This window comes from Microtus pennsylvanicus, chromosome X (genome assembly GCF_037038515.1).
Source record: "Microtus pennsylvanicus isolate mMicPen1 chromosome X, mMicPen1.hap1, whole genome shotgun sequence".
Taxonomy (NCBI): domain Eukaryota; kingdom Metazoa; phylum Chordata; class Mammalia; order Rodentia; family Cricetidae; genus Microtus; species Microtus pennsylvanicus.
Window position 1 is genome coordinate 18,297,260 of NC_134601.1, and position 70,136 is coordinate 18,367,395.

At 49.5% G+C, this 70,136-nt stretch overlaps 3 protein-coding genes and 2 pseudogenes across 3 annotated transcripts; 4 read left to right on the forward strand and 1 right to left on the reverse strand.

Annotated features, from left to right (window-relative positions):
* Positions 1-6,926: 6,926 nt before the first annotated feature.
* Positions 6,927-8,978, forward strand: LOC142840862 (putative PWWP domain-containing DNA repair factor 4; annotated as a pseudogene).
* A 17,459-nt stretch (positions 8,979-26,437) lies between these two features.
* Positions 26,438-34,345, forward strand: LOC142841011 (X-linked lymphocyte-regulated protein 5C-like). The gene is made up of 8 exons (XM_075957722.1): positions 26,438-26,554; positions 27,055-27,124; positions 28,004-28,038; positions 29,152-29,269; positions 30,025-30,124; positions 31,431-31,529; positions 33,971-34,075; positions 34,169-34,345. Exons 1-8 carry the CDS (start codon positions 26,449-26,451, stop codon positions 34,241-34,243), a joined length of 708 nt encoding a protein of 235 aa, XP_075813837.1. The 5' UTR covers positions 26,438-26,448; the 3' UTR covers positions 34,244-34,345.
* An 8,153-nt stretch (positions 34,346-42,498) lies between these two features.
* LOC142840253 (X-linked lymphocyte-regulated protein 3C-like) lies at positions 42,499-50,278 on the forward strand. Its single transcript, XM_075956858.1, has 8 exons — positions 42,499-42,734; positions 43,893-43,962; positions 44,608-44,640; positions 46,106-46,225; positions 47,059-47,158; positions 48,536-48,634; positions 50,037-50,132; positions 50,222-50,278. The coding sequence occupies exons 1-8, from the start codon at positions 42,644-42,646 to the stop codon at positions 50,276-50,278; spliced, it is 666 nt and encodes a 221-aa protein (XP_075812973.1). The 5' UTR covers positions 42,499-42,643.
* A 4,300-nt stretch (positions 50,279-54,578) lies between these two features.
* Positions 54,579-54,754, forward strand: LOC142841877 (small nucleolar RNA SNORA70; annotated as a pseudogene).
* A 2,218-nt stretch (positions 54,755-56,972) lies between these two features.
* Positions 56,973-64,738, reverse strand: LOC142840254 (X-linked lymphocyte-regulated protein 5C-like). Its single transcript, XM_075956859.1, has 8 exons — positions 64,633-64,738; positions 64,063-64,132; positions 63,146-63,182; positions 61,917-62,032; positions 61,062-61,161; positions 59,654-59,752; positions 57,141-57,245; positions 56,973-57,047 (listed from the first exon to the last, which is right to left on the reverse strand). The coding sequence occupies exons 1-8, from the start codon at positions 64,736-64,738 to the stop codon at positions 56,973-56,975; spliced, it is 708 nt and encodes a 235-aa protein (XP_075812974.1).
* Positions 64,739-70,136: the final 5,398 nt, after the last annotated feature.

Here is a 70,136-nt window from a genome sequence, read left to right on the forward strand (position 1 = left end):
GGGCTGAAAGTGCCCGGAACACCTCTGCTCCCTGTTTGCAATGCTCACACATGTGGAAGTAAGGACCTGTGCGGAATGGCGGGAATGCTCAAAGTGTACTGAACGAGCCATGTGGAAGGCCCCGAGTCTCTGCAGGGGCATACAAGCGGTCCTGCTCATGCCTTGGGGTCCCTAGCACCTTCACGAAGCTTTCCCAGGCAGCCCTTCTGGGCCTTCTCCACTCCAGAGTGGAAGTGAGGCCCATGATCACCTCGGGCCCTGAAGCCTAGTCACCAGCCTTTAGATGGGAGATGTCCCCCTATAGGCCTTGTGGTGTCACCATTTTCACAGGCTTTCATCCATGTCCGTCAATCCAGCCATTCCCTGGGATGAGTGCCTTTTAGAGGCCCTAAGACCCCAGGCCTTAATGTCCTAATTCTTCAGCTCCTTCCCTCACTCCGCCAGTGTCCCCCAGGCTCCACTTTTATGGGAGCTTTCTAACTACTGTCAACATACAAACAAACGGAAGGAGAGTCCTCAAACTGTCCCTGCCACCGCTACTGCTGCCAACAAGATTGGTCGGATCCATGAGGCGGCTGTTTTCAATTCCAGCCTTTTGCTCCCCACCACGGCTTGTGGTATGGTGGTTCGGTACAGGGCGGATCACGCCTCTGGGTCTCTCTTTTTATTAAACTTAAAATCCCTGCAGCTCAAATTTCGTGGCTTTTCCATACACTATATGACCCGCTGCCATTTTGACTGAGGTCAGGTGAACTTACCATCATCTTAACTGAGGTCAGATGACTTCACCGACATCTTAACTGAGAGCCAGGTAGATGACCAAGTCCTGTCATCTTTACTGAAGTTTCCCTGTCTGCTCCCCCAGTGCTGACTCTGTTGCTTGTGTGTTTTGTGCAGTGGCACGCCTTAGGTTGGCCGCACCAAGAACATCCACTTTGCCCAATTCCTGTTCCCTCTGTGTGTATGTTCATACATGTAACTCAGGTGCACCTATGTTTACCATTAAATGTTATAATTGTCTGTTCATTGCATCTCATTTCAGACTGCAGAAACAATAAGTCTTATGTTTTATGCTGTCATGTACTTTTAAATTTCTTACAAAAACACTTTATATTTGATCCAAACCTCATTTAAAATGTAGTAAGATGTTCTCTACTATTGTCAGTTCGGCCGTTAACCTTCTATTGCAAGCAGTTTTTTTTCTTTCTGTCTTTTTACAAATGTAAATCTTGCCTGATAAATTAAGAGCCGGTATAGTCAAGCTCAGGCCCGGCTCTCCAGGCAAATTCTATACTGTAGTTCCGCCTGATAAACGGCCCACAACTGCTCCGAGATCTGGGAGACATGGCATTTAAATATTTAATTATTAATAAACTTTTCATAACAAAAAGAGACAGGTTGGCTCCGAGCAGCAGCACTCTACTTCCTTCAAAGAAGACAGAAAGCAAATGGGCACAGAATAACGTCCATCCACACTTTGCTTCGACTGCCAAGCGCTGACCACCGAGAAAAACTGCCTTTCATCTGAACTGAGGATCTCCAGACACGAAAAGAATCTCTGGAATCGACAGCCTAGCTGCTCAGGTCAAGGTAGGCTTGTCTGCCTACAGATTTCGTAGCCCACAGGATCTTCTGGAGCCTGGCAGGCCCTGCTCTAAACATCAAAAGGCAAATGCGACCTTCAGTGACCACGGAGAACCCTGAGGTCTAGGTGCCAAACAAGTAAGTTCTCTGTCGTTTTTTAATCAGTAATTCAAGTAAAATTTCATCCTTCTCAAAGATCTCTGATGCAGTTTGACAGCTGAGAGGTTTTGTCAGTTTAAAAGGACAACCTCACCAAACAAATTTCAGTAAAATACAAATACAAGACCTGCAGTTTATAAACACAAGTTATAAACACAAGTTATCAAATTTCTCTCACACACTGTCTTCCATCGTCTTAACACTTTTCATTTGCAATAATATCTGTCACAGCCATTCTGACATAAATATGCTACTGTTTATACAATGTGTATGTCTGAAACTTCTTTTTTCACAAACCCTAAGAATTCTTGTGAGTTCCAGGAAAAAACAGAAACACCCCCTTCAATTCCCTGGTCCTAATTTTTTTCCCCTAACTTAACTTTGTCCTCTGTTCTGCCATTACCTTAAGCAGGTGTAAGAGGTCTGTGTTTGTGTGGTGTGTGTGTGTGTGTGTGTGTGTGTGTGTGTGTGTGTGTGTTGTTTGGTGTCTGTGTGAGACTGTGTCTGTGTATGAGTGTGTTTGTGTGGTGTGTGTGTGTGTATTGTTTGGTGTCTGTGTGAGAGTGTGTCTGTGTATGAGTGTGTTTTTGTGGTGTGTGTGGTGTGTGTGTATGGTTTGGTGTCTGTGTGAGAGTGTCTTTGTATGAGTGTGGTGTGTGGTGTGTGGGGTGTGTGTGTGTGTGAGTGTGTGTGGTGTGTTGATTTAAATGGGATAGCCTCCACCACCTGGGGATATTGAATACTTCTTTTCTCCTACATGGCTGCTGTTTGGGTTTGTTTTGGGGTGTTGCACTGCTGCAGGGAATATGTCACTGTGCATGGCTTTGAGGTTTCCAAAGCTTCCTGCTACTTGAAGTGGGTTCTCTCTCCTTTCTGCTTGAGATTCACCATGTAATTTTTTTGTGAGGACAGGGGTGGGGGGAATGATGCTGCCACCTGATTTTCTGGAGGTTCACGGTCCTCCATATTTGTTGCAAAGTGACCTAGAACACTTATTTCCAGCTGGAGAGACAAAGTGCCTGCCTTCCAAATTCTGTCAGGTGAAAAGGTGTCCTTCTCAGACCTGGGCCCTGCCTGATCTTATTATAGTAGAAGGTAGAACGGAGCCTGTCAGCTCTTGTCTTGCCTTGTCCCGGCCCCGTGTCAAAGCCCAGCACCAAGGCCCCTGCAGCCTGGAATGGCAGGCAGCATGGTCTTCTGTCGTTGTGTGCATGCTTACTCTGTTTCATGCGTGCAGCTGCAGGGGATGGTGGGGGAACTAGGTGACAGAGATGTAAGTGAACAGTCAGGCAGCCTCCTTCCTGATTTCTACAGAGAACTGGCCTCTTACTAGGGGAGAACGTTTTTCCTATGACACTGTGGTTGCCATGACAATGGGGACAAGCCATTCTTTCCTGGTTACAGATACATTAGCGAAAGATACTCACAGAGTGGAGACGTGGGATCACTAGACAGACACGCGAGGCACACAGGTAGGTGCCTGCAGCCATCCTGAGTGAATGTGAGCTGGGCCCGTGAGTGTGCCGTGGGCACGTGCTGGCTCTTTCGTGGGACAGGAAAGGTTCTGGCTATTACTGTTTGACGCGAAGCCCCAAGGACTGGTGCTCAGCCAGCCCTGTCTCTTTGTCCTCGGGTGACACCTCACCGCGTTGGTGCCAGCTTTATCCTTTCAGGCCCTGAAAGGATAGCTCGCCAACCTAAGTAAATGGCTGCCTCGTCGCTGTTTGGCAATGATTGTCACACGTGCTCTTGACAGAATGGCTGTGTTGGTGCGATGGCACCTTACCCGAGAGAGTTGTAGCTTGTGTTGTCTGAGAGAGAGAAGCTGGAAGGCATTTAAGGAGGAGGTAAACGTGGATGAGGACTGGAAGTTCCCTTGGAGGATAGAAGCGGAGGTCTCCAGATCTCTTGGCCTGGAGACCTGACACAAGAAGGGAAGAAATGCCTCCAAAAGACAGCCGCCTCTAAAGTGGCCACTAATCGCAGCTAGGCAGACTGAGGCAAAAAAAAAAGTCAGTGCGGTATGAGAGTACCTGAAGAAGGGGCAGCGTTTGTTCCCTCGACGGGTGTTAGTTTGTGCCCGGGTCAGAGTCTTTGCTCTGCTCACAGATGGGTTAAGCAAGCATCAGCTGGGCTGTGTTACAGGGTGTGCAGCTGGGGTTTCCCTCTGACCCAGCAGCCCATCACCGGCATCTCTCCCTGTATCTTGGCCCCTGCTTGTGAAGAATACGCTCTGTGCCCTTCTCACACCCTCTCGTCAGACTGGGCCCCGTCTGTTTGTCTCACCACAGGGAGGGGAGCCATCTGGAAGTTCCCATCTGGACAAAACGTGAATGGTCGTCACACACGGAGACCGTGTGCGAGTTCTTGACAGAAGGCCTCGGGCACGGGGCCAAAGCATGTGTTGAGACAGGGATTTCAGGATTCCATCTTGCACCCTTCTCCGTGCACCTCTGGGGAAGACTTTGCTGCTTTCATCGGAAAGGTAACTGTTGAAGGTAGTGCACTAGAGGGGATGCCTGAATCGATGGAGCAGGATGGCAAAACTGACAATATTTAAGCAGGCTGTAGAAGACAGAGGGCTTTTCTAAGGCATGGCGCAGTAGGCCTGCACAGATGGAATACACACACCGGGGAGAGCGTGGCCTGATATGGGTGCAGACGCTTTTCTCTGTGACTGAGTTACAGATGCTGCCTGGATGCCCTGGCATGTGGGCTTGAACTCAAACTTGATATTCCCGGGTATGTTTTCTAACTCAGGAAGTGTGTGAGGCTGAGAACATCACGCCTGAGGGAAGCAGAAGATCCTGCAGGCACCCCTGCCTGGGGTGGAAAGTTTGCATTCTATAACTATAACGCGGGCCTCCGTGATTGCTAAGGGCACCGAGTGAGCGGTGGGCTCTCTCGTGCCCGAGGTGTGGTACCCGCATATGGATGGGGGCATTGTTGCTTGGGATAGATGGTGCTCAGTCAGCCTTGCTGGTGAGCATGTGCTCGGAAGGTCCAGCAGAGGGCAGCCAGAAGTAACTGAGGTGCCTATGTTTTCCTCTGTGTCCTCAGCAGATAGATACCTGTGGCCTAGTACTCCACGGAGGCTGGATCAGAGCAGGCCAACCCTGTGAGATCACACAGATTTCTCGGAGGAAGAACCAATGCGGGTGATCCCTAAATTGGGCCCCAGATTGCACAGTCCACATTTACTATTGCATCACCCAGCAGGTGTGGCCTGGGCCAGCCCTAGACTCCTGCATGTTGAGAGCCACTTTATGCACTGTGAGATCAGATTGGAAGTCGGTAAGACTTGAACGGGAATACGGCAGAGGGGACACTGTACATTTGAGCAGTGAATAGGGATCTGGTGCTAGAATTACCGATGGGTGTTTATGGATACAGAGGGTGGGACGGGGAGGGCTGAGGGACTGAAGCGAATATCATTTGCCTCCCATATTTCTGTCCGGTCGGGAATTCCCATGGGTAAGGCAAGGCCTGGAGTCCCTAAGGGAGAGGTCGGGGTGCCCGCACTCACCGAAGGGGTCGTGGGCTAACAGGAGTCCCCCAAATGACCAGGGTCCTCAGGGAACTGCTTCAGGAGTCCCGGGTGCTCAACTCTGCGGTGCTGTGCCTGGTGCTGGCCCGGTAATGACAGAAGCCGCCTGCGTCTTGGCAGGAACAGTGAGCAACAGTGGCTTGTGAGCCCTCTGTGGTTCTTCCCTGTGTGGTCATCGGCACCCTCAGTGGGCCTCTCCTGAGGATCAGACAAATGTGGGCTTTGTTTCCAGAGTGCATGCACGACACGCACGGCATGCTCACTGCTGATAGGAAAGCGCGGGCCCAAGGCAAAGCAGTCAGGAAAGGAGTAGACCCCTGACACACACCTACTCACGGTGAGCAGAAAGGGATGAGACTCCACAGAGAAGTACGGGGGAGGCCCTGTGTGGAGAGGCAGAGAATGGAGGGACGTGGACAGGAGAGCTAAGCCTTATACAGATGAGATTGGACACCATTTAAGATTCAAAGCATGCCTTCTGGACTTAGGGATGGGCAAGTGACCATCCAGGGCATCAAACAGCCGCTTTGATTTCCTGTCTGTCTAAGACGACCCTGTGGATTAACAGAGGTTGTGGGCAGGAGAGTTCTGTGGCCTGGGATCTGATGGTAGAACAGTGCCCATCACCAGCAGATATGGGTGTGCAGGGCCCATGGACTTGAGGCAGCAGCAGGAGAGTGGGCAATACCAATGGCGACACTTACCCTGTTGCTCTCATCTGACACTACTGAGTCTGCCAATTAGAAAGCATTTCTCCACGGTGAAGTGCTTTCCTTGGGGGGGTCTCCTTTGTGCCACGCATGCACTTGATCCCATAGCGAGGTCCAGCACGGAGTTGGGAGCAAGAGGTCAGAACCAAACTATGAGGGGGCGGGGAAGGGGAGGGAGGCCAGAAGCTATGACAGTGACAGCAACCATCCTTACCTGCCATGTTATGCAAATCGCCATGAAGATTTCTACACACACACGCACACACACACACACACACACACACACACACACACACACACACACACACACACAACGTTCTTCAACCTGGTATCATACTGGTGCAGAAGGCAAGGTGCACTAGGTGTGCACAGGCTTCCTGGGGTGGGGCACAGGGGGGGGTTAGCTCCCTAGGAAAGAAAGGGATGAGGCTCCCCCCACCTGGACGGAATCCCAGGGAGCCCCCAAGGCATTGGATGTGCAAGAAAATACACAAGCCAAGTAAAGAAACTCACCGCTCTGGGAGGAAGTTCACCACCCTAGCCTCAGGGTGGGTGACCATGTGTCACACATTTGCTCTGGATCCTTCCATATCTTCTCAGGCACACACCCTCATCCCTGTGGTATGACAGACTTTAGGCACCCCCAGCTTTCTCTCTCCTCACCTCACTGAGCTGTGGCTTCAGTATCCACTAAAGGCTAATTCTGTCCTAACGCAGCTCTGCTTCCCTCTCCCACACTTACAGGGCAGGCCCACAGCACCCTGAGAGAGGCCCTCAGGTTGAGCTTGTCTACCAGATTCTGGAGGGAGGACAGCACCGCAGGCAGGGGAGCCAGGCCAGACAGAGACGACCAGCAGGGAGCAGTGCCCACCACAACGCAGGGGGTCAACCTGCCCTGATCAGAACAGCCCCAGGGTTCCATCGCCATGGACTCTGCAGAGTATGTGCTCTGTGGCTGGAAGGGCCAGCTGTGGCCTGCAAGGGTGTTGACCAGACCCAGGACCTCGGCCCATAGTAAGAGGAGAGGGGCCTCTTTCCTGGAGGTCCAAATTCTCTCTGTTGGTGAGAAGACCAGAGTGAGGAGCACAGAGGCGAGGCCCCTAACCAAGTCTGAAATTGTAACCATCGCCTCCTTGGCCGGAAAGGAGTCACAGGGCAGTGGCCCGCCAGGGCAGACCAGGGCATACAGAAGAGCCCTCAAGGTGGCCCTGGATGTTCTGGGCGAGGCAACCCGCTTGTATCACGGAGAAAGGGCAGGTGGCCGAAGAACTAGCACAGCGGCTCCCAAGGTTCCAAAAGAGGAGACCAGCTGCAGCCCAGGCCAGCTCCCGCACCCCCAAGGGCGCAACCAGAAAGGCCAAGGGCTCTCCCACAGGAGTCCTGGGAAGCGAGGCCGCCCAGGACCTGTGTTGATGTGCTCAGGGAATGAGCCTGCAGTGCAAGGGGGGGAAGCCCAGGCCCACGCTGCTGTAGAGTCCCCTTACTCTGAAATGCAAGGGAACACGTTAAGGGGCACCAGAGCGCGGCCAAATTCCTGCAAGACGCCAGCAGGAAAAGCTGGTGATGATCCTGGCAAGAGAAAGTTGAGCACCCGGGCCTCTAGGGAGGGTGCCCGCGCTAACAATGAGCATAGACCTGCCTCTGGGCCACCTAGGAGGCATGCCTCTACCTAGCCCAAAGCTCTCAAGCAGCGAGTAAGGTGTGGAGGCCTAGAGATCCGGGCCATTGGAGCCCAAAGGAAGACCACCCTCCCAGAGAACAAGGAGGATCCCGGCCCACCGACCCCGAGGCCAGACTCAGAGGGGGCATCGGCAGCCTGCGCGCCTCCAGTCCCGAGCCTGCGAAGATCAGTCCGCATTGCTGGCAGGAAAAGGAAGATCCATGTGCTGTGTGCACATTGCGGGCTCTCGGGACTGGAAACTCGAGTGCACTCGAAGGTGACTAAGGCTCCGGTCAAGAGGAGAGCCCCTGGAGTTCAGGAAGACTGCCAAGCCACCAGTGTGGCTTCTGCCCAGGAGACGAATACCATCGAACGAGGGATGCTGGTCTGGTTCAAATTCCAGGACCATCCTTTCTGGCCGGCGGTGGTCAAGAGTGTCAGCAAGAACGACAAGACGGCCAGGGTGCTGCTGATCGAGGGCAACATGCAGTTTGAGCGCAGGGGTGTCCGCGTCCCTCTCCGCAAGCTGAAGCTCCTGGACTGTGGGGAGAGATTCTCCCTCCTGCGGAGAGCCAGCAAAGTGTACTGCCAGGGCATCAACTGGTGCCTCTCGGTGATCGACCGCTACAGAGAGGACCTCGCCTGTGGCTCCTTCCGGGGCTCCTTTATGGACTACTACACCGCCCGAGCCAGTTACCCGCTGAGGAGAGCCATTCAAGAGGGCGACCTGCGCATTGATTTCCCCAAGGTGAGCTATGCAGACTTGGAAGACTGGGAGGAGGAGACCGCCCCCTGTGGGAAGAGGCCACGCAAGAAACTCCTGCCTGACCGCATGAGAGCCGCTTGGGACAGAGCCAACCAGAAGCTCGTAGACTTCATCGTGAAGAGAAAGGGGGCCGACCAGCACCTGCTGGACATCGTGAAGGGCAGGAAACCGTCCCGGTGGCTGGACGACCTCTGGAAGTCAAAGAGGGAAGTCTTCTGCATTGAGACCTACCTGGAGGATGAAGACCAGTTGCACCTCGTGGCCAGACATTTGCAAGAAATATCCAAGGAGGCAGACCAGGCCCTGCTCTCGCTGGCAAGAGGAGACCAAGTCCGGCTCACCATGGAGGTTCTTCTTCCAGAGGCAATCATCTGCTCCATCGCTGCCCTGGATGAGCTCAGCTACAAGGAGGCAGAAGAGAAGTACCTGCGTGGCCCACCTGTGCACTATCGTGAAAAAGAGCTCTTTGAGAAGACCATCCTAAAGGTGGCCCGGAAGAGGTCAGCAGCCAGGATTGGGGCTGGCAGGGACCCTTCTGCGCCCACTCCTTAGAAGGGAGCTTCCTCCTTTCTGCCATCACCCCCTGCAGCTCCACCTCCAAAAGAGAACCATCTGGGAGACTGTGGGGCTTGCTATGACCGCTCCTCACTGCATACGTGTTTCTCCACACACAGACCCCACCCCTACCCCCCTACCCCCCTACCCCCGAAATAAACGTTCACGAACTTGCTTGACGTTGCAGATTGTCTACGTGGATTCGGCAATTCCTGTTAGCTTCAGGCCGGGCCTAGCCCTCTGTGGCCTGTGCCCAAGCGTGGAGAAGTCCCGTGGGGTCTCCTGTCTGGACCGTCACCAGCTATGGGTGGAGTATTAGCTAGCTATGCGCAGACTTGCCCTCTCTGCACGGACCCCACGCACCCAGACAGCACACCAGGTTCCTGATGACACTGTGTCTCTCTGTGTGTCTCTGACTCTTCCCCATACTCCCTGTCCTCTCTAGGGTGCCTTGGATGGGGCAGGTCCCATTGCTTTCTCCATTACCTCCCTCTTTGCTCACTCACGTTGAAGGAGAGGAACACATGTGTGCTTTGAGGCTGTGCTTTGAAGCCAAAGAAGGGGTTGGAAATGTTGTGACCATAGGGATAGCCTGATTTCAAAGGACTCTCCCCCTCTCTGTTTGTGTGTGTGTCTCTGCATGTGTCTCTCTCTGTCTCTCTGTCTCTCTGTCTCTCTCTCTCTCTCTCTCTCTCTCTGTGTGTGTGTGTGTGTGAGCACGCTTGCACGTGTGCATGTTTGTGAGTGTGTGTGTGTGCTCTCTTTTTGATCCTCCTGTCTCTGTCTCCCTGGTGCTGAGATTAAACATACCTGTCCACATACCTTTTTGTCAAATGAGTACTGGATGATGAAGTCGGGTTTTCACCTCATGCAGAAAGCACTTTTCATTCTCAGCCATCTTCCCATCCCCGGAGAATTCTTACTGTAAATGAGACATTTGCTACTTGTGGGCTGACTTTTTGCAGAAAACATCAGTATCCCAGCTTTTCTCACATTTCAGAGATCAGAGACTTCTGCAGTTTGCAGGAAAGGAGGGGACCTGTCATCCCTTGGAGTCACTGACATCTGTGATGTACTGATGAGGGGCAGCCCTGCCATACTTCCCTGAAGCTCCTGTTTTCTTGTCTGGAATCACAGTCCATGACATATTTTTGTGACTGTGCACCGAATTGGTGCCTCAGTGGGCTCTCAAGTGCAACCTTACACAAGCCCGGTCTTCTTTCTCAGTCTCTGTTCTTGTCTGAATCTCTGTGAAATGTCCTTGTGTCCTCCAGCCTGTGCTTCTAGATTCACAGTACCATTTGCCTTGTACGGGAGAATGCTCAGCATTAGTCCTTGCTGCTAATTCCTGGATTTCCTTTCTGCACACAGTGGGCTCTTACCCAGGTTAAGAAGATCACACATAGTGTGCGTGCTTGTATTTTCAGTAATGGGACTGCAAAGATAAGAACCCTGGTACCTGCTGACCAGCCAGTATGGCTGGATTTGCAAGTACTGTGTTCTATGAGGAGACCCTGTCTAAAAAACTAACATGAAGAATAGATGAGGCAGACACGTCTTGTCAGCTTCTGGATTCCACACTCAGAAGGTCACAACAATGAACATGTACAGAAGATTTTTAAATGGACCCACATTTTCCCTCTGTGTTATGAGCTGTTTCTCTGTAAAAGCCATCAACAGTGTAACTCAATCCTTCTTACCTTTAAGAATGGAACAATCTCTGGACCTCCCTTCTTCCTGCTTTTGACTCCATCTAGAGGAGGAAATAACAATTTCAATGTGTTCATTTCTTTTCTAAGGGAAGATCATGTCTAAGGCCATTGTGTTCTACTTAGCCATGCACATGGCAGTGCAATGCTCAGAGCCTGCATGTCAGAAATATTCTTACCTGCATATTCAGCCTCTCCTCTGACTTTAACTGCCACTGCCCCTGTACGTTAAGTTCTGAGAACAAAACCCTGTCTCCTCACCTACCATTCATGGGGCTATATGTCCCAGTAACGCCGTTTTCCTTGCCTACACCATCCTCTTCCAGAGGTTGAAGCCCAACGATGGGGACATGTCATTGCTTGACGTCACTGACACCTGACAAGTACTGATGAGAGGCAGCCTTTTTATGCCTCCCAGAAGCTCCTGTTTACTTCTCTTTTCATTTGTGTCCTTGAGTTTTCTTGGGGACATGCGACTGCAGGTTTCTCACTGTAGACTTTGAAGTGCTTGTCTGATCAATTCTCAAGTCATCTCTCCTGCTCCTTTGTCCTGATTCCTTCTGTAATTCTCATTTGTCTGTAGCCTTTGTTGGATTTAGAGGTCCTCCTCCCTGTTTGTTTTATGGGAGAATATTGCACATCAGTGCTTTGGGCTAATTGGTGTGTGTGGTCTGTTTTCCTATACACGAGTTGTCACACACATCATACTTTCTTTTTTATCTTTGGAGTATGGAAGTTAGAAAGTACATCCTTGAGCAAGGAGCAGAAGAATACATATGATGCCTTCTGGTATCTGTCTTTTTATCTGTGTTTTCTGTCTCCTGGTACACTCCTTTGCGTGTGTGCGTGCGTGTGTGTGAGCGTGCGTGCACATGCAACAGTAGCACTGCAGTGTATAATGCAGATGAAGCACATGAGGAAGAGCAGGAACGGTGGAGGCAGTTGCAGTCAAGAAGTGCAAGATACAATATCACAAACATGAGAATGTACAAAGTGTTATAATAAAGTACATCATTTTATAAACTAAAACAAATAATTGACAAAACAGAAGTAGGGAGCAATACATGGAAAAAATTTCCCTTGTAAGTGTGGACAAAACAAACTGTATTCTGTGTTTCTTCCTTTCTCTAGGCCTCCTTTTCTCCAACCCTATTCATTTATGTTGAGTTTGAGCTTCTTTTTGCTCAGAGGGCTAAAATTGAAAAGAAATGTGTTGAAATTCCAAAGCACTTAAGAGAAGATATGTCTTGTTCCTTACATCTAAGGGATTCTATATTCCAAATAAGTACACAGCTACAAGTTGAAGCCTCCATCAGCCTGGAAATAAAGATGAATATGTTGAACAGAGGTCTGTGTTGATTAGGTATGAACATACCTCAAGGGAAAAATTAATTTTTGTGAGACTAAGGTACTGAGATGAAAGGCTATTCCCATACCCTGAAATATGGGCATGAGTTCACATAAAGTGGTTTCTCTTTTCACCATTGTAGTGACATTTCATTTGTATTTTAAGAAGTAAAACTTGCCTGAAGATCAGAAAAGTAAAACAGTCACACAAGTTAGTCCAACAGACCAGGTAGGAATGACACACCTCTTTAATACCAGTAGCTGTAATGACACACATTTTTAATCCCAGTAACCACACTAGGTTGCCATAGAAACCAGGTGGTAATGGTGCATGCTCTTAATCCCAGATCTAGAGAGGATTATAAAATGGGAGGAGACAGCTCTCAATCTCAGTCTTTCTTTCTTCATTGTTGCCGGAGGTGTCTGTCCTACCTGGTTCCCACAGTTGTTAAGTTTCAAAGAAAAATCACACAGAGGTCTACATAAGTTATAAACTGATTGGTCCATTATCTCAGGTTTCTTATTAACTCTTATAACTTATATTAGCCCATTATTCTAGTATATGGTAGCCACATGGCTTGGTACCTTTTTCAGTAGGGCAGGTCACATTTGCCTTCTTGGGTGTCTGGACAGGACTGGGGAGGAATGGGCTTCCTCCTTTCCAGAATTCTCCTGTTCTCATAGACCTGCCTCTACTTCCTGTCTGGTTGTCCCACCTATACTTCTTGCCTGGCTACTGGGCAATCAGCATTTATCTAAAACATGATTGACAGAATATAGACAATTGTTCCATACCACTTCATTATACCTGAGATAGCAGTAAAAGACTAAACAGGTTTGTGGAATATTATTATGTGTTACATTTGTTTATACTGTGGAACATTTGCTTTAATGATGCAAAGAGGTGTTCCATTTTTTATGCTGCATTTATTTAACTCTGGGAAGCTGTGATTCTTTGCCTGTCTAACACACCTGATGGCCTAATAAAGAGCTAAACAGCCAATAGCGAGGATAGGTGGTGCTACCAGTCAGAGAGTATAAATAGAAGGAGAAATGAGGAAGAAGAGGATCAAGAGAACAAGGAGAGGAGGACATCAATGGCCAGCCACCCAGCTACATAGCAAGCCAGGGAGAAAGAAGTAAAAAAAGGTATACAGAAATAGAGGAATGAAAAAGCACAGAGGCAAAAGTTAGGTGGAATAATTTAAGTTAAGAAAAGCTGGCTATAAGCAAGCCAAGCCAAGGTGGGGCATTCATAAGAAAGAACAAGCTTCTGTGTAATTTATTTGAAACCTGGGTGGTGCCTCACCCCCCAAGAGTAAAGGGTAAAAACAATCAACTACAAAACAATATTATTTCTGTTTTCCTTTTACCCACTGAAAGGACTAACTAGCTCCAAAGGGCCACCAACTATTTCCTTGTGGTATGTGTACATGCCTGAACAGTCTGCACCTTATGACCAAACCACAGGAAAAAAGCTCTTAGGGAATCTGTTAGCTATATGTGAGCTAACTGTTCAGGAAACAGTGGGGCTTCCCCGCCCCTCAATTTTATTCATATGTATGGCTATGTAAGTTAGATCTTTAAAACCTTTCCAGTGGTAAGAAGTGGAAGTTTGGAGGAATTCCTGAGGTTCAAAAATGGTTGTTCACTTAAGGAATGTGGGAACTGACATTCTGCTAGACTTCTAAGTTAAACAACAAAAACCAACTCAGTGAATATCCTGTTTCCTCCACAACCTATAGACTTACTCTAATGAACATTTCCAAAGAAGCACCTTAAAATTTGCTCTGCTTCTCAGTGTTTACAATAAGTTCCAGTAAGGCTGACAGCTAAAAGTGTAGGCACCAACTTACAGGCTGCTATGTTCAATGGAAGGGGCAAGACACAAAAGGACAAATAATTGAAGATTCAACCCAGAAGTCCTATGGTACCTCAGGCCATGGAGACAGAAAATACAGAGATGACTACTGGGGAGTTTATATCTAGAGGAGAAAGAGCTCCAGTCTGGGGAAAGGGAGGAAAAGTCTATATATGAAAGATGACATTGTTTGCAGCACACTGTGAATGCCCTAGGTGCTGATGAACTGTACACTTAAGTTGCTAAGAAAGTACAATGTTGTTTATATAATTCATTACAATAAAAGAAAACCTCTCAGAGGCTAGAGAGATGACTCAGCACTTAAGAGCACTAGCTGCTGTTTCAGAGACCTGCCAGTACCCACATGAAGGCTCACAACCATCTGTAACTCCAGTTCCAGGAAAACAGACACCACTTCCTTTCTGTTCTAGATCCTTTACTCCTTCTTGCTCCTACACAGAAAAATTTAGGACCCAAGGATTGGGAATTAGGATAGAGATTTGGCTCAGTGGCAAAAATAATTTAGCAAGCAACTGTGAGGACCTGCGTTCAAATCCCCAGACCTCACAGGAAGCCAGGTGTGGCTTAGAAGCTTCTCAACCCCCCCCCCACCCCGGTAAGATGGGTCAGCAGGGAAAACACAGAATAGAACTCTTAGGAATTTTTTCTAATGCAAGCTCTCTGCCAAAGCAAAAGTCCCAATCAAGCAAAATCACAACAAGCCAAATTAAAATATATCCAGGTTTAATTGGATTCCTGTGCTCTCAGTTGGCCCCAAGGGGGAACCGGGAGGCTGCAAATGCAACCTCCTGGCGGTGGGGAGGGGATACCATATGTTTCTCCTCTGGGAACTATCTTAAATACCCTGTGGGAGAGGTCCTGACCCCTCATGCTGGGATTCAAAGTCCAGACCAAAGCAACTTCCAGGTCAGGGAGGCTGGGAAGTATGCTAGGGGCTGGGGACTATACCCCCAACATAACAAGAACCTGTCTCAAACAAGGTGGTATGAGGCCCAGGCTACAATCCTGGTATATACAGTCCGTGAGTGCTCAGAGCCACACTGGTCTCTTTTAATGCCATTCTCGGGCATCTAGACCTGGTAGTAACTGTGACAACCCAGCCAAGCAGCTCACCACTGTTTGTACCTCTTGCCTTATGATCTGAGTTTCTAAAGTTGTCCTGAATTCTGAGAGGCGGCCCTGTAGGCTGTAGACCCCTATAGCATGGATGCTCTCCACACCATCCCCAAACCCCCTTCCATCCATGGCCAAAACGCCAGCCACTTCATCTATTGCCACCTTAGAGGCTTCCCTTGGACCCAGGAGCTAAGTTTCCTAGCCCAGCAGTAGTTCTGTCTCTGTCTCCCGCACAGCTGGAAAAGGACTGTGATGTACCCCCTTTAAGGCCCACGAGGTGCTCTGGAGAAACCTGGGAGCTGTCGTTCACTGTCCAGGCACAGACCAGGATCAACCAATGATCCTCCTCCTTAGGGTTGTGGAGTTGGGCACTCTGGAGGCACTCTTATTAACCCGAGATGCTGTCTGTCAACTTATCTACAGTGGCTTGAGGTGCAGCAGGAAGTCTGCAGTATGAACGTTGGCACCTGTTTAAATTCACTAGCTCTGTCCCCTTACAAATGATGTGTTCATGGATAGTAGAGGACAGAGTGAGGATACAGGAGGTTAATTCCTGTAGCTCTGGGTTGGGCCAGGCATTTCCTGGTCCCAGAGTGGAGTATAGGATCCAAATAGAAATAGTACCTGCCTTCATGGAGTTTAGCAATTACAAAACAAGTGGGGGTACTGGCTAGGATGGGATGCATCAATATTGATGCAGCAATATCTGGGTTAAGTAGACCCCGCCTCCACAGACCCTGACTCTCACTTTCTGGGCTAAGGACCTGCTCACACAGAACCCAGCACTACTTTAAGGACCATTATTAATTATACCAGTGGTCCCAACCTCCTGAGTAATGCAACACAAAGACGGGTAGGGGGCTGTTTTTCCCACTGGCCCAGGGCTATGTATTGGAAAATGCCCTTCTTGCTCATGCTCTCTGCCAGGCTAAGTTCGGCCTTGTCTGGGTGAGTTCCCCTTTTTCAAGTACAGGCCTTTAGGGTCCAGGACCCTGTTTACATTTGTGGTTTGTCAGGGCAACTCTGGAAGTCAAGGTCGTGCCAGGCACCCGACCCCACCAGTGGCGAGGCAGTCCTCACTGAGGAGGGATTGCATGGGATGGAGACACGGGCCCACACATTTCTCAAGAGTCTCAAGAATCTTATCACAGTGGATGCATTGTGGTAGACATTGAGTCCCAATACTTGGCATAGATTTATAAAAATGGGCTCTTGCAATTCGAAGCTGAATCCTCTATCACCCCAGGGCTGCCTTCTACACAATCTTTATAAATTGGGGCTGTCCAATACAATCTGTCCCTAACGGCTAATCTCTCTATGCACTAAGATCTGGCCTCAATATTACCTTGACAATGGGACACAATGGCCACCAGAAGGAACTCTTGAATTTTCCATCCTACAGGACCTTGCAAATATTCACCAGCGTGGGATAAGTAGACAGAACTCTTGTATGTCCATGGTTTCTGGGTGCTGTGCTCCCATCCCTCCCTCAGTAGCCAGTGTCTTACAGCACCAGTTTTGGTTGCCAGGGTCACAGCACCTCTAGATTCCCGACTATCTGGGAAATGGGACCCTGAAAGTTCCACCTTGACCATGCTGCCAGAGACACTATCCTGTCCCTACTCCCTTGAACCCTAACTACCCAATCCCCTACTGTGCAACAACATTCTCCACATTTCTTCCCCTAAACACCCCTACCCACTTCCTCCCTAGCCAAAGTGTTAACATATTCGGTCAGTGTGATAAATAGCCAGACCAGTTCAAGAACAAAAGTTATATTTGTAATAATTGAAAAAGGGGGAACTCACGCTACCAGAGTGGGAGGTCTGAAATCTGAAAATGGTCTGGCCAGCACAGCATAGAGAGAGAGCGCGCCTGCATCTTCCGATTTTTCTACCTGGGCTCCAGGCGGCCATACCCTAACCAGATGTGATTGGCTGAGCTTCCCCATCATCTCCCTCTTTTGTCTATACTAGATCGATATAAATCCAATACAACTATATACAATAGGAACAGATACTAGATATAAAAATACAAGCAATAAACAATATTAAGCAAGGAATGCATACCAAAAGTTTTACTAAGCATTTTATTTCAAGGAGTCTAAATAATGTATTGAAATTGAGTTTAGCTAAATCATGAGGAGGGTAACTACAATTATCTAATCTTCAACTCCATCAAAGATCTGAGAAGGGAAGTAAAATTACTTGAGTAAACAGGAAGTACAATCGAGAAACTTCCAAAATGTGCAACAAATGACAGAGACAACTGACTACCTGGGCAATCACGCAAAGTCTCATTTGCAATGTTGAGGCAACCAACTTTGGGTAAGGCCTGATGTAAGTGACATATCATTTTTAAAGGCAAGAAACTTTTCAAAACTATTTTACCCTGTCTTGGCAGGATATGACAGTCCTGTTTTATCCATTTGCGGATACTCTGTATCACTGTCAGTGGTTGAGGTATGGGCATTTCTTTGCCCAAAGGCCAGTTCGGCCAAGAAGAAAGGCTCCAGGTAGAGTCTCTTTGGTGCTCAACATTCTCTCGGGAGTATTATCAGTGTTGCCAGGAGTGATTGTGTCTCATTACCAAGAAGGCATCTCCGGTGCAATTGCAGTCCACTTTCTAGGGCAGCTGAGGTTAGCTGAGCCCAATCGTGATTGTGGCCTTGTTACTGAAAGCCCAGGTTTTGACCATCTCTCTAAAAAAGGACGGGTGAGGTCCATAATTTAGAATTTCTTGTTTAATTTCTTTTAAATCAGTCATGTGTATGGGCTCCCATGTATATTCCTTGACAGCCTTAGGGTATTTGGAGCCGGCTACCTTTTCTGATATTATTACTGGAAAGGCAGGTAGAACTCTGGGGAAGCTATCCTGGAGAGTTTTACGTACTGACGAAGTTAAACTTTGCCTTTTTACCTTTTGCTCCTGGTTATCAAAGTCGATAATTTCCTCAATCTTTTCAAATCTGTTTACCATTACCTTCTGCAAGGTCTGAATCTCCTGTCCAGTATTCTGCTCTAATGCCCTCATTGAGGATTCTAAGGTATGAAGTCTGTCCATTAGAGACAATAGCTCATCCTTGGACATAATCCTCATGGCATGTATAGTACCTTCTTGGATGGACATTCTATCAGTCAATCTGTCATACCCCTTCAACTAAGTCTGATTAATACATCCAACAGTGTGAATCCTCTCAAATAATGTTTCAGTACACACTGTCATGGGCTGGATTTTATGTGCCAAATCAGCCATTTCCTTCTCCAGAGCACCGAATCTCTCCTTAAATGAATTACTAGTAGACTGTACCTTTTCCAAAATTAGCTCAGTTGACCGATTAAGCAAAGATCTAGTCTCCTCCTTGAGAACTCCAATCTCTTTCTTGAAGAGGTTGGCATCAGTCGGAATTGGTTTTGAAATTACCTCAGCCGGCTGAAATTTGTTAGTTAAGATGGTCGTGCCCTCCCTTAGATTTTCAACTTCTTTTCTAAGAATCCTGGATTCAGTCTGTAAAGCCTGCATCGTTTTCCTATGGTCAAACCATATTATGAAAAAACTACAGAATACAAGAAAAAGGGTGAAACCTAGAAATAGCCATGTAAGAGGGATGTCATATGCACCTTGTAAGACCTCACACATGGTGTAAGTAAAAAGTCTATGGAAACCTTGGATGGTTAGATTGTCTGACATACTGCCCTTTTTAAATTTAAAATAATCTTAACTGTGGTTCAATCAGCAGGAGTAGGTGCAAAAACCATTGTCTGCCAGTAGGTGGCGGGGTGTACCTGAATCCACTTGTTCGGTTTGAGATAGGCTGACTATAAATGAAATACTGGAAGATATGCTCAAATCAAGAAGTTAAAATCACAGACTGTGTGCTGTGTGAATTTCTTAGCCACACTAGACAGATCTCCCGCTCCGATGGCTGCAGAGCCTGGAAAGCACAAATGAATGGCCTTTGCCTGGCTGCAGCGGCTGGGCTAATGGTGCTTGCATGGCAGGGAGTGGGGCTGGAGCTGCTGCGGCGAATCTGGGAAGAGGCCTGCAGCTGAAGGAGGTTCAGGATGGAACCAAGTGAAAGGGACAGATGGGGAGGGTGCTGGGCTGGATGCAAGCCCGCAGGCCAGAGGGGAGCCAAAGTGTGCAACGGCACGGCCCCAACTGGCCAGAGCCATAAAGGGCTCTAAAAGCCCCACGTTGGGCACTAGATGTTGACGTATTTGGTCGGTACGATAAATAACCAGACCAGCTCAAGAACAACATTATATTTTTAATAATTGAAAAAGGGGGAACTCATGCTACCAGAGTGGGAGGTCCAAATTCCGAAAATGGTCCGGGGAGCACGGGGGGGGGGGGGGGGGGGAGGGGGGGGGCAGCCTGCATCTTTCGGTTTTTCTACCTGGGCTCCAGGCAGCCACACTCACACACCACACAAACAGGCACACCACAGACACTCATCACTCACACATACGACATACCACACACACACTCACCACACACCCACACAAACACCACACACACACATACACCATACATACACACACATACCACACATACACACCACACAGACACACACACCACACACACACATACACCATACAGACACACACATACCACACACACACACACCATACACACACATACATCACACAGACACACATCACACAAACATGCATACCACACAGACACTCACTACACACATATACACACTCACCACACACATACCACACAGACACACACACACAATACAGACACACACACATGTACCACAGAAACACCATACACCAACACACATGATACCACACAGACAATCACCACACATACCACACAGACACATACACACCATACAGACACACACACAACATGCGCACACACACCACACACACAGAAACACAGGCACAGAAGAAACGTCTTCCTCTAAGCTGCCTGAAGTCATGCCTACTATACCATGCAGCCATCACTGCATCTAGTGGCATGTTTTCTCACTAGATTAGATGACAGCAGCTTGGAAAGTTCACCTCTTCCAGGTTTGTCTACTCTGCCCATGGCACAGGAGTGGATCATTACAGAATGTGCCTTTTGTCTGACAGATTTCACTGAAAATGCTCCCAACATTCATGGAGTGGCAGTGCATTCCTTCTCGGGGCTGGGTAGTATAGAATTCTGTTGTGCAGATGCACCACGTTTGGTGTGTCTCTTTATCATGAGTGGGTAATTGGGGAGTTTCCCACTGTCAAAAGGGCTGCCATGAGCATTGGTTCAAAGGTTTCTATTCAGGGGATTGGCCCATACCCAGGGGTGGAGCGACTGTGTGATGGACTGATGTAACGTTTCCCATTTTGTTGGACACAGAGGTGCTCCCCACAGTAGATACAGCATTGAAAATCCCCACAGCACCAAGGCCTTGCTTGGGAGGCTTCCTATGCTTAACTGTAGTTCTTAATTTCCTTCCTAAATTGTAAAGTGGGGTGGATTTAACTGCTGCCATCATAAGTTTCTTGCATTCCCTAAGGTCAGATATCATAGAACTTGTGTTTTGAGCCCCCATGGTTCATGCATGCCCAGATGATAAGGTGGCACAGCATGGTCATCATGCATTCACAGTCCTTGGGAGAGGACAGTAAGACCAGGAAGTATCAGAGCCCAGGCTGGACAACACAGGACAGCCAGGAGTCTCCCTTATTCTTTAGATTGGAAAAGGCTCCAGAAGGCAATCAGAAAGGTGACCCTCATACTGCAGGTCTAAAAAGGCTGGGCACAAATGAGCCTGTACAGTGGGCAGGGGACCCTTGTGTACTTTTGCAGTCATCACTGGGCACCCAACGTCCTCCAGAGAAGCAGCCTGAGTGATACTCAGGCAGAAGGGGCTTACTGAGGCCAGATGCACATGCCCAACCACAGACATGAGTCAAGCAAGAACAACTGTTATGGTTCAAGTGAAATGCTGCAGATCCCCAAGTGGCAGCAGGCAGCAGGCAATAGGACAAGAAACCATGCTCAGGTCCCTGAAATGGTGGTAGGCAGTGGGCAGCAGGTCCCGAGAGCAGCCAAATCCAGGCAGGGATGCCATAGTTCCCCACGTGGCTGCAGTGGCTTCCAGGGCCAAAGAGTCCCAGGCAGGGAGCCAAGTGGTGTGTGAGAGACCTCAATGGGGAAGCCAGTCCCATGAGCAGAGACAGACAGATGAGCATGCCAAGACACTACGCCGTAGGTCTCTGAAGCAGGCTAATCCCAGGCAGGGAGCCACGCGGTGGGTGAGATACACTAGATGTAGATAGGCACACCATGCACAGAGAGTTTGGATAGTTATTTAGTGGGTTATAAAGTGGAGAAGGGGAGAAGAGCAGAGAGAGAAGCAGAGAGTAAGAGACAGAAACAGAGATGGTGGAAGGGGAGAAATGGGGAGACGGAAGAGACAGAAGCGGCCTCTCTCAGAGGGAGAATCAGGTTGGAATCTGAAGATCACCTTGCCTGGGCAGATGGGGGAGGGAGTAGGGGTGGCTTGTCCCTTACAGGAACAGAACAAACCATTACATTACCATCTGATTTTTATAATAAAAAGGCTGGATGTTAGGCACCACTGGTTAAAGGAATTGGGGTGGCAGATTCTTAAGACTGCTTCCTGCATATTTGTGGGCATCATCTTGTTGAGGAACGTGAGAAGGCTGGGTGCTGGTCACATGCTGGGGTAGCTGGTCTGTTTGTTCCTGTCTGGTGTTTCTGGTATGGAAATGTCTGGTGTCTCTGACACCTGTTTAAGACAGTTTAAGGTGAATCCTTCAATTAAGCTTCCTGGAACTCACAAGAATTCTTAGGGTTTGTGAAAAAAGAAGTTTCAGACATATACATTGTATAAACAGTAGCATATTTATGTCAGAATGGCTGTGACAGATATTATTGCACAATGAAAAGTGTTAAGACGATGGAACACAGCGTGTGAGAGAAATTTGATAACTTGTGTTTATAACTTGTGTTTATAAAAGCTCACACCTCTATAGCCTGCAGGTCATGTATTTGTAGTTTACTGAAATTTGTTTGGTGAGGTTGTCCTTTTAAACTGACAAAACCTCTCAGCTGTCAAACTGCATCAGAGATCTTTGAGAAGGATGAAATTTTACTTGAATTTCTGATTAAAAAACGACAGAGAACTTACTTGTTTGGCACCTAGACCTCAGGGTTCTCCGTGGTCACTGAAGGTCGCATTTGCCTTTTGATGTTTAGAGCAGGGCCTGCCAGGCTCCAGAAGATCCTGTGGGCTACGAAATCTGTAGGCAGACAAGCCTACCTTGACCTGAGCCGCTAGGCTGTCGATTCCAGAGATTCTTTTCGTGTCTGGAGATCCTCAGTTCAGATGAAAGGCAGTTTTTCTCGGTGGTCAGCGCTTGGCAGTCGAAGCAAAGTGTGGATGGACGTTGTTCTGTGCCCAGGACCGCTTGTATGCCCCTGCAGAGACTCGGGGCCTTCCACATGGCTCGTTCAGTACACTTTGAGCATTCCTGCCATTCCGCACAGGTCCTTACTTCCACATGTGTGAACATTGCAAACAGGGAGCAGAGGTGTTCCGGGCACTTTCAGCCCTTCCTAGGTGAGTTTCCAGTTTGTGCACGCACAACCGAAAGCTCCAAGTCAAGTATGCTTCATTGCAGGGTCGGTCTCAAGACAGACCAGCGCCAGCCTGGCTCACATATGCTGACATGGTTCTCTATAGAGGTAGAACACCACCCCATAGGGAGGCCAACCTAGGATGCCGCCCCCTCTGTTGCCCACAAGGAGGACAAAGAGCTAAGGGAGTCAGTCTGAGGATTGTGGAGAGCTGAGTCCCTCTGGGTGAGTGAGTAGTTACTGAAACCCAGGTTAGTCTCTGATGTGACATCCTGAGCCCAAATTCCCCAGTGGAGTGGAGGAGGCCTGGAAGGGCTGTGTGGAAAGCTCTGATAGGAAGCAGGGACTGAGAAGAGTGGGCGGGACGATATGTGTGCTCACAAAGGACCAGGGACCTGTCACATGGCCCTTTCTGATGTCTGGGCCAGTGAGACATTCATCCGGGTCCACAGGTCCACAGCTGTGCTGAGTCAAAACACGAGTGTGGGTGTTTAAGGTCCTTCCGAGCCTTAAAGGGAAATTTCCCCTCCACGCGTGTATAAGTGTGTGCACGATTGCATGCGTACGTGCTTGTGCGTATTTGTGGGCGGGCCTAAAGACATTGGACAGGAGCACGCATGCTCACGCGCCCACGCTTTTCCACAGAGACCAAGGACTTACCGGAAGTGAGAACTAACTGGCTGTGACCGCTGCCAAGGGGAAGCCGGGTTTCGGGTCGCCCTCCCGAGGCCATTCCTCTAGGTGAGTGACCAGGTGTTAGGACCCAGGATCTTCCCTGAGGTGGTTGATGCCTGGCTCCTGAATTCCACACCACATCTCCGCTCCTCATGGCCCAGGTTCCCGGAGGAAAGTCTAGGAATGCTTTGTGAGGGACGCGGGACTGGGAAGAGCAGACCAGAAACACGGGTGCTTGGGGAAACACTTAGGGACCTCCCCATGGCCCGTTCCGAGGTCCCTGGGCACTTCTGATGTCCTCCAGGACATCCGTGGAGGGTGGGCCTAGGTGAAAGGGGCGGTGGGTGTTGAGGTCCTCGCAAGCCTTAATCCGCTCTATTCCGGGACACGCGTGTGCCACCCCAACACTCAAGTCACGTATGTGTCATTGCCCCGTGGGCCTAGCTAGGTGTGATGCACCTTCGTGGGTAAGGAGGGTCTGTGGGGATCAACGTGAATCCTGTCCTCCTAGGTTTGTGACGAGGTTGGGGCCCCAGGCGAGCCCGTGATGTCCAGAGCCTCGCTTCTGAATGTGACTGGAGGAGGCCAGATTGAGCAGTCTGAGAAAGCTGTGCTGGGGCCCCACGGCCTGAGGGCACTGGGCAGGGCAGTTTTGCCTGCTGCTGGAGGGACTAGGGACCTTCCAGGAGGCACCTTTTGTACCTCTTGGGCATTTTCCAGATTGGTCCAGGGCAGAGAGCTAGACGGGCGGGCACACCGAGAAGAGGAGGTGCTCTGGGCCTTTCCCACCCTCGATAGTGGGGTCCCGTTTCAGCCATGTGTGACTGCAAGCCCAGAGTCACTAGACATGATTTCTAGGTGAACCTTACCATGGAAGTGGAAGAGCCTTGGTTAGACCCTTGCCTACCCTCCTTTCCGCTCTTCCAGAATCAGGGATTCTTAGGTTCAGGGACTGAGGACGAACTAGGTGTGATCCCCCTCGAGTGGAAGGACAGTCTCAGAGGATGGAGGTGAAGCAGGTCCACCTTGGCGAGTGACTGGTCACTAAGGCCCGCCATGGTGGCCCTTGAGGTGATGTCTGGAGCCTCCCTTGTGCATCAGACTGCAATCAAGGACAGAGGGGAGATCTGAGAAAGCTCTGTCAGGACCGCAGTGCCCTGAAGGAGTGGGCAGGACAGCATGTGTTCTGGTGAAGGAAGTCCTGTCCCTTCGAGCCCCCGTTACTGCAGTTCCCGGACCAGCCGTGTGCACCTTCAAGGTCCAGGTCAACACACAAGCTTCCTTACTTTAGCTCCTTGCAGCAGGCTCATCCATGCATGCCTGCATGCTTCTCCACCTGATCACACATCATCCTATTCAGGGATGTGGGGCCCACTCAGGTGGGACAAGCTTCCCAAGGGAGGAGAACTCTCAGGGAAATGTGGCTGAAGTGTGGTCACATTATCTGGGTGGGTCCCACTTCTGAAGATCTGGTGGTTCCAAAATCAGAGTCAGCCTGGATCCACAGTACTTGGTGCTGTATCACCTACCAAACACGCCAGGCACTACCCCACCTCCACTCTGCCACACACACACACCTACACACACACACACACACACACACAGACATAGACACACACTCTCCTAATGTCTGTGCACCAGCTGGGCCCACATGCGAGGCATTTCTCATGCACAGGAGTTGTTCCAGCCAGTAGGAAAGCATGCTTGTGGAGGCAGAGAATGTCTAGGTGTTACCTTCCTCTAAAGAGAACGAGGTTTCTGAGGGAAAGGTCTTGGAGTAGGCTCCTCTTGGTGGGTGACTGCTTATTCAAAGAGAAACTGTGTCAGAGTGTGCGGAGGTGATCAGGCTTGTGCCTGGAAGATCCAAACTTGGCCTGTGAGGTGACTTGCCGAGGGGCAAATAGAAGGGCCCCCGGGGGCTGCACTTCATCACAGAGGGGTGTGGATCGTCATGGGGCTCCCTACAAATGCCACGGTGAAAAGAGTAACGATCCCCACGAGATCAAAATGAAATCTGTCTGCAGATACCTTAGTTATTTAGCGGATGTTGGTTCAAACTTCTAGAGACTGACTCCAGCCGGGTTGTTTTTGACACGATTAAATAAAGCACAATTTGGGGGAAAAAATTTCTGGTAATGATGATCTCAGTAACATGTGCAGGATGAATATGGAGGCCTGACTACATAGAAACTCTCTTGCAACGTACATGTGACCTCTACCACAAAGATGGGTTCTATAGCTTAGGGACCTGGGGTCTGGTGTGGCTCAGTCACGCAGATAGCGTTGAGGTCACCAGGCCATAACGTCCATGGCCGTCTCCCCTAAGGATGGGCTCTGTTGATCGAGAAACCAAACTAAATGTGAAGGTCTAGGGAGGGAGAGTCAAACATAATAATTTGGGAGATCTGGGTGTGGCCTGGCTCTGCAGGCAGCACAGATCACCAGGCTGTTAACAGCATCCTCTCCAGGTCTTCTGGTGGGAACAGACGTAGGCATCCCTGCTGTTGACAAGACAAGCCTGGGTGCTTACCATTCCTAGTTCCCATAGTGCTTGTCTGTGAGCACAGGGACCTCATGCCCGCTTACAGGCTGTGTGTCACTCACTGTGCGTGGGTATATTGGCGAACCTCTGCATTTGCCTCCATTGGGTCCTTCAAGGATGTTGGAGTCCATGTGTTGCTTCTGAGACATGCAGACTCAGAGTGGGTAGGGATTTGAGCTGAGTGTTCAGCAGGACTCGAGCGTGAAGTGCAGGGACTTGGCTCCAGTGACCCCATTGGCCGTCAGTGGGCTGGTGTCTGGGTTAATGGCCACTTGGTTTGGGGGCCAGCCCAAGCAGTCCTATCCTGGGGGCAAGAAGTCAGCAGAAAGGGCCGAGACTGAGGGCCACAGGGCTGTGGAGAGCTCTGCATCCAGACAGAAAATTGGGACAGAATGTGATTGGGTGTTGCGGGATATCGATGTCATCCTCCTACCTCCTCTTGGCTGCAGCACGGAGAGTGCCAGGACTCATGGCCACAGCCTGTGCAGTCCGGGTCCCTGTTTCCATTGCGACCACGACATTCTTCTCGGTGTCTTTACTGTCTGTGTGCACCAACATTTCAGGAGTCGTCCCCAGCCCCGCAGAGCCCCAGCCATGTCAAGCAAGGAGCAGAAACATACAGAGAGAAGTGCCAAGCGCCCTAGGGTTGATCAGAATCTCCCACCAGATGACTTGCAGAACCCATGTGGAGTCACCCCCGGTAACAACTGATATGGGGCTTATGGGTGGGGGGGATCCTAACCGAGGGGGGACATTCTGCTACTCCTTGATGGGTGGAGCACCGGGGTGGCCTAGTACTCACCGGGTCTTTCCACGGAGTTCCAGGTGTGGGTGTGGGGATTCGCGTGCTGAGAAGTGATTCTCAAGCACGCTCTGGGTTTCTGTCCCCACCCTATGTTCTTCACCGTGGCTGGGGTGCAAGGGAGTTGGCCTTGGCCAACAGGCCTCTGAAGAACCCGTGGGCCACGGTGGTTTTCCTTGCAAGGCTTGTACAAACACAAGTACCTGCTGTCCCCAGACTCAGGCCTAGTTGAATTTCACCTGGGTGGGACTGGGGTGGGTCATGAGTTCCTGGAAGAGTACTTTCAAACTGCCCTCGGCGATGGACTCTGTGGACCCCAGACTGAAGCTGTTTCCCACGTGGGACCATGAGAACAGCACACTTCATTCACAAAGGTTTTTCCTTTCTTCTCGGTGCAGCAAACAATCCGGCGGCTGATACCAGTGAGATGGGCAGCTGTTCCTCAGGATCAAACGTGCAGGAGGCCAGGTGATGTCTTAAAGCAACTTTGGCCTGACCCAGGAGGTAGTTTCAGTGTGGTTTTGTGCAGAAACTTCTGCCCTTTTCTGGGACACGGCTACAAACGGAGAGTTTAGTGTTTCGTGAAATAAGCCAGCACCAGAGACGACAGTCAGCTGTTTTCTCTCATTTGAGGATCCCAGATTATAAATAGGTCCATAAAATGATATCACCCGAACTCAGAAGGGAGACTGGGGAGAGGCAGGCAATGGGCAATAGAGGGGAAAGTTTGAGGAGTTAAGGCTGACTCTGGAGGTGGAGTGTGGTCACGTGGCATGAAGGTTGAAGAGACACTGCTGGGTACTAGAGGAGGAGTAAGTAGCAGGAGGGGATTGAGGAAGGAGGAGAGTGAATACACTGTAGTTCAGGAAAGACGGCTGGGCACATCTTTATGAAACTCGTCAGTGCTGTACAGTCAATGGGCTCCGGTCAACATGTAGTATACAAACCCCTAGGCTGTCACAATGTAACACAAAGCCGCTGCTTGCGGAGAGGAGACTCTTTGTGGCGCCCAGTGCAGTTGGGCTGGGAAGGGCAGGGATGCAGTTTTCATGAGTCATCCAGCACCCAGCCTGAGGTTGGTTTCCTGGGGATATGGCTGACTTTGAGTCACCCACGCTCCAGTAAGTAACCCTTAACCGTGTGCCCATATGTATCTGCAGTGAGCTCTTTGGTTCACTGTGAAAACCTGAATAAAGGAATAAGACCAATGACCCAGGAGAGGCAAATCCGACTTTGCCTCACATGAGCGCTGGTTTCTATGAAATCGCGTGACTCGCCTGCCTTTCCTTCAGAGCGAAGTTAGGATGTTTGTCCTCAGTTAAGGATTCTTGTGTGCATTTTCCACAGGGAGCCTGTTCAGAAGAGGATACGGGATTTCAAAGGTGTGTTTGAGCAGGTCTTGCTAGTCCAGGAGCTTTCTTTCCGACCCTACAACTCAAGCGTGGTGAGAACGTGGTCGCCTGTCAGCAGGACAACAGGAGTCTGTTAACAGTTCTGTCGCTCAGGGGATGAATTTTTATCATCATTATTATTAATTATTGGAAGAGTAAATTGCCATTGTCATCTAGGGGCTACCTTTAGCTTAACTTTTCACTAGCTGCTCTGAACAGGGGGATGTTGCAGCTGTCACTGAGGCGGGGGGCTGGGGGGAGAGTGTCCTGCTTCCTGCATTGCACTGGAGATGATGGGCAAGCAGGTTGATCTCTGCCTTTTATCTTACTGCACAAATGGTATGTGGCATTTCAGCAGCTGTTTTTCACGTTGTGAAATAAGTCACTTTTCTGGCTTTCCAAAGTTGCCGTCCTCCAGGAACCCCTGCCCAAGAAAGGCTTGGAGAGCAGCATTTAGGCCATACACACCCGTGAGCCTGTCAGGGAATGGTGAAGGCAGCCAGGCCGAGGCACGGCAAGAAGAGTGTCATGGCTTGCGAACGAACATCAGCGTCACGCATGCACACTAGCTTGTGGTCTGTCGTCCACGGTAACCAAGTCAGAGTACCACACGCCCCTCAAGCTGAGACAGCTTTTTTTATTACTTGTGTAGGTGACCCTAAAACAGCATTACAAGAGAGACATCGTCAATTCTTTGCCGGTGTATAGAGTCAGTTCATGCAAGCAAGGATGTCCGACAGCATTCCTTCTTTGTGGTACAAATGAACTGCTTGGTTTTTGAGGTTTCCAGAAAACGGTTTGTCAGTGGTGGTCACTCGTCAAAGCTCGATGCCCCCATTTCTGTATTGCTAGCACAGAGGAGGTAGAGGCGGGAGAATCCAGAACCGGAGGTCGTGCTCGCTACCTCTCAGGTTTGAGACCAGCCTGGGCTATGCAAGAGGCGATCTAAAATTTAAGAAAAGAAAAATAGAACAAAGAACAAAATGAACACCAGATCTGTACATACTCCTTCCTGTTACCGTGTAGGTGGTATGTCAGGGATGAAAGAGCGCCTCTTCCTGAGGATATTTGATTTAAAGTGATACCATTTCCTTTGTCGACTAGGGGACATTACCCGGTCCTTCCTGGCAAAGAGGAAGCAGTTTGAAAAGGATATACATGCCTCTTTCAGAATCCTGAATGCAAACCTCCACAGTATTTTCAAAGTGCAGCAGAAGTCAAGGTAAAGTTGTGACCGACCCTCTGTAAAGGAAACCTGTACAGCTTTTGCTCTTCCTTCCAAAGTCACTCCCGCCTGCCATTGTGACACTGCTGAGTGGAGTCACTAATGGGACCTAGGTAGCACTGCATTTTCTCTGTGAGCTAGTCCTGTCCATAGCTGGAGGACCGCCCCCCTCGTTTATGCCGCTCAGGTGTGTTAGCTGCAGCAGGACTGGTAAGAGAACAGTTCCTCACTTCTCAGATGACAATACAGATAATGTCCTGTGAGGAAGGCTAGGCCTCTGTGGTCCTCAAAACTGTACCTTTTAGTATGTGCCATCAGCGCTCTCTTTGGTAAATCATCGTCCCAGTGTGGGGAAATGGTTCTGTGCACTCTTTGTGTATGTGACTCCGAGAAGATGAAGGGTATGTTGCCTTCAGTACAGGGACTTGGGCTCTCTGGATGTCTAGGTTACTCCATAAGGGGAAGGGAAGATGAATCTAATTTTAAGCCGGAAATGCAATCTTGGGAAACGTATGCCTCCGAACATTCTCGGCATGCGAGAGGAAGATGCACAAAGTGATGACACCGGTGGTAGCAAATTAAGACAAGTTCTTCTGGGACGAGAGTGATATTTCCGCCTCTCAGGAGACAGTTTAATTCATGTCCCTTTTCTCTTTGCGCCTGGCTCTTGTCTCAAAATGTGAAGTGTGTGCGTTCTTGCCGTAGCCTCACACAGCTTGACAGCGCTCAGTAATTGTGACTGTGTTTCACAGGCAAGAGCTTCACTCCATGCACTACCAGATGTTTGAGTCGCTGCATCAGGGGTGGCTGGACGATGTGGAGAGTTCAAGGGAGCAAGAAGATTACCTCGCTGTGAGTGTCGCTCTTAGCTTGGAATAGAGCCACCATGTCTGTTTCCGAAGTGGCAGGGCATTGAAGCTTCGATGCTGCTGCATATCGCCACGGAAAGGGACCCGACAGGACAGGACGGGACATGAGCATAGGGAGACAGGGAGGGTGGTGCTTGTGTCCCCGAGAGACTGGCCATCCTCTGCATCTTGCTTCTTTTTCTGTGGAGGGGTGGTGTGGTCATAGCTTAGGAGCCAGCATAGGAGGGAGGCAGAGTAGGCACTGCTTGGAGAGCACAGGAGAAGGGATGGGCTTGGGTGCTCAGAGGGAAAGCTATACCATCCCTGCAGTGCAGATGCCAAAGGTGCAGGACAGGGTGAGGGTGCGGTCCCAGGTAGACTTCTGACACAGTGACGAGGGAGGCAGAGTGAGAGCAGTCCCTGTGGCTGTGGCAGAGCAGGTGGAGGCTTAGCGTTCAGAGGTAGCTAAGTGTTCATGGACACAGAGTAGTGCTGTCTTTGAGGAGTCTTTCATCCTGATGGAGGACAGGGCGGTACTCCCAAAGATGCTGACTTCCAAAAGTAGGGAAGCAGAGCCTGGAATCTGAGGGAGATGGAGACAGATTCCGGTCTGGCGGTGAGGAGCATGTTCTCCGGACCCCACTGATTGTCATGGATCCATAGTCCTGCTGCTTGCTCCTCATGAAAACTCAGAAAATAAGTCACCTCCCTGCCTCAGTTTCCTAGGAGGGTGAAAGCAGAGCCGTGAAGAATCCCCGCCTTTCTAGACTTTGTGTATGGAGTGCTTGCAGTTTTTGACATGTTGCTGTGGAATGTTTGACCACAGGAGCTGCAGTATGTTTGCTATTCGTCTTCCCTGCCCTTCTTACTAGGTCGATAATACAGTGATGGGATGATGTCACACTCCGGGGAATGACTGATTGCTGAAGAACTTTTGGGGTGGTGGGAGAAGGGATTCCTTGGAAGCTAGTCTGTGCCCTCGGTGTCTTAAAAATACTTTATGAATAAACAAAGGAACGTTTTGTGCTTAATTTTGGTGAGTGAGGTGGGAATCCACAGATGAGGTGGGGCTTATGTTAATTTCAATCTGAATAATGATTTTATAGTATTTTTGCACCAGTTAGACGGACTATCTCCCTCTGTGACAGGTCAGGTCTTGTTATGTTGCTTTTGGCACTGAAGGGCATGTCTTCAAACGCGTTCTTGAAATGTCAGCACACAAAACATCACGGGAAGCGATTTCTGTGACTGGCAGCAGGGTTGGATGTTCCGTTGTACTGACATTTTGTCATTCTTCTCCTACGTTTCAGCTTATAACTTGGAAGCAGATGAAGATTTTACAGAAAGCTATAGGGGATCACGAAACCATGATTGGAAACGCTAAAGATTTACGTGACACATTTTTGAAGGTCTGGTAGATTGCACTTGTCAACAGAACACATCCCTATGCCATGCCACGTGTCTATAAAAGGAGAAGACAGATTGGCCCTTTCTCAGCTTGTGGGAGAAGTAATTAGTTTTGCAGAGCATGATCACACTCTCTTGGGAAAGTTTTCCCCACACCTAGGAGCGATGCTAAGGTTTGTTTGACCTGGGAAGCCGATGACAGTGTCGGGGGCAGCTTTCTAGCACAGGAGCTGGTGATGAGAGCTCTGCTTAGAGAGGATCGCAGTGCATCGCAGTGATGAGTTATGGACCTCCGGTGACATTGCGATGGAGATTGGCACGTCTGGGGATCCTTCTGGTTTTCTCTGACTGTTTGGATTGGACAGATCAGTGAAATACACAATGGGCAAGGGTAGCTTTTATTTTCTTTCATACATTTATAGTCTTCCGACATTAGCATTGTTCTCCAGTGTTGGTGGTCATGCGTTTCAGCATCTCCCCAAGAGATGTGGGAAATGAAAAAACTGGTAGAGGGTTAATCCTCTTTGAACTGTGAGCTGGCAGTTCTACCCTTGCTGAAGCTCCAGGTCCTAAGTGACCTCTGTATATCCAGGGATTGAAGCAGCCCTTCAATGGGAATTCTTTTTGATGCTCTCTTTAAAATGCTCTGTGAAAGATCTCTCCCCAGACCCGACTCAGATGCCCTATCTAAAGTGCTCCATGTGTCATAGTAAATTGAATGTTTTCAGGATGCTGGCGAGAAGCTAGGTCTGTCTTCTCTGAGCAAGTGTGAGTACCCCTGTTGGTACCCTAGTGAATATTCCTAGCACCCCCGTGTACTCCAGGAATGTGCCTATAAGCCCAGAGTGGTGAGGGTAGAGACAAAAGCATCCCTGTGGCTTGTGGGACCACCAGAACAGTCAAACTGTAAAGCCTCGTGTTTCGTGAGAGACCCTGCCTCAAAACTTGGTCGGTGAGGGGTTCTGGAAGGCGAAGCTATTACCGAGTACACACGTATGCTTGCAGACATGTACGCGTGAAGGAAATCACTTTGAATTTTTTATGACCTATGGTCGCCATACTCAAACACACGTGCATGCACACTCCCCTGCACCCCCATGCACGCAGAAATACAAGTTAGTATTCAAGACCTTGAGAGCCACCTACATATATCTAGGCCTTTAGGAAGAGCTTAAGAAAGGGAACATGCAGCTCTAATGCAGCTGCGTACTGCCTGGGAGCCTGTTGGAAGAGCCACCCAGAAAGGCTCACTTCTAACTGTGGGTGCTCAGTGTGTGCAGCAGCAGTAGCTCAGAGGGAGCCTTGTGACTCGGTTTCTCTGGCTTCCCAGGTGGTCCCTTCTGCCCTGTGCTCTTTCTTCTGCCTCTCTCGCTCTCCCTCTGCTTCTCCACCCAGGCTTCCCTACTTTCCTAGTCCTCAGCTCTGCCTCTGAGAGACTGTTGTCCTGAAACACAGCCTTTCCCTCTCCCAGATTTCCCGGTGGCCTTCTTGCTTTGTTCTCTGTGTTTCCTGTGTCCCCCGCACAACACCCTCTACCACACACACACACACACACACACACACACACACACACACACACACACACCACACCACACCACACCCCCACACCTTCTTGAAAGGTTCACTGGCTGCTTGCTTCTGTCTCTCCGTCTTCCCTCCCAGAGTACCAGCTTCTCCTGAAGTGACTCCCATTCCCTGCCCATGCTTTGCTTCTGTTTTGTGCCCAGAAAGCACCATGTGCGCTGTCTTCCCTAATGTTTCTACTGCTTGCAGTCGCCATCTGTGTCCTCTTCAGGCGCCAGCCCAGCAAGCTCCCCTTCCTTACCTGTGTTCAGCTAGTGTGCAGGTCATCTGTTCCTAAGCTGCTCTGGACCCTGGGAATAGGGCAGGGACTGGACCGGCGTTTTGCCCTTTTCTGGACAGAGGGCGACACACTTCTTTCTCCTCTGTGTCCACCCCTGCAGTGTCCTTTGAGAGCACAGAGGGAGTTGAGTCCTGGCTTGAGCTTTCCTTAGACCCAAGGGTCGTAGGATTGCACACTGTGTGTTCTTTAGAGAAAATCACATTCTATGGGCATGGCAAATGGTTCCTTCCTCTGGGCAGCCTTGGGGGTGTCCAGTGTGGGAATCCTTGGGGAGTCTCCAATGTGGGCCCATGCCTGGCCTCCCAGGTCTGCCCCACGTGAGGCCTTTAACATATCTCCACCCATTTTTCAGATAAGTCCCTTTGCTCTTCTTGTCCCACAATGATACCACCTTAAAATGGGGGACTGGAAGGTTTCCTGAAGTGGAGTACCTCTTTAGATGTGCTCAAGTAGCCACTGTTCTTACTCTGAATTCCTAACAAGCATCCTTTGGATATGCAAAGTCGGTTCTTTTAAAATTACATGAGGTGAGGTGTCAAGCCAGACTCAAGTGGAGATTTGTTCCTTTGTTTGTTTCAGAAAGCCAAGGACTTGCATGAACATGGCAAAACTCTCATTGGTGGCGAAGAAAGTGAAGTGAAGAAACAAATCTCCAAGACGCAGGACAGAGTTATCATGGAAAGTGTAAGTCATGGGTCTGTAATGCTGTGTGTCTCAGGATGGCTTTCTTAGGGCAGAGATGGAGCAATGATCCTCTAACTCTCCGTTTTCCCACAGCAAGAGCAGGATGTGTCGGGAGTTGAGACTTACCTTCAGTCCCTGGTCCTTGACAGCTGTGAAGAAACCTTCTGAAGCTCACCTGGAGGAGGCACAGGGAGCAATAGCCCTGCCCAGAGGGTCTTAGTAGTAGTCAGTGCAGCTCCTTTCTCTTTACTTTGTCGGTTAGAAATAAGACTGAGAATCTGTTGACCATGAAGTGAACCCCAACAGTTCTGTGAGTAGCAACATTTAAGGGTGGACCCTCCTGACCCTGACATTCTCCCCAGCAGGGCCAGTTACATTCAGGAAGCCAATGTCATTTGATTCTACCACAGGCTGCTTTGGTTCTCTGTCACCTGCCCAAAGTGAATGTTATCTTGCTTATTTCAGGAAGAAATAAATAACGGTGGGATCCGCCTTTCCGTGCTTGCTTTCATTCATTCATGAGGTCACAGAGCCAACTGCATTGCAAATGGGACTTTACAGGAAAACCAGCCCCACCTGCTCCCTCAGACGTACAGTAGAGCACAACTCGTACTTTCGTGCTCGAATGCGCTAGACTGTTAACACGGTTCCCGAGGCAGAGCCAGATCTTCACCTGTTGGCTTAGAGCTTGCAGTGGGGCTCTGGCTTTTCCCAAAGACATCCAGACTCATTTCTGGCATTATTCAACACTGGCTGGAAGATCCCTGCCCTTCCCTTTGGTCAAAAATATTTTATCTGTGAGTGTGTGCATAGGCACTTACAGTTTCAGTATTTTAGGCGGGTGTTTCCACAAGCATTTTCTAGTGTTCTCTTTAGAGTTTAATTTTACTCACGTAGTTCTGCGTGTGCGTGCGTGTGTGTTTGTCTGACTCTTGTGTCATTCTCTTACTCTTGTCCTGTGCTGTATCTTTTGAAGGAATCCCGAGAATCTGTGTTCAGTACATTTGACATTTATCTTCCTGGGTGTGTCCTTGTTGAGTCTTTGCGAGCATATTCCCAGTGTGTGTAGGTACAAGGAAGGTCAGGCTTTAGGCTCAGTTCCCCTAGGGCTTGAGTTACAGGGGGTTGTGAGCTACCCAAAGTCTGGGGTGGCTAGCTGAATCCCAGTCTTCTGGAACCACAGCTGGAGCTCTCAACCATGGAGCCATCTCTCCAGCCCTGTTCAGCACACTTGAAATTGCTTGACCTTTTACCCGGAATTTGTGAGCTAAGCCTATTCTTTGTGTAGATTTCAGAAATGAATCTATGATGGAGAACAAAAGCCTTCTGGGAGGGGAGAGAGGAAGGATGATCACAATCTCCTGTCCTTCCCATCCTGTGGATCTGCCTACCACTCTTTGTCCCAAATTTTCATGGTGAATTCTTTCTAGTCTTCCTTTGAAGGCCAACCTGATGGATTTTTTTTTTACAAAAATGTTACGTGTGTGTGTACACACGCATGCACATGTACACAGATAAGACAGAAGATAGACCTTGGGAGTGAGTCCTGAAGTTGTCGGACCTGGAGATTGGACCCAACCCATCAGGCCTGGTGGACCGTGCCTGTTCAGCCATCTTACTAGCCCATTGACTTTGCTACCACATACATCCCTCCTCCCGCCCTCCCTCCATCCCTCCTCCCTCACTCCATCCCTCCTCTCCCTCCCTAGTATTCCCTTCCTCCTCTTGTGTTTCACCCTCACCCCTGCTGTGTGTGTGACTGTGTAGGGCAAAGGTTGACACTGTGTATCATCTGTAACCCATCAGAGAGGATGGTTTTCCAGGAGAGTAACAGGAAGGTCTCTCCCTGGGTGTGGATTTTCCATGCAGTAGTCTGGGAGCCCAGGCAGAATTAAAGAAGAGAAAGCCTGCCAGGGCAGCCTAGCTCCATCCTTCCTGAGCTAGAGCATGTAGTACCGTCACCATCACTCTTGGCCACAAGACTCCAGAGCCTCCAGCCATCTAACGGAGATGCACAGCAGCTACAGTCCAGGGAGCTTCCAGGCCTGGATTGCAGCTACATCATTTGTTCTCCTTGAGCCGAGGCTTCCAGCTTGTCAGTTTAGCTGATACTGAATTATCCCACTGTCTGGCATGCAGAAGGCCATTTGTGGACAATCCAGCACCCAATTGGGTAAGGCATTCAAAGAATTCCAGCCACCCCGTGAATGTGTGTGTGTGTCTGTGTGTATGTCTGTGTCTGTGTGTGTACATTTCTCTATTGGTTCTATTCACCTAGACAACCCTGACTTATACCGGATTCTCTCCTATGTGTGTATTAGGATGAGGGGTTTAAGTTTAATTGGCCATGTTCATTAGGTGAAGCAAGGGGGCTTCTGATTGCTGGACTTTGGTAGTCAACCTCAGGAAGAGGAAGTGACCACATGAGTGAATGGACCTTGGTGGCTAGCTTTAGGAATGTCATCTAACAGTCTTCAGCAAGGCAGAGGGAATGGGAGAGAAGGGCAAAGCCTGCCAGAGCCATGCACACCAATTTCAAGCTAGCCAGAGTCCCTTCAGCCATTCACGTTGGTGCCAGGACTAGAGAGAGCAAACTCGACATGGCACCTTTTGAGAGTCCGTAAACCCGTGGATTGCAACCTGAGGGCTGCAGACCCTCGGGGGTGGGGTGTCAAATGATCCTCTCACAGGGGTCTCCCGAGGCCATCGGAAAATGCAGATATTTCCATTTATGTTCATAACAGTAGCAAAATTAGAGTTATGCAGTAGCAATGAAAACGACGTTTTGGTTGGGGTCACCACAACACGAGGGACTGTATTAAAGGGTTGCAGCATTAGGAAGGTTGAGAACCACTGCTTTACACTCTCAAAGCCCACCTCCAGTGACACACCTCTGCCCACAAGTCCAACCTTCCTGAGCCTCCCCAAAAGCAACACCAACTCGGGAACAAGAATTGAAATATCTGAGACTATGGAGGTGCATCCCCTTCTGACTACCATAGCCCTAATGCGGCTGAAGGCATTGCAGCCATGAATCAAGCCTCACGATAAGGGCCCTTATGGGGGCACACGCCCTGGAAAGCCTCCTCGAATCTAATACATGGGCCCTGTTTGTCCCTTCTTCATGCATGCGTCTATGTGCTGGACAGCCTCCCTCGTGAGCACACATTCTCCTGGTCTGCCTCATGCAGGCACGCCTCTGAGGCATCTCTCGGGCAGGGCTCACGCATGAGCCTGCCGTGCTCACCTTTATGCCTGCTAAGCCCGCCACTCACGTGGGCATGTGCTAGGCCCTACCTGCTGGAACACCCTCTCCCAGCCAATCATAGAGATGCAATCTTGGGGAGGAGAGGGACTGGTTCCATATGTCCTCTTTCTGAGGAGAAAGGTACTGGGGTGATAATGGCTAGGTGGGTGATCGGATATTGGGGGATGCTGTGCTGAGGTTTTGCGGGTAATGAGAGAAATGAAAAACCGGTCAGACTGATCTAATTGCTTTCCACCACGCTGTTTAGGCTAGGCTAAAACATTTCATATGTGACAAGGGCCATCTAGTAGGAGACATTAGCATATGGGAGAGCATTGCCTCAAGGATAGCCTAGAACTGGCCAATTAAAATATGTCCAAAGTATGCTTCATCTACATACCCCAAGGACAGATAGGAACCGGCCAACCGAGGACATACGTATGTCCATACTTCATTTGTGTAATGATATGTTTATTGAATATCGCACCCTTTTGTCTCGATCCCTAGACTGGGTTAGGTGTCCAGGAGGGACCCCTGAGAGATTCTCCCTGAGGTCTGACTGTTCGCTTTCAGAAGCTTCTGGACGGAACTGGGAGGGAGAGGATAGGGAGCCACCTGTGGAATTTATACCTTTGACTTGGAGTGTCTTTCGACATCTCCCACTTTGGAGGAAGGATAGTCTTCCCCTGGAGTTCCAGGAAACCTTGAGAGTCTGGTTGTCTTAATTTGTCTTGTGATTATTCTCGTTCGCTTCCTTTGTGGGATATTTCCCTATCTTCCCAGACCCGGAACTAACATAACCAACAACATGGGAGTGACTTGCTCTGCTCCTTTGGATTTAACCCTTGCACACTGGCAGGACGTGCAGGACACCGCGAACAACAATAGCTAACGTGACTGTGAAGTAGCCTAAGTGGGTAACATTTTGCTCTGTTGAATGGCCTACTTTCAATGTTGGCTGGCCGGCAGAGGGGTAGAGGAAATAGATTGTCGTCCCCAAACTGGTCACCCAGACCAGGTTCTTTACATTGTGACTTAGCAGGGATTGATAGATCCGGTGGAGAGTCCCTGTCCTTGGGTTAAACAGAGTCAGGCTTACCTGTTGATGCCAGACTGTGGTCTCCTTCCTGCCCTTAGTTTCCTTCCTCTCTGAAATCCAATGGTGGCTGGTGGCTGTTTGGAGAGGCTAAGGAGATGAGGCCTTGCTGAGGGAAGGAAGTATGTCGCTGGGGTGTGTGTGTGTGGGGGTGGCCTTCAGGTTTCAAAAGCCTCCTTTTTCACTTGACTTCCTGGGTTGCAGTTTGAGATGGGAGCCCTCAGCTCCAGCTTCCAGGGGGAGGTGCCCTGTGTGCCACCTGCATTCCCTGCCATTATGGACCCTACCACTCTGGAAGCATAAGCCCCTAATAAACTCTTTCCTCTCTGTTGTTGCCTTGGTTATGGATTGTATCACAGCAATAGAAGCCCTAACTAAGACAGCCTGAGAGAAGACCTGAAGGGCTGGCGTGGGAGTCCCCTCTGTGTGCTGTGATTACCATTAATGAATAAAGAAACTGCTTTGGACCTATGGCAGGGCAGAACTTAGCTAGGTGGGGAAAACTGAACTGAATGCTGGGAGAAAGAAGGGTGGAGTCAAAAAGATGCCATGGAGCCACCACCAGAGACAGATGCTGGGAACTTTACTGGGTAAGCCGCAGCCACGTGGCAATACACAGATTAATACAAATGGGTTAAATTGAGATGTAACAGTCAGCCAATGAGAAGCTAGAGCTAATGGGCCAAGCACTGATTTAATTAATACAGTTTCTGTGTGATTGTTTTGGGACTAAGCCTGCCGGGCAGGCAGGAAGAACGAGCGGCCCCCTTCCTACTACAAAGGTTCGGTCCCACGCATGGGTGCTATGTCAGCAAACCTAACTGTATCCTCTGGAAGGTGGCCTTTATCTTCATGAGACCCTCATGTCTATAAAAATAGAAATAAGTATCTGAGATTACTCTGTTGGATCAGGGTGGTGAAGGTGACTGACCATTAAGGGACTCCACGGTGAGGCTCCAGCCGTGGCAATCAGAGACTACCTTCCTCTACAGCCCTTGGGGAGCAGAGTGTGCATCGTGAGACTTGCCTGATGGCCATCTGTCAGGCATGCATGCACGCCTGGATAGGCCACCGTACTCATCAGACCATGCTGTGCCTGCCTCGCATGTGAGCACGCCCTTCCAGCCAAAAAGGGGTGCATGTCCATCGGAAAGGCTGGGACTAACTATCTGTGGCTGGTTTCTGAAGGGAAGGAAGCTCTCGAAGGTGTGGTTGGGTTAGGATCACCTAGTGAATAACTGGGTGAAAGGGCATCTTCTGGTGAGGTTTTAGGCAAGTAATGCTTGAACCACAGCCCCTGGGGTTGGATGGTGGGGATCCCGGGGAGGCTTGCTCAAGAGGGCCTGTGATGTGATGTGCCTGAGTCTGGCCTTAGCCTCGAACTGGACTAGACACCTCTGGAGTGTCAGAGGAGAGGTTCGAGAAATAGAGGGCCTGGGAGGTCTTAGCCGGACAGGGTGTTAGAGGAGGGACGTGCGATATCCAACAGCTGGCCCCTGTGTACTATTCGGGGACAGGATGAACACCTGAGACCTCTGAGATACAGCCACGGGCCATCAGCAACCAGAGCGCCATTTGGAGAGAAAAGCACAGTGGACCTCTCAGGTTGCTCAACTGCTGTGCCCCAGGGTAAACGCCTGGCTCTGACTGATAGGTCAGCCCAGCCCTGGAGTCTCGCCTGACCTCTCCTTGTAAGCGCTTATGTTTCATGTCCCGAGAGCAGCCCATCGGACCCACTGGCCCCCATGGCACATATACGCCCCTTCTGGTGGCATCCAATCAGAGACAGACACATACACAGGAAGATGGGCTTAACTGTGTGACCAGGGCCCAATGAAATGAGGCCGTGGGCCATGCCTCAAGGGGAGGGCGTGACTGGTCGAGCTAGGCATGCTGAACCCCTTGGCGCAGGCACATCATGTTGGCCCGCCCCTGCGCATGGAGCAAGGGGTATCAGGCCAGCCAATTAGAGAGTGTTATATTGGGAGGTGGGGCCAAACTAAACGTGGCCAACCTCTGAGTGGAGGGAGGCTGTCTAGCGGAGCCGAGGCTCGTAGGTGAGTGGCAGGGGTTTTTTGTTTCTTTGTTTTGGGGGTTTCAGGGTACCGTGCCAGTTCTCCTGGGGTGGTTTAGAGGGATCAGGAAGACAAAAGCTCTTGACGCAGGACAGAGGGACGACAGAGCAAGAGGGGTCAGGGTGGCCTGTGAGGTGACTTCGGGAGCCTTACTTCCACTTCAGGCTGCAAGAGGCTAGAGAGGCGAGAATGAAAAGAGGTGATGAAGGCAACTGAGCCCTAGAACACTGTGTGGGGCAGAGTCAGGGGCCTGAGAGAGGCGGTAGGGACTCTCCACGTCTGCCGTTTTGTGTTCCTTTCCTTCCTGGGGTCTGTGGGTCCTGACGGGACAAGTGGGTCGTCCTGCGATGCTTCCACTGGCAAGAGTTTGACAGGCTCACCGGTCTGAAAGGGAACTCTGGGCCCTTTAATCAAGCACATAGGCAACTGTAGGGCCCGAGTCGGGAATGGGCGACTGATGGACAGCGTCACACTTGTGCGAGGGCCTGCAGGCAGCCTCGGGAGTGCCAGAGGTGGGGCCTCTGTCTGACGGGGGCGGGAAAGGAGCCTCTCAGAGGGGCCTTCTCAAGTGTGGTCACCGAGGTGAGTGGACAGGGTAAATAGCAGACTCGATCGCGAGCCCAGGTCAGCAGGGATGCACAGCCCTTTCGGGGATGAGAGCGAGATCTTGAGGAGGAAGGGCCAAGGTTTATCTGTGAGGTGAAGTTTGAAAGACCCACTTTTCCCTGGTAGTGAAATAGGACGCTGAAGGCAGTAGAGGAAGGGGTTCTGAGGGTGGCAGGTTTGAAGATAGCTGGGTGTGGCAGTGAAGTACAGAAGGGGAAGTAGTGACCGTCCATGTTTTCCTCCTTGTGTCCAGCTGGAGTCCTCAAGGGACATCTGGGGCCACTGACATGCACCCAAGGGCCTTGCCTCGGAAGAAATGCCTGTCTGCAGGGGGTGGGGCAGGACTGGGCCCCTTCTGCATCCGACGTTGGGCAACTTCTGCATCCAGATCTCACAAGTGCCACTTCAGGCCACTTAATCCTGGGCGTGTATGCCTTTGCAGCCCGTCAGAGAGATGTCATTGGGAGGTGGGGCCTAGATAGGCACGACCACTCGCTGAGGAGAAGGAGGCTCCCAGGGTGGGAGAATACCTGCATGGATGATTTGCCATTGAGTAACTCTGTTATGAGTCTCCCCAGTTGTGATAGGGATCCGAGAGGAACCTTACTTAGCTCATGCACCAGGACAGTGGGATCTCAAAGAGGCAGGACCGAGGGAAACCTGTGGGGTGATCTCAGGAGCTTTGCTTCTAAATGGGACTGAGCAAGGCCCCAGAGTGCAAGGTTGGGGAGGGGTCAAGAGGGCTACAGGGATTGGGCAGGCTGAGTGGGACACCTTATGAGCTGGGAGACGTGGCCCAGGTGACTGAGTAGGTGCTCAATGCGTTGGCGTTCCCAACCAGACACGGGCATTTGGTGCCTTGTTTTACAGGCGGGAGGCAGTGTGTAGTGATGAGGCAAGCTGGCCTGCTTTTCATCCCTCCCGGCTCCCGCATGGCTAGCTTTACACCCGAAATAACAACACACAAATCGTATTCATTTAAACACGGCCTGTCCCATTAGTTCCAGCCTCTTATTGGCTAATTCTCACTTCTTGATTAACCCATTTCTAATAATGTGTGTATCACCACGAGGTTGTGGCTTACCGGGAAGATTCTAACCTACGTCCATCTCGGGCCGGAGCTTCATGGCATCTGCCTGACTCTGCTTTCTTTCTCCCAGCATTGTGTTCTGTCTACTCCACCCACCTAAGGGCTGGCCTATCCAAAGGCCAAGGCAGTTTCTTTATTAACCAATGAAAGTAACACATAGACAGATGACCCTCCTACACCGGCAGTGCCCAGGATTTTCCTACCCAAGGGTCGGGAACGCAGCAGAGGAGCAATCTTGAGAGGTAGTGGGTCTGAGAGCTCCACGTTCAGATAGAGATATGGTGCAGAACTGAACTGTGGTGACATCCTCTTGCCCTCTCCTTGCTGCAGTACAAGTGCCAGGGCATCTGCCCACATCCTGTGGAGTCCAAGTCCCTGTTCCCATTGCCATCCTGTAATTCCTCCTGGTATCTGTAGTGACCGGAGTCCTGTCTAGCCCAAGAAGATTCTAGCCATGTCAAGCGGGGAGAAGACAGCCCGTGAGAGTGCTGGCGCACATCCGAGGCTGGATCCGAATCCCACGTGGGATGACACCAAGAACCCAGATGCAGTCACCCCAGGTAAAAAACAAAACCAGAAACAATGACAACAACAACAACAAGCCAGATAGGCCCTTGTAGGGCTCTGTCCACCTGGGTAACATCCTAAGGTCTTTTGGTGGGTGGGAAAGCCCCTGAGAGTTCTGAAACGCATCCCAGGCAGGTCTGATTCTCAGGTCAGATGACACCCGGAACCCCGATTCAATCATTCCAGGTTTGAAGAAACAAGATGAGCTGCCATATGGCTGTGTCCACCACAGGGGAGATCCTAAAATCTCTTGGTGGGTGGAGCACTGAGTGGATTATGTGCATGAACTTTTATTGGAATAGCAGGAAGTTTCAGATGCTAATAACTCTCGTTCAAGCTTCTTGGGGCCTTTAGGTTCCCCCACCTGAAATTTCTGTCACACAGGAAACCTGCCACATGCCTAGTCAACATGCCTCTCCAGGAGCACATGGGTCACAGTGACACTGGAAGGCCTGTAGAGGTGCCTGGACCAACTGGTCTGAGAGTCAAGCCTAAGTGGTGTGTGTGTGTGTGTGTGTCTGTGTCTGTGTCTGTGTCTGTGTCTGTGTCTCTGTGTGTCTGTGTCTCTGTGTGTGATGTATATGTGATATGTATGTGTGTGTCTGTGTGGTGTCTGTATGTCTGTGTCTCTGTGTGTGATGTATATGTGATATGTATGTGTGTGTCTGTGTCTCTGTGTGTGATGTATATGTGATATGTATGTGTGTGTCTGTGTCTCTGTGTGTGATGTATATGTGATATTTATGTGTGTGTCTGTATGTCTGTGTCTCTGTGTGTGATGTATATGTGATATGTATGTGTGTCTGTGTCCCTGTCTGTGATGTATATGTGATATGTATGTGTGTGTCTGTGTCTCTGTGTGTCATGTATATGTGATATGTATGTGTGTGTCTGTGTCTCTGTGTGTCATGTATATGTGATATGTATGTGTGTGTCTGTATGTCTGTGTCTCTGTTTGTGATGTATATGTGACATGTATGTGTGTGTGTTCATGATTTCACGGATGACTATTGAAAAAGTGTAAGGAACAGATGCTGGCTATAGAATCTAGAAACACTATGACACTGCTTTCCGTGGAGATGATGAGAACAGCACGCTTTGTTTCAAAATATTTTTCCTCTTTCGTTTTAATACACCAGGAAGAGAAGTCATTGATGTCAGTGGTGAGGACGGTACTTCCTCTGGAACAGAATGGGAAGAGGCCAGGTGATATGCTCCATGTTTTCATGAAATAAATTTAGAAAAGTCTGGCTGGAGAGAGGGCTCAGTGGAAGAGTGCTTAAGGTGCAAACACAGGAGCCTGAGTTCAGGCCCTCAGCACCCACAGATAAAGCCATGCGTGGCCACGCCCAGCTTTTAAGCCCAGAAGTGAGGGCTGAGGCATGGCAGAACCCGGGGGATATTGCGGGTCCTTGCTGATTGCCAGACTAACAGAATAAACCGAGATAGAAAGTAAGTAAGTAAATGCAGGAACTAAGGCGCATGCACCACGTGGATGTACTTGGGTGCATTGAGCTTAAGGATCTCAAAGCAGCATCCTGCAGTAGATCAGATGTTCAATGTGGTAAGGAATGAAAATCTCATGCCTCCAACAAAGTACGGGTCCTGTCATAGAGCCTGTCTGACAGGAATAAGGTGGCCATGGAGAGAGGAGGACACCTCACTTCTGCCTCCTAGGTCGGCACAGGGGCACCCACACCTGCCCTTCCTCTGAACACATAAATCTAGAAAACTCAACACCTGTTCTGGAAATGTGAATTGTATGTAGGGTGTGTGACACCCCCACTTCTTCCACTCACTACAAGAATGGCCTTTTATGTACATCGAAGTAAAAAGGTGATTTCTTTGCAGGAAGAAAATCCAGAATTTATTTGAAGAATTTGAAGGGACATTCTAGGAGATATCAGGAATTTGAGAAAATTGTTTCAACCAAAGAAGTGCAAGGCGAGGGAGGTATCGCTTGGCAGACAAGAGAGTGTGTTTACTGCCTTGTTCTCAAACAGTGTCAAATAGTATTTATTAGATTACCAACTCTCTACTTCACGTTAATTGCCAATACTGAGAACATGGCACCTGTGGTGTGGATGCTGTTATTTACTAACAGTGGGATCTTTGAAAATTAGATGTAATTATCTGTCTTCAAGGTTTTGATTCGCACAAGTGATATATCTAATATCACATTTGAAGCCATGCCTTTAATTCCAGCACTTGGGAGGCAGATCTCAGTGAATTCGAGGCCAGCCTGGTCTACAAGAGCTAGTTCCACGACAGGCACCAAAGATACACAGAGAAATCCTGTCTCGAAAAACAATCCAAACAAAATACCACATATTACTTTACTTGTTTGTATTTTAGTCCAGCTCTCTGTCTATCTCTCTCTCTCTCCCTCTCTCTCTCTCTCTCTCTCTCTCTCTCTCTCTCTCTCCCTCCCTCCCTCTCTCTCTCTCTCTCTCTCCCTGTGTGTTTGTGCGTATGTGCGTGTGCGTTGCGTGTGTGTGAGTAGGGGTGATGGCCAGCCGCCCTTAAATACCTGACCACTGTTTAATGTGTAAAGAACAGCACATGCAGTGGGGAGCTGAAGTCAGCACTGTGACCATTGTATGCACAGACTGAGTCCTGCTTTAAGTTTCTCTGTCAGAAGTCAGTCACACAAACAGTTAAAAAAAAACATTACAATCTGAGAACTTTCTAGGAGCTCTGTAGAGGTTTCTGACAGAGAATCGATTCTGGAAACTTCAGGAATCAGGATAGGGAGGTAGCTGAGTGGGAGAGCACTCGCCTTCTATGCTTAAGGCTCTGGGTTCCATCCCCAATACCACAGACTTATCGATCAGTGTGGTTCCCCCGTTAGAATATTCAGGGTGCCTACCCTGTCAAATTTGCCTAAAAGCTCCAATGGCTACAATAGTTACAGTATTTTCATCTGACTGTGCAATAATCTCTGAGCCTTTGGAGATCTTTGTAAACGGACTACTGTTGTGTTTTGCATAAAGCGGCCCAACAGTCCCTCAGAATGTGTCCTTGAACTGGAGCATAATGTGTACATTGATTGAATTTTACCTTTTAATGATGCCCCATGAGGAAATTACACAGCGATTTGAAACCCTTTCTTGCCAGTTTTGCTAAGTTCCCTTCCCTGTGTTTTGTCTGTAATATATAGACACTGAAGTCCAGCTCTCCAATCTCACATCAAGGTCATAACCACTGAAATTCTTGACGGAAAGAAAGGAGGCAGATATTCTTGCCATTGACAGATTGTTTCCCTCTATTAATAGCAAGTGGTTTTCTAAGTAGAAAACTAAAGCTGGCGGGACTTTACAGTAATGGTTTCAAGAATGTGTTTCGATACAGAGCCCAATAAGAACTTTCTTCAGGGCAACAGCGAAAGATTCACAGCGATCATCACGGATTCTTTCGAAACCTTGGAGCTGAAATTTGGGGATATTCTAAAAATCCAGGGCCAGCAAAGGTACGGTTGTTGCTTCTTGGTGCTGTTATCCCAGACGCCTTGACATTTGGTTAGTAAGCACGATGACCAGAGGTTGAGGAATAGCCGTGACCCCCACGGGCCAGAAGCTCAGTTGGATAACGTGTTCGGCTTGGCATTTCTGTATAGGGTAGACTTCTTTAGTCATGCTATAGCCTCACATCATCACCGAAGTCAGCTGCGTTTCCTAGCCATGAATTATGATGACCGTTTTGACACATTGCTGTTGAGTCAGTGGAACAGTATGCATCACGTGAACGTGCTGAGCACCTGGAGCTTGAAATCCTCAAAGCATTCATCCCACAGTCAGGCGAGCCTCTGTTTGGTGCCATAGAAATGAAAATCCCACACCTCCAAAACCGTATAGCTGTCAGGAGCAGTGTTCACTGTGCTACTGTACCGAGATCCACACTGGCACAACGTGAGGAAGAGCGAGCAGGTAGGCCACGGCAGAATTCTCTGATGGGAGCGGATGTGCATGCTCCTTGGACCTGTTCTTCAGAAAGAGAGAATTAACCACAAGTTGTGTCTGTCAGACAGATGAATATTTGTGGAATGATAGTAAAACAATAGTTCTTCCTGAGCTTTCCGGCACAAAGGCGTGGGAAGGTACTTCTCTCTCAGCAGGAAGGAGCAAATGCTGTGATGTAAAATGAAATAATCCAATCAGCTTCCTTTTCCCTGTCTGCATAGTTTAGAGGCCATTTCCCCATCCTCCACCAATAGCGTTAGTGAGGGCAAGTCAGTCGTGCTTCGAATGTACTTTCTTCCTATTGGGATGGAGTATCGCACTGTTCCTTTTATATCATTCACAGGCAGAAACTGTATCAAGAATATTCTCTTCAGATGAAGGTTTTGAAAAGAAAGTTATCCGAGGATGCAGCTGAAGTCAAGAAACATGCAAAAAAACTCGCTGTGAGTGTCAAGCAGCTTAGCTCTCAAGGAATCCATTGTGTCAGCATCAGAAGTAGCAGGGCTTCCTGCAGCAAGTCTGGAGGGAAGGGACGAGACAAGAACTTAGGGAGGCAAGCAGGGTGGTGGATGTGGTGACAAGAGACTGGCCACTGACCATTTCCCCCTGGTTTGTTCCTCCCCCCCCCCCCCGCAGAGAGATGACAAGGTCAGTGATGGTTGGCAGCCATCATGGGGGGTGGGGCAGGTGAGCAGGCACTGCCTGGAGAGTGCAGGAGAAGGTGTGGGATTGTATCTTAAGAGGGAGCCCTTTCTGATCCACCCAAGAAGTACAGACACCAGGAGCAGGAGGCCCACCAGAGCCTTCTGACACAGTGAAGAGGCAGGCAGGGTGAGAGCAGTCCCTGTGGCTGTGGCAGAGCAGGTGGAGGCTTAGCCTTCAGTGCTTGGAGTTCAGACCAGCCCCCTCCCAGAGGTAGGAAGGCAAGGCTTCAATCCGTGATAGCCATGGGATGACTGACTCTCCTTTAACCTGGAGATTTGAGTGAGGATTTTATGAGTTTTGGGGCACAAATAAATGCCTGACACCGGACAGTGCCATCTTTGAGGGAATCTTCCTTCCTGGTGTAGGATGGAGCTGCCCTCCTGGAGATTCTGACTTCCAAAGGTGGGGAGGCCGAGGCTGGAATGTGGAGGGAGATGGAGGCGACCCCCCACCCCCGTCCAGTCCAGTGGGCAGGAGTATGGCCCCTGCATTCTGCAATCCCACCAGTTGGAACGCAGTCACGGTTCAGTCCCTTGCTAGTCACGCTCACTGGGAAAAATAATTTACCTCTGTGTCTCAGATTGCTAGGTGTGAGAGGAGAGATACTTAAGGTCCCCATCTCATGGAATTGGTTTCAAAAGACTCTTAGATGTGCATTCTTATATTGGTCCAGGACAGTATCCGACGTAAGTCTTACAGAATCCTTGCCTGTTAATCAGGCCAGCTGTGGACTCTACTCTTACTGGCAAGAACAAAAGGGAGTGGATTCCTATGTAGGGAGTGAGAGACACTGGGGCCATCTCAGGGTAATTTCTGTAAGCACAGAGGGTTCACCAGCTATGACAGTCTCTAATGGATGGGTTTTCAAGTCTTCAGAAACGAACAGCAATGTTTTAGATACTGTTACGTAGGAAAACGTTCCATTAAATGAATGAGATTCTATTCACTACGGTAATTTTTTAGTATTAGATAACATGTGTGAAGTGGTCATCGTTTTTGAAAAATTGCTAGTGATTTCCTTTTATATGTTTTGCATAAATATGATACAGAGTCGTGGTTTTGTAATATTTCTGATTTTCCCTGTATTCTTACATCTTTTACTGTCTGTGTCCCAGAATATCTTCAAGGAGCAGCAAAAATTTATTCATCAGTCTCTGGGTATTCAGAAGAAGAGAATGGAAGAATTTAAAGATCTGTGTGAACAGTACTTGGAGGTCTGTTGTACATTCTGAAAGCAACCCACACACAGGGACATTGAATACTCTGGCATTCCTTCCATGCTTTTGCTTATTCCTTTGGAAAGTTACCTGTAAACATCTTCCTCTCGACAGAGGTTTTTGTCCCGCCCGGTCCCGCAGTCATTCAGTCCCAAAGAAGCACACAGAGGCCTACATTTTATTTATAAACTGGTTGGCCTATTGGCTCAGTCTTCTCATTAACTCTCATATCTTACATCTCAACCCACAGTTCTTGTCTGTGTTAGCCACATGGCTTGGGACCTTTTATCAGTGAGGCATTCTCATCTTGTTTCCTTTTGGACTGGGTCACAACTGAAGACTGACCCTTTCCTCTTCCTGGAATTCTCCTGTTCCCTTGGCCCCGCCTCTGCTTCCTGCCTGGCTACTGGGTAGTCAGGGTTTTACTGAAACAGTGCAAGACCATTGTACCAGAGCATCTTCCAGCATTTTCCTCATGGTGTCATGGTTCCATGTAAACCTAAGTACAAAATGAGTTTTTACTTTTAGAGTTCACATACGGTGGGTAGAGTCCTTTGAAGCAGGAATTGCTACCTTGGCGATTTCATCCAGAGTTGTTCGTATTGTACAGGGCATTGACGCCTTTCAGACTGTCTGTTCTTGCTTCACAGTGCATTTTCCCTTGGGTGTGTGTGTGCACTGAGGCACACGCATGTGTACATTCCTCTGAGTGTGTGTGTGAAGGTCAAAAGCCAGCCTTGGGTATCTTCAGTCACTCTCCTTCCTATCTTTTTGAGACAGGATGGCTCACTGAACCTGCAACTCGCTTGCCCCTGTGGCTGGGCTGGCTGTTCACCAGGTCACAGGGGTGGCGTGCCCAAGCGAAGAGGTCTTGCGAAGTTTTATAAGCTCCCCCCCCCGTAGTATTTCACACAAGCAGTTAGATGTGGCATGTGCTATTTCACACACTACTGAAGGCACTGTGGGGGTAGAAACCTTGAGTTTTAATTTCATTGTGTTCAGTGGTACACGACAAGCTACTCCAGCTCCCAAAGAAATGAGTGAGTGGCAGTCAATGAGCTCATGCCTCATGCTCTCTGTTTTCATTGGGTTTCATTCTTGATTTGCGGGGAGAGGGATCCTGGGCTCTCCCACATGCTAGGTAGGCAAAGCACCCTTCCCCCGAGCCCCCCCCCCCCGCTAATGCCACAAGGTTGAACTTTCAGCAGTGGGTTGTGGAGTGGTTACGTCTGTGTCTCTTTGGTGGGTGATGGATCTCCATGTTGCCCATGCTGTATGCTTGTTTTGGAATAATGAAACCACGTCTTTTCACCCCGTCTACTCCCTTTTAAATATTGCTGTTCGCATTTGTAAACAAAATGACCAGGGCTGATTTCTGCCCATGTCTCTTTCACTTTAGAAACTTGTAATACTGAGGGATTCTCGGGAAGATTCCCTCATTGAAGAACTGAGACGTCTAATAGCCACCTTGGAAATAAAACTTCTGATGCTGAATGTAAGTACTGAGCCTTTCAGGGCAAACTGAGGCTTGATGAGCACTGTTTATTTTAATATGTCCGTTTAATATGTCCTTGTGCTTCACAGCGCCAGCAAGAGAATGCTGCTGGTCAACTGTCTCTCATGGATCTGTTATTCTCATAATACTCTGAAGAAATGAAAGTCGATACGAGGGGAGCAATTCTCTCATGGAAATTCTCTGGGAGAAGCTGCTTGTGGTTTGCGGCTTCAGCGACTACATCTTCTTGTGTTCTCCTGTTCCTAAAGATACCCCTTTCTGCTAAACCCAAGTAAACCGAAGGATTTGTGTGACAGCAGTCCAGAGATGTCTATAGCATCCTCCAGCCCACGGGTCGTAATGGCAAGTTTTTCTTGGTAGCGTCGTAATTAATGGTTAGCAGTGCATTGGTGTCCATACAGTGGGGTCTTGTACCTCAGTATCACTTGACCAAATTAGAAGGCACAAGTGTGGTCCATCCTTGTCATCTTCAGAGAAATAGTTAAAGGAGGCACACTCTTGCCATTGCATACCGCTGTTACATTTGTTCAGTCATGGAGCCTATGGGAATGACGATAACCCTGCAAAGGGAATGCGTCCTGTAGACTTGAAAAGACTGTGCCCCAGAAGTAGTGAAATTGGTAGAATTCATTAAAACTCCAGATGGAAAAAAGATGTAAGTATTGTGACGAGTATGTGAAAATGTCACTTCCCGACAAAATTTATAAGGTCTTTCAATGCAATGTGGTCTGCTACCTGATGTCAACTGCCTGTCACATTAAGAGTTGATCCTTAGTATGCCTATAGCTCACTTCCTCGTGGTTTATGTATTTCCTCCTTTGTATGGATAGCGGTAACTGAGAATGCTTTGTGTTTCAAATTTATTGTGCACGTAGTATGTGAACATCAGTGATAGACGAGGTCTTCTGTACACTTAAGACTCTTATCCTGTGGTTTCCTTCATATATATGTGTGTGTGTGTATACATTCATACATACATATATATATATACATATTCCATGGGAAATCATTACTTGGAAACTTTTGGTTTAATAAATATGGAATTGTTTCAGAGTTGCTGGTATGAGTCATGTAATTGCACTCCCTTCCCAACGTTTCATGCCTTTTTAAACAAAAATGGTCCTATGCTAACTCACATTTCTACATGGGGCCTCTCCTCGTCCTGACCACTTGTCTCATTGTGTCCTGTGATGCAGAAGCATTAAAAGCAAGTGTGTGTTCGGCATCTCTCATTTTCTACAAGCAGAATTCATTTCTCCACAGTCAATGAGAGAACTTCCCCTCTGGCCAGAATCATGGTACTTCCCAAACTGTGAATCATCTAGGGGAACTTCCCCCTTTGTTCAAAATATCTGTGATAACCTTCAGTAATGCTTCCAGCACTGAATATCTCCTACTTGAGATATTCTATCAGTAGTAGATGAAAAATACATTACCCTATCATTTTTTTTTTTGCTTTTTCGAGACAGGGTTTCTCTGTGGCTTTGGAGCCTGTCCTGGAACTAGCTCTGTGGACCAGCCTGGTCCCGAACTCACAGAGTTCCACCTGCCTCTGCCTCCCGAGTGCTGGGATTAAAGGCATGCGCCACCATCGCCCGGCCCTATCATTGAATCTTGTATTATTGGAGTGTGCACTCCTGCATGTATGAGAGAAAGAGAGAGACAGAGAAACAGAAAGAGACAGAGGGATGGAGAGAGGGAGAGAGAGAATATTTTGGTATGTGGTACATGTGTAAATGTGTTCCTATGTGTAGCACATGTGTGTGTGTGAATACACGTGTATGGAGTATGCAGGTTTATGCATAAATCTTTTAGTATGCAGTACATGTGTAAATGTGTTCCTATGTGTAGCACATGTGTGTGTGAATACACGTGTATGGAGTATGCAGGTTTATGCATAAATCTTTTAGTATGCAGTACATGTGTAAATGTTCCTATGTGTAGCACATGTGTGTGTGAATACACGTGTATGGAGTATGCAGGTTTATGCATAAATCTTTTAGCATGCAGTACATATGTAAATGTTCATATGTGTGGCACACGTGTGTGTGAATACACGTGTATGGAGTATGCAGGTTTCTGCATAAATATTTTAGTATGCAGTACATGTGTAAATGTTCATATGTGTGGCACACGTGTGTGTGAGTGCATGTGTGCATCTCTGCATGTTTGCAGATGTGTGTAAATCATTTGGTATGTGCTTCATATAGATGTGTTCTATGTGTAGACACACTTGTTTTTGAATGCATGTGTCCACCTCTGTGTATGTTTGCAAGTGTAAATCTTTTGATATGTGGTTCATATATATGTGTTCATGTATGTAGAACACATGTGTGGATATGTGTGTGTGAGAGAGTGTGCAGATCTTTTGGTATGTGGTACGTATGTTTATGTGATCATATGTGTAAGTGGAGACTTCATGTTCATTTCCTGGGCAACCAGACCCAAATAGTCACAACAAAAACTTTATTAATTACAACACAGTTTTGCCGAAGGCCCAGGCATATTCCTGGCTATGTCTTACATCCTAAATTAACCCATTTCTACACATCTGTGTATCACCACGAGGCTGTGGCTTACCGGTAAGTTTCCGGTGTCTGTCTCATTTGGCAGGTGCATGGCATCTGCCTGATTCTGCCATCTTTCTCCCTGCTTTCATTTTAAATTTCCCACCTAACTTTGTTTTGCCCTGCCATTGGCCAAAGAAGCTTCTTTATTAACCAACGGTAGTAAAACCTCTTCATAGCATACAGAGGGGAATCCCACATCATATGTGTGTAGAACTCATGTGCGTGAATGCATGTGCACGCATGCGTGCGTGTGTTCACAACTGCATGTCCATATGCCGGCAGACGTGATTTTGCATGTAGAAGCCAGACACACTCCAGGCACCTAAGTTATTTTGACACAGGGTAACGCTGTGACCGTGGGGCTCATTGATTGGTCTAGAGCGTTAGGCCATTGAGTGCCAGGATTCTACCCTGTCTCTCTTCTTCAGTGCTGGTGTTACAGACACTCACCGTTGGCCTTAGATGTGGTATGTGTACGTATCTGTGCATGTGTATGTATGTGTATATGTATGTATGTGCAAATATGTTCGTTCAGGTTCCCAAGGAGGGTGTCAGAGCCCCCAGAGGGGGAGTTATCAGTCACCTGACAGGGTTCCTGGGATTTGAATTCGGGTCTTCTGGAAGAGCAACAAGTGCTCTTAAACACCGAGCCGTCTCTACAGCACCTTGTGCTGAGGTTTTCAAAGGTTCTGGGGATCTGAACTCATCTGGGCTATTTGGTATCTCTGGTCCTGGTTGTAGGAGCCTGATATGGCCTGGTCCAACAGATAGTGAAGATCACCAGGCTATTAATCACCTCCAATCCCCATCCTTCTGGATGGAAGAACAGGTCTCACATCTTTTCCGTTGAGAAGATATTACTGTATGCTTAACGTTCCTGGTTTCCCAGGAGATCTGTGGGCACAAGGATCTTCCTGCTCCCCACAGACTGGGACACTGTGATTGGAGCTGAGATGTGACCCAGGAGGCAGACACACATTTGCAAAGTGGAGATGCCACACAGTGAAATAATGAGAACTGTCACAGAATGTGTTCTGTATGCATCATCAGTGTGGACAAGGAACGGATAAAATTTCTGAGTTCAAAGCCTATGAAACGAACATGTACATGGAACTGGGGAGATGGCTCAGCAGGTAAAATGCTTGCTGAATTAGCATGAAGACCTGAGTTCAGATCCCCAGAACCATTGAAAACATCGGCACAAGGTGCTGTAGAGACAGCTCGATGTTTAAGAGCACTTGTTGCTCTTCCAGAAGACCCGAGTTCAAACCCAGGAACCCTGTCAGGTGTTTCAGGACTGACTGATAACTCCCCCTCTGGGGGTTCCGAAACCCTCCCTGGTAACATGAAGGAACATATTTGCACATACAAACATGGACACATACACACACGCTCAGTTACATACACATACCACATCTCAGGCTAACGGTGAGTGTCTGTAATACCAGCACTTATGAAGAGAGAAAGGCTTGTGTGATGTAGCATCTGAGAGCAGGGAGAAGGTAGCAGTGTGGCGAGGCTGCACACCATCCATGCACATGTGTACGTGGGACGAAATGGCACCGCAGATGTCATTCATTTCTAACACTAATGTTACTGACCATAAAATTAAAGATGGGAAAGGATCATGGCTCAGTGGGTTAGGTTTTCCATGCAAACCTAAGAACCTGAGTTCAGATCACCAGCGCCCACGGAAAATCCAGGCACAGCAACACTCTTAAAGCCTAGAGCCAGCATGTCTGGTATGGAGGACAGACTGCTGGATCCATCCGCAAAGCTCTCTGGCCACTCTGCCTGACAAAATCAGTGAGTTTCATGTTCACTGAGAGACTGTGTCTTAAAAGATAAGGTAAATCTGCAGCCAACTAAGCTGCACGGGAGGTCCCCTTTCTCAGCGGGGCCCGCTTTGCAATGGTTGACAGCAGCCTCTCACTGGGGCCTGGTGTGCCATGGTTGCCAACAGCACACTCGTTCAAAGTGACCTCACCCTGTTGCCTGTATGGGCTCCCCGAAGGAACCTTGGAGACAATCTTCTGAAGGCTCTTCGAGCTCTGACCTCAATGTCACCTCCAATCTAAGCCCCAGACAACTATTCGCTGTGCCCTATGAAGCCTCAGGTCACCACGGCCAGGGGTCTCACTGTCCAGGCCATCACGTCCACCTGAATCATGCCTCAGAATAAGGAACATCGGATGGAGGCCCTACGTAAAGCCAAGTTCAAGCTCTCCGTGCTGCCAGAGGCAAGTGGTGTTATTAAGCCCCTTCCTCCCACTCTTGCCCTGGTCCTCCTCACTGAGTTCTTCTTTGTCTGTCTCTCTCAAAGAGGTGAGGCTTCAATAAACTGAATGTAGATTGATCTGAAGGACACAGTCTCTGAGAAGTGACTCGTTCCTGATGGCCGAGGGGTCAGCTGCATCACCAATCCTGGTCCCACGGGCATTGGCAGGCCCTGCACTCCTCGGGGCTTCTACTGTGGTGCTACCTTCTACCCTACTAAATCGTGTTCAGTAATAAATATCACATCCTGTCTGGGAAGAGGGGTTACAAATGATACACAGTGTCAACCTTTGCCCTACACAGTCACACACACGGCAGGGGTGAGGGTGAAACACAAGAGGAGGAAGGGAATACTAGGGAGGGAGAGGAAGGATGGAGGGAGGGAGGGAGGGAGGAGGGAGGGAGGAGGGAGGGAGGGAGCAGGAATGAAGCGAGGGAGCAGGAATGGAAGGAGGTAGGGAGGAAGGAGGAGGAAGGGATGGAGGGATGTATGTGGTAGTAAAGTCACTGGGCTAGTAAGATGGCTGAACAGGCACATTCCACCAGGCCTGATGAGTTGGGTCCAATCTCCAGGTCTGACAAATTCAGGACTCACTCCCAAGGTCTATCCTCTGTCCTATCTTTGTACATGTGCATGCGTGCGCACACACACACAACATTTTTGTAAAAAAAAATCCATCAGGTTGGCCTTCAAAGAAAGACTAGAAAAGAATTCACCATGAAAATTTGGGACAAAGAGTGGTAGGCAGATCCACAGGACGGGAAGAACAGGAGAATGTGATCATCCTTCCTCTCTCCCCTACCAGAAGGCTTTTGTTCTACATCATAGATACATTTCTGTAATCTACACAAAGAATAGGCTTAGCTCACAAACTCCGGGTAAAAGGTCAAGCAATTTCAAGTGTGCTGAACAGGGCTGGAGAGATGGCTCCATGGTTGAGAGCTCCAGCTGTGGTTCCAGAAGACTGGGATTCAGCTAGCCACCCCAGACTTTGGGTAGCTCACAACCCCCTGTAACTCAAGTCCTAGGGGAACTGAGCCTAAAGTCTGACCTTCCTGGTACCTACACACCCTGGGAATATGCTGGCAAAGACTCAACAAGGACACACCCAGGAAGATAAATGTCAAATGTACTGAACACAGATTCTCGGGATTCCTTCAAAAGATACAGCACAGGACAAGAGTAAGAGAATGACACAAGAGTCAGACAAACACACACGCACGCACACGCAGAACTACGTGAGTAAAATTAAACTCTAAAGAGAACACCAGAAAATGCTCGTGGAAACACCCACCTAAAATACTGAAACTGTAAGTGCCTATGCACACACTCACAGATAAAATATTTTTGACCAAAGGGAAGGGCAGGGATCTTCCAGCCAGTGTTGAATAATGCCAGAAATGAGTCTGGATGTCTTAGGGAAAAGCCAGAGCCCCACTGCAAGCTCTAAGCCAACAGGTGAAGATCTGGCTCTGCCTCGGGAACCGTGTTAACAGTCTAGCACATCTGAGCACGAAACTACGAGTTGTGCTCTACTGTACGTCTGCGTGAGCAGGGGGGGCTGGTTTTCCTGTAAAGGCCCATTTGCAGTGCAGTTGGCTCTGTGACCTCATGAATGAATGAAAGCAAGCACGGAAAGGCGGATCCCACCGTTATTTATTTCTTCCTGAAATAAGCAAGGTAACATTCACTTTGGGCAGGTGACAGAGAACCAAAGCAGCCTGTCCTAGAATCAAATGACATTGGCTTCCTGAATGTAACTGGCCCTGCTGGGGAGAATGTCAGGGTCAGGAGGGTCCACCCTTAAATGTTGCTACTCACAGAAATGTTGGGGTTCACTTCATGGTCAACAGAGTCTCAGTCTTATTTCTAACCTTATTTTTAACAAAGTAAAGAGAAAGGAGCTGCACTGACTACTACTAAGACCCTCTGGGCAGGGCTATTGCTCCCTGTGCCTCCTCCAGGTGAGCTTCAGAAGGTTTCTTCACAGCTGTCAAGGACCAGGGACTGAAGGAACGTCTCAACTACAAACACATCCTGCTCTTGCTGTGGGAAAACGGAGAGTTAGGGGATCATTGTTTCATCTCTGCCCTTAGGAAGCCATCCCGAGGCACACAGCATTACAGACCCACAACTTACACTTTCCATAATAACTCTGTCCTGCGCCATGGAGAATTGTTTCTTCACTTCACTTTCTTCGCCACCAATGAGAGTTTTGGCATGTTCATGCAAGTCCTTGGCTTTCTGAAACAAACAAATGAACAAATCTCTACTCGAGTCTGGCTTGACACCTCACCTCATGTAATTTTAAAAGAACCGACTTTGCATTTCCAAAGGATGCTTGTTAGGAATTTAGAGTAAGAACAGTGGCTACTTCAGCACATCTAAAGAGGTACTCCACTTCAGGAAACCTTCCAGTCCCCCATTTTAAGGTGGTATCATTGTGGGACAAGAAGAGCAAAGGGACTTATCTGAAAAATGGGTGGAGTTATGTTAAAGGCCTCACGTGGGGCAGACCTGGGAGGCCAGGCATGGGCCCACATTGGAGACTCCCCAAGGATTCCCACACTGGACACCCCCAAGGCTGCCCAGAGGAAGGAGCCATTTGCCATGCCCATAGAATGTGATTTTCTCTAAAGAACACACAGTGTGCAATCCCACGACCCTTGGGTCTAAGGAAAGCTCAAGCCAGGACTCAACTCCCTCTGTGCTCTCAAAGGACACTGTAGGGGTGGACACAGAGGAGAAAGAAGTGTGTCGCCCTCTGTCCAGAAAAGGGCAAAACGCCTGTCCAGTCCCTGCCCTAATCCCAGGGTCCAGAGCAGCTTAGGAACAGATGACCTGCACACTAGCTGAACACAGGTAAGGAAGGGGAGCTTGCTGGGCTGGCGGCTGAAGAGGACACAGATGGCGACTGCAAGCAGTAGAAACATTAGGGAAGACAGCGCACATGGTGCTTTCTGGGCACAAAACAGAAGCAAAGCATGGGCAGGGAATGGGAGTCACTTCAGGTGAAGCTGGTACTCTGGGAGGGAAGTCGGAGAGAGAGAAGCAAGCAGCCAGTGAAGCTTTCAAGAAGGTGTGTGTGTGTGTGTGTGTGTGTGTGTGTGTGTGTGTGTGTGTGTGGTAGAGGGTGTTGTGCGGAGGACACAGGAAACACAGAGAACAAAGCAAGAAGCCCACTGGGAAATCTGGGAGAGGGAAAGGCCGTGTTTCAGGATAACAGTCTCTCAGAGGCAGAGCTGAGGACTAGGAAAGGAGGGAAGCCTGGGTGGAGAAGCAGAAGGAGAGAGAGAGAAGCAGAAGAAAGAGCACAGGGCAGAAGGGACCACCTGGGAAGCCAGAGAAACCCAGTCACAAGGCTCCCTCTGAGCTACTGCTGCTGCTCACACTGAGCACCCACAGTTAGAAGTGAGCCTTTCTGGGTGGCTCTTCCTACAGGCTCCCAGGCAGTACTCAGCTGCATTAGAGCTGCATGTTCCCTTTCTTAAGCTCTTCCTAAAGGCCTAGATGTATGTAGGTGGCTCTCAAGGTCTTGAATACTAACATATTTCTGCGTGCATGGGGGTGCAGGAGAGTGTGCATGCACGGGTGTTTGAGTATGGCGACCAGAGGTCATAAAAAATTCAAAGTGATTTCCTTCACGCGTACATGTCTGCAAGCATACCTGTGCACTTGGGAATACCTGCGCCTTCCAGAACCCCTCACCACATAAAGTTTTGAGGCAGGGTCTCTCACGAAACACGAGGCTTTACAGTTTGACTGTTCTGGTGGTCCCACAAGCCCCAGGGATCCTTTTGTCTCTACCCTCACCACTCTGGGCTTATAGGCACATTCCTAGAGTACACAGGGGTGCTAGGAATATTCACTAGGGTACCAACAGGGGTACTCACACTTGCTCAGAGAAGACAGACCTAGCTTCTCGCCAGCATCCTGAAAACATTCAATTTACTATGACACATGGAGCACTTTAGATAGGGCATCTGAGTCGGGTCTGGGGAGAGATCTTTCACAGAGCATTTTAAAGAGAGCATCATAAAGAATTCCCATTGAAGGGCTGCTTCAATCCCTGGATATACAGAGGTCACTTAGGAGCTTCAGCAAGGGTAGAACTGGCAGCTCGCAGTTCAAAGAGGATTAACCCTCTACCAGTTTTCCATTTCCCACATCTCTTGGGGAGATGCTGAAACGCATGACCACCAACACTGGAGAACAATGCTAATGTCGGAAGACTATAAATGTATGAAAGAAAATAAAAGCTACCCTTGCCCACTGTGTATATCAGTCATCTGTCCAATCCAAACAGTCAGAGAAAACCAGAAAGATCCCCAGACGTGCCAATCTCCATCGCAATGTCACCGGAGGTCCATAACTCATCACTGCGATGCACTGCGATCCTCTCTAAGCAGAGCTCTCATCACCAGCTCCTGTGCTAGAAAGCTGCCCCCGACACTGTCATCGGCTTTCCAGGTCAAACAAACCTTAGCATCGCTCCTAGGTGTGGGGAAAATTTTCCCAAGAGAGTGTGATCATGCTCTGCAAAACTAATTACTTCTCCCACAAGCTGAGAAAGGGCCAATCTGTCTTCTCCTTTTATAGACACGTGGCATGGCATAGGGGTGTGTTCTGTTGACAAGTGCAATCTACCAGACCTTCAAAAATGTGTCACGTAAATCTTTAGCGTTTCCAATCGTGGTTTCGTGATCCCCTATAGCTTTCTGTAAAATCTTCATCTGCTTCCAAGTTATAAGCTGAAACGTAGGAGAAGAATGACAAAATGTCAGTACAACGGAACATCCAACCCTGCTGCCAGTCAGAGAAATCACTTCAGTGATGTTTTGTGTGCTGACATTTCAAGAACGCGTTTGAAGACATGCCCTTCAGTGCCAAAAGCAACATAACAAGACCTGACCTGTCACAGAGGGAGATAGTCCGTCTAGCTGGTGCAAAAATACCATAAAATCATTATTCAGTTTGAAATTAACATAAGCCCCACCTCATCTGTGGATTCCCACCTCACTCGCCAAAATTAAGCACAAAACGTTCCTTTGTTTATTCATAAAGTATTTTTAAGACACCAAGGGCACGGACTAGCTTCCAAGGAATCCCTTCTCCCAACACCCCCCAAAAAGTTCTTCATCAATCAGTCATTCCCCGGAGTGGGACCTCATCCCATCAACTGTATTATCGACCTAGTAAGAAGGGCAGGGAATACGAATTGCAAACATACTGCAGCTCCTGTGGTCAAACATTCCACAGCAACACTTCAAAAACTGTAAGCACTCAATACACAAAGTCTAGAAAGGCGGCGATTCTTCACGGCTCTGCTTTCACCCTCCTAGGAAACTGAGGCAGGGTGGTGACTTATTTTCTGAGCTTTCATGAGGAGCAAGCAGCAGGACTATGGATGCATGGCAATCAGTGGGGTCCGGAGAACATGCTCCTCACCGCCAGACTGGAATCTGTCTCCATCTCCCTCAGATTCCAGGCTCTGCTTCCCTACTTTTGGAAGTCAGCATCTTTGGGAGTACCGCCCTGTCCTCCATCAGGATGAAAGACTCCTCAAAGACAGCACTACTCTGTGTCCATGAACACTTAGCTACCTCTGAACGCTAAGCCTGCACCTGCTCTGCCACAGCCACAGGGACTGCTCTCACTCTGCCTCCCTAGTCACTGTGTCAGAAGTCTACCTGGGACCGCACCCTCACCCTGTCCTGCACCTTTGGCATCTGCACTGCAGGGATGGTATAGCTTTCCCTCTGAGCACCCAAGCCCATCCCTTCTCCTGCGCTCTCCAAGCAGTGCCTACTCCGCCTCTCTCCTATGCTGGCTCCTAAGCCATGACCACACCACCCCTCCACAGAAAAAGAAGCAAGCTGGAGAGGATGGCCAGTCTCTTGGGGACACAAGCACCACCCTCCCTGTCTCCCTATGCTCATGTCCCATCCTGTCCTGTCGGGTCCCTTTCCGTGGCGATACGCAGCAGCATCGAACCATCAAAGCCCTGCCACTTCGGAAACAGACAAGGTGGCTCTATTCCAAGCTAAGAGCGACACTCACAGCGAGGTAATCTTCTTGCTCCCTTGAACTCTCCACATCGTCCAGCCACCCCTGATGCAGCGACTCAAACATCTGGGAGTGCATGGAGTGAAGCTCTTGCCTGTGAAACACAGTCACAATTACTGAGCGCTGTCACGCTGTGTGAGGCTACGGCAAGGACGCACACACTTCACATTTTGAAACAAGAGCCAGGCGCAAAGAGAAAGGGGACATGAATTAAACTGTCTCCTGAGAGGCGGAAATATCACTCTCGTCCCAGAAGAACTTGTCTTAATTTGCTATCACCGGTGTCATCACTTTGTGCGTCTTCCCTCTCGCACGCCGAGGATGCTCGGAGGCATACGTTTCCCAAGATTGCATTTCCGGCTTAAAATTAGATTCATCTTCCCTTCCCCTTATGGAGTAACCTAGAGATCCTGAGAGCCCAAGTCCGTGTACTGAAGGCAACATACCCTTCATTTTCTCAGAGTCACATACACAAAGAGTGCACAGAACCATTTCCCCACGCGGGGACGACGATTTACCAAAGAGAGCGCCGATGGCACATCCTAAAAGGTACAGTTTTGAGGACCACAGAGGCCTGGCCTTCCTCACAGGACATTATCTGTATTGTCATCTGAGAAGTGAGGAACTGTTCTCTTACCAGTCCTGCTGCAGCTAACACACCTGAGCGGCATAAAGAGGGGGACGGTCCTCCAGCTATGGACAGGACTAGCTCACAGAGAAAATGCAGTGCTACCTAGGACCCATTAGCGACTCCACTCAGCAGTGTCACAATGGCAGGCGGGAGTGACTTTGGAAGGAAGAGCAAAAGCTGTACAGGTTTCCTTTACAGAGGGTCGGTCACAACTTTACCTTGACTTCTGCTGCGCTTTGAAAATACTGTGGAGGTTTGCATTCAGGATTCTGTAAGAGGCATGTATATCCTTTTCAAACTGCTTCCTCTTTGCCAGGAAGGATCTGGTAATGTCCTCTAGTCAACAAAGGAAATGGTATCACCTTAAATCAAATATCCACAGGAAGAGGCGCTCTTTCATCCCTGACATACCACCTACATGGTAACAGGAAGGAGTATGTACAGATCTGGTGTTCATTTTGTTCTTTGTTCTATTTTTCTTTTCTTAAATTTTAGACCGCCTCTTGTGTAGCCCAGGCTGGTCTCAAACCTGAGAGGTAGCGAGCACGACCTCCGGTTCTGGATTCTCCCGCCTCTACCTCGTCTGTGCTAGCAATACAGAAATGGGGGCATCGTGCTTTGACGAGTGACCACCACTGACAAACCGTTTTCTGGAAACCTCAAAAACCAAGCAGTTCATTTGCACCACAAAGAAGGAATGCTGTCGGACATCCTTGCTTGCATGAACTGACTCTTTACACCGGCAAAGATTGAGGATGTCTCTCTTGTAATGCTGTTTTAGGGTCACCTACACAAGTAATAAAAAAAGCTGTCTCAGCTTGAGGGGCGTGTGGTACTCTGACTTGGTTACCGTGGACGACAGACCACAAGCTAGTGTGCATGCGTGATGCTGATGTTCGTTCACACGCCATGACACTCTTCTTGCCGGGCCTCAGCCTGGCTGCCTTCACCTTTCCCTGACAGGCTCAAGGGTGTGTATGGCCTAAATGCTGCTCTCCAAGCCCTTATTGGGCAGGGGTTCCTGGAGGAGGGCAACTTTGGAAAGCCAGAAAAGTGACTTATTTCACAACGTGAAAAACAGCTGCTGAAATGCCACATACCATTCGTGCAGTAAGATAAAAGGCAGAGATCAACCTGCTTGCCCATCATCTCCAGTGCAATGCAGGAAGCAGGACACTCTCCCCCCCCTCTCCCTGCCTCAGTGACAGCTGCAACATCCCCCTGTTCAGAGCAGCTAGTGAAAAGTTAAGCTAAAGGTAGCCCCTAGACGACAATGGCAATTTACTCTTCCAAAAATTAATAATAATGATGATAAAAATCCATGCCCTTAGCGACAGAACTGTTAACAGACTCCTGTTGTCCTGCTGACAGGCGACCACGTTCTCACCACGCTTGAGTTGTAGGGTCGGAAAGAAAGCTCCTGGACTAGCAAGACCTGCTCAAACACACCTTTGAAATCCCGTATCCTCTTCTGAACAGGGTCCCTGTGGAAAATGCACACAAGAATCCTTAACCGAGGACAAACATCCTAACTTCGCTCTGAAGGAAAGGCAGGCGAGGCATGCGATTTCAGAGAGACCAGCGCTCGTGTGAGGCAAAGTCGGATTTGCCTCTCCCGGGTCATTAGTCTTATTCTTTTATTCAGGTTTTCACAGTGAACCAAAGAGCTCACTGCAGATACATATGGGCACACGGTTAAGGGTTACTTACTGGAGCGTGGGTGACTCAAAGTCAGCCATATCCCCAGGAAACCAACCTCAGGCTGGGTGCTGGATGACTCATGAAAACTGCATCCCTGGCCTTCCCAGCCCGACTGCACTGGGCTCCACAAAGAGTCTCCTCTCCGCAAGCAGCGGCTTTGTGTTACGTTGTGACAGCCTAGGGGTTTGTATACTACATGTTGACCGGAGCCCATTGACTGTACAGCACTGACGGGTTTCATAAAGGTGTGCCCAGCCGTCTTTCGTGAACTACAGCCGTATTCACTCTCCTCCTTCCTCAATCCCCTCCTGCTACTTACTCCTCCTCTAGTACCCAGCAGTGTCTCTTCAACCTTCATGCCACGTGACCACACTCCACCTCCAGAGTTGGCCTCCACTCCTCAAACCTTCCCCTCTATTGGCCATTGCCTGCCTCGCCCCAGTCTCCCTTCTGAGTTGGGGTGATATCATTTTATGGACCTATTTATAATCTGGGATCCTCAAATGAGAGAAAACAGCTGACTGTCATCTCTGGTGCTGGCTTATTTCACGAAACACCAAACTCTCCGTTTGTAGCCGTCTCCCAGAAAAGGGCAGAAGTTTCTGCACAAAACCACACTGAAACTACCTCCTGGGTCAGGCCAAAGTTGCTTTAAGACATCACCTGGCCTCCTGCACGTTTGATCCTGAGGAACAGCTGCCCATCTCACTGGCATCAGCCGCCGGATTGTTTGCTGCACCGAGAAGAAAGGAAAAACCTTTGTGAATGAAGTGTGCTGTTCTCATGGTCCCACGTGGGAAACAGCTTCAGTCTGGGGTCCACAGAGTCCATCGCCGAGGGCAGTTTGAAAGTACTCTTCCAGGAACTCATGACCCACCCCAGTCCCACCCAGGTGAAATTCAACTAGGCCTGAGTCTGGGGACAGCAGGTACTTGTGTTTGTACAAGCCTTGCAAGGAAAACCACCGTGGCCCACGGGTTCTTCAGAGGCCTGTTGGCCAAGGCCAACTCCCTTGCACCCCAGCAACGGGGAAGAACATCGGGTGGGGACAGAAACCCAGAGCGTGCTTGAGAATCACTTCTCAGCACGCGAATCCCCACACCCACACCTGGAACTCCGTGGAAAGACCCGGTGAGTACTAGGCCACCCCGGTGCTCCACCCATCAAGGAGTAGCAGAATGTCCCCCCTCGGTTAGGATCCCCCCCACCCATAAGCCCCATATCAGTTGTTACCGGGGGTGACTCCACCTGGGTTCTGCAAGTCATCTGGTGGGAGATTCTGATCAACCCTAGGGCGCTTGGCACTTCTCTCTATATGTTTCTGCTCCTTGCTTGACATGGCTGGGGCTCTGCGGGGCTGGGGACGACTCCTGAAATGTTGGTGCACACAGACAGTAAAGACACCGAGAAGAATGTCGTGGTCGCAATGGAAACAGGGACCCGGACTGCACAGGCTGTGGCCATGAGTCCTGGCACTCTCCGTGCTGCAGCCAAGAGGAGGTAGGAGGAAGACACCGATATCCGGCAACATCCAATCACATTCTGTCCCAATTTTCTGTCTGGATGCAGAGCTCTCCACAGCCCTGTAGCCCTCAGTCTCGGCCCTTTCTGCTGACTTCTTGCCCCCAGGATAGGACTGCTTGGGCTGGACCCCAAACCAAGTGGCCATTAACCCAGACACCAGCCCACTGACGGCCAGTGGGGGTCACTGGAGCCAAGTCCCTGCACTTCACGCTCGAGTCCTGCTGAACACTCAGCTGAAATCCCTACCCACTCTGAGTCTTCATGTCTCAGAAGCAACACATGGACTCCAACATCCTTGAAGGACCCAATGGAGGCAAATGCAGAGGTTCGCCAATATACCCACGCACAGTGAGTGACACACAGCCTGTAAGCGGGCATGAGGCCCCTGTGCTCACAGACAAGCACTATGGGAACTAGGAACGGTAAGCACCCAGGCTTGTCTTGTCAACCGAAGGGATGCCTATGTCTGTTCCCACCAGAAGACCTGGAGAGGATGCTGTTAACAGCCTGGTTATCTGTGCTGCCTGCAGAGCCAGTCCACACCCAGATCTCCCAAATTATTATGTTTGACTCTCCCTCCCTAGACCTTCACCTTTAGTTTGGTTTCTCGGTCAACAGAGCCCATCCTTATGGGAGATGGCCCTTGGACGTTATGGCCTGGTGACCTCAACGCTATCTGCATGACTGAGCCACACCAGACCCCAGGTCCCTAAGCTATAGAACCCATCTTCGTGGTAGAGGTCACATGTACGTTGCAAGAGAGTTTCTATGTAGTCAGGCCTCCATATTCATCCTGCACATGTTACTGAGATCACCGTTACCAGAAATTTTTCCCCCCAAATTGTGCTTTATTTAATCGTGTCAAAAACAACCCGCCTGGGGTCAGTCTCTAGAAGTTTGAACCAACATCCGCTAAATAACTAAGGTATCTGCAGACAGATTTCATTTTGATCTCGTGGGGATCGTTACTCTTTTCACCGTGGCATTTTTAGGGAGCCCCATGACGATCCACACCCCTCTGTGATGAAGTGCAGCCCCCGGGGGCCCTTCTATTTGCCCCTCGGCAAGTCACCTCACAGGCCAAGTTTGGATCTTCCAGGCACAAGCCTGATCACCTCCGCACACTCTGACACAGTTTCTCTTTGAATAAGCAGTCACCCACCAAGAGGAGCCTACTCCAAGACCTTTCCCTCAAAAAAATCATTCTCTTTAGAGGAAGGTAACACCTAGACATTGCCTGCCTCCACAAGCATGCTTTCCTACTGGCTGGAACAACTCCTGTGCATGAGAAATGCCTCGCATGTGGGCCCAGCTGGTGCACAGACACGAGGAGAGTGTGTGTGTTTGTCTCTCTGTGTGTGCATGTGTGTGTGAGTGTGTGTGTGTGGCAGAGTGGGGGTGGGGTAGTGCCTGGCGTGTGTGGTAGGTGATACAGCACCAAGTACTGTGGATCCAGGCTGACTCTGATTTTGGAACCACCAGATCTTCAGAAGAGGGACTCACCCAGATAATGTGACCACACTTCAGCCACACTTCCCTGAGAGTCCTCTTCCCTTGGGAAGCTTGTCCCACCTGATTGGGCCCCACATCCCCGAATGGGATGATGTGTGATCAGGTGGAGAAGCATGCAGGCATGCATGGATGAGCCTGCTGCAAGGAGCTAAAGGACTAGACCCATGCAAGTAAGGAAGCTTGTGTGTTGACCTGGACTTGAAGGTGCACACGGCTGGTCCGGGAACTGCAGTAACGGGGGCTCGAAGGGACAGGACTTCCTTCACCAGAACACATGCTGTCCTGCCCACTCCTTCAGGGCCCTGCGGTCCTGACAGAGCTTTCTCAGATCTCCCCTCTGTCCTTGATTGCAGTCTGATGCAGAAGGGAGGCTCCAGACATCACCTCAAGGGCCACCATGGCGGGCCCTAGTGACCAGTCACTCGCCAAGGTGGACCTGCTTCACCACCATCCTCTGAGACTGTCCTTCCACTCGAGGGGGATCACACCTCCTTCGTCCTCACTTCCTGAACCTAAGAATCCCTGATTCTGGAAGAGCAGAAAGGAGGGTAGGCAAGGGTCTAACCAAGGCTCTTCCACTTCCATGGTAAGGTTCACCTAGAAATCACGTCTAGGGACTCTGGGCTTGCAGTCACACATGGCTGAAAAGGGACCCCACTATTGAGGGTGGGAAAGGCCCAGAGCACCTCCTCTTCTCGGTGTGCCCGCCCGTCTAGCTCTCTGCCCTGGACCAATCTGGAAAATGCCCAAGAGGTACAAAAGGTGCCTCCTGGAAGGTCCCTAGTCCCTCCAGCAGCAGGCAAAACTGCCCTGCCCAGTGCCCTCAGGCCGTGGGGCCCCAGCACAGCTTTCTCAGACTGCTCAATCTGGCCTCCTCCAGTCACATTCAGAAGCGAGGCTCTGGACATCACGGGCTCTCCTGGGGCCCCAACCTCGTCACAAACCTAGGAGGACAGGATTCACGTTGATCCCCACAGACCCTCCTTACCCATGAATTGCATCACACCTAGCTAGGCCCACGGGGCAATGACACATACGTGACTTGAGTGTTGGGGTGGCACACGCGTGTCCCGGAATAGAGCGGATTAAGGCTTGCGAGGACCTCAACACCCACCGCCCCTTTCATCTAGGCCCGCCCTCCAAGGATGTCCTGGAGGACATCGGAAATGCCCAGAGACCTCGGAACAGGCCATGGGGAGGTCCCTAAGTCTTTCCCAAGCACCCGTGTTTCTGGTCTGCTCTTCTCAGTCCCACGTCCCTCACAAAGCATTCCTAGACTTTCCTCCGGGAACCTGGGCCATGAGGAGCAGAGATGTGGTGTGGAATTCAGGAGCCAGGCATCAACCACCTCAGGGAAGATCCTGGGTCCTAACACCTGGTCACTCACCTAGAGGAATGGCCTCGGGAGGGCGACCCGAAACCCGGCTTCCCCTCGGCAGCGGTCACAGCCAGTTAGTTCTCACTTCCGGTAAGTCGTCGGCCTCTGTGGAAAAGCGTGGGCGCGTGAGCATGCGCGCTCCTGTCCAATGTCTTTAGGCCCGCCCACAACCACGCACAACCACGTATGCACGCAGGCATGCACGCACGTATGCATGCGTGGAGGGGAAATTTCCCCTTAAGGCTCGGGAGGTCCTTAAACACCCACACTCGTGTTTTGACTCAGGACAGCTGTGGACCTGTGGACCAAAGTGCTGAGGAGACAAAGTGCCTTCCTTCCAAATTCTGTCAGGTGAAAAGGTGTCCTTCTCAGACTCGGCCCCTGCCTGATCTTATTATAGTAGAAGGTAGAACGGAGCCTGTCAGCTCTTGTCTTGCCTTGTCTCGGCCCCTTGTCAAAGCCCAGCACCAAGGCCCCTGCAGCCTGGAATGGCAGGCAGCATGGTCTTCTGTCGTTGTGTGCATGCTTACTCTGTTTCATGCGTGCAGCTGCAGGGGATGGTGGGGGAACTAGGTGACAGAGATGTAAGTGAACAGTCAGGCAGCCTCCTTCCTGATTTCTACAGAGAACTGGCCTCTTACTAGGGGAGAACGTTTTTCCTATGACACTGTGGTTGCCATGACAATGGGGACAAGCCATTCTTTCCTGGTTACAGATACATTAGCGAAAGATACTCACAGAGTGGAGACGTGGGATCACTAGACAGACACGCGAGGCACACAGGTTGGTGCCTGCAGCCATCCTGAGTGAAAGTGAGCTGGGCCCGTGAGTGTGCCGTGGGTACGTGCTGGCTCTTTCGTGGGACAGGAAAGGTTGTGGCTATTACTGTTTGACGCGAAGCCCCAAGGACTGGTGCTCAGCCAGCCCTGTCTCTTTGTCCTCTGGTGACACCTCACCGCGTTGGTGCCTGCTTCATTTTTTCAGGCCCTGAAAGGATAGCTCGCCAACCTAAGTAAATGGCTGCCTCATCGCTGTTTGGCAATGATTGTCACACGTGCTCTTGACAGAATGGCCGTGTTGGTGCTGGCACCTTACCCGAGAGAGTTGTAGCTTGTGTTGTCTGAGAGAGAGAAGCTGGAAGGCATTTAAGGAGGAGGTAAACGTGGATGAGGACTGGCAGTTCCCTTGGAGGATAGAAGCGGAGGTCTCCAGATCTCTTGGCCTGGAGACCTGACACAAGAAGGGAAGAAATGCCTCCAAAAGACAGCCGCCTCTAAAGTGGCCACTAATCGCAGCTAGGCAGACTGAGGCAAAAAAATAAAGTCAGTGCGGTATGAGAGCACCTGAAGAAGGGGCAGCTTTTGTTCCCTCGACGGGTGTTAGTTTGTGCCCGGGTCGGAGTCTTTGCTCTGTCCACAGATGGTTTAAGCATCAGCTGGGCTGTGTTACAGGGTGTGCAGCAGGGGTTTCCCTCTGACTCAGCAGCCCATCATCGGCATCTCTCCCTGTATCTCGGCCCCTGCCTGTAAACAGTATGCTCTGTGCCCTTCTCGCACCCTCTCGTCAGACTGGGCCCCGTCTGTTTGTCTCACCACAGGGAGGGGAGCCATCTGGAAATTCCCATCTGGACAAAACGTGAATGGACGTCGCACACGGAGACCGTGTGAGAGTTCTTGACAGAAGGCCTCGGGCACGGGGCCAAAGCATGTGTTGAGACAGGGATTTCAGGATTCCATCTTGCACCCTTCTCCGTGCACCTCTGGGGAAGACTTTGCTGCTTTCATCGGAAAGGTAACTGTTGAAGGTAGTGCACTAGAGGTGATGCCTGAATCGATGGAGCCGGATGGCAAAACTGACAATATTTAAGCAGGCTGTAGAAGACAGAGGGCTTTTCTAAGGCAGGGCGCGGTAGGCCTGCACAGATGGAATACACACGCCGGGGAGAGCGTGGCCTGATATGGGTGCAGACGCTTTTCTCTGTGACTGAGTTACAGATGCTGCCTGGATGTCCTGGCATGTGGGCTTGAACTCAAACTTGATATTCCCGGGTATGTTTTCTAACTCAGGAAGTGTGTGAGGCTGAGAACATCACGCCTGAGGGAAGCAGAAGCTCCTGCAGGCACCCCTGCCTGGGGTGGAAAGCTTGCATTCTATAACTATAATGCGGGCCTCCGTGATTGCTAAGGGCACCGAGTGAGCGGTGGGCTCCCTCGTGCCCGAGGTGTGGTACCCGCATATGGATGGGGGCATGGTTGCTTGGGCTAGATGGTGCTCAGTCAGCCTTGCTGGTGAGCATGTGCTCGGAAGGTCCAGCAGAGGGCAG

Bases quoted from the DNA above. Each gene is read 5' to 3' on its own strand.
- LOC142841011 (XM_075957722.1), top strand. From the start codon at position 26,449: ATGTCAAGCAAGGAGCAGAAACATACAGAGAGAAGTGCCAAGCGCCCT. The intron at 26,555-27,054 runs GTAACAACTGAT...TTCTCGGTGCAG, and splicing joins CCCATGTGGAGTCACCCCCG to CAAACAATCCGGCGGCTGAT. The intron at 28,039-29,151 runs GTGTGTTTGAGC...TTTGTCGACTAG, and splicing joins GAGGATACGGGATTTCAAAG to GGGACATTACCCGGTCCTTC.
- LOC142840254 (XM_075956859.1), bottom strand. From the start codon at position 64,738: ATGTCAAGCAAGGAGCAGAAACATATAGAGAGAAGTGCCAAGCGCCCT. The intron at 64,133-64,632 runs GTAACAACTGAT...TTCTCGGTGCAG, and splicing joins CCCAGGTGGAGTCACCCCCG to CAAACAATCCGGCGGCTGAT. The intron at 57,246-59,653 runs GTCTGGTAGATT...TGTTTGTTTCAG, and splicing joins TACGTGACACATTTTTGAAG to AAAGCCAAGGACTTGCATGA.
- LOC142840253 (XM_075956858.1), top strand. From the start codon at position 42,644: ATGTCAAGCGGGGAGAAGACAGCCCGTGAGAGTGCTGGCGCACATCCG. The intron at 48,635-50,036 runs GTCTGTTGTACA...CTTTCACTTTAG, and splicing joins TGTGTGAACAGTACTTGGAG to AAACTTGTAATACTGAGGGA. The intron at 50,133-50,221 runs GTAAGTACTGAG...TGTGCTTCACAG, and splicing joins TAAAACTTCTGATGCTGAAT to CGCCAGCAAGAGAATGCTGC.